At 38.3% G+C, this 72,089-nt stretch overlaps 2 protein-coding genes and 1 long non-coding RNA gene across 3 annotated transcripts; 2 read left to right on the plus strand and 1 right to left on the minus strand.

The window, feature by feature from the left end:
- The first annotated feature begins 1,548 nt into the window (after positions 1-1,548).
- On the plus strand, positions 1,549-3,864 carry LOC143869774 (uncharacterized). The gene has a single exon (XM_077376330.1). It carries the CDS (start codon positions 1,549-1,551, stop codon positions 3,862-3,864), a length of 2,316 nt encoding a protein of 771 aa, XP_077232445.1.
- Positions 3,865-11,533: 7,669 nt separating this feature from the next.
- LOC143854612 (protein Iojap, chloroplastic-like) lies at positions 11,534-45,289 on the plus strand. The gene is made up of 5 exons (XM_077364660.1): positions 11,534-11,798; positions 17,158-17,284; positions 17,740-17,878; positions 18,164-18,252; positions 44,769-45,289. The coding sequence occupies exons 1-5, from the start codon at positions 11,616-11,618 to the stop codon at positions 44,888-44,890; spliced, it is 660 nt and encodes a 219-aa protein (XP_077220775.1). The 5' UTR covers positions 11,534-11,615; the 3' UTR covers positions 44,891-45,289.
- Positions 35,703-50,866, minus strand: LOC143854622 (uncharacterized). Its single transcript, XR_013237557.1, has 4 exons — positions 50,648-50,866; positions 49,992-50,099; positions 38,508-38,636; positions 35,703-35,796 (listed from the first exon to the last, which is right to left on the minus strand). It is a non-coding gene; the product is annotated as an uncharacterized LOC143854622 (long non-coding RNA).
- Between the last annotated feature and the right edge of the window lie 21,223 nt (positions 50,867-72,089).

Genomic DNA, 72,089 nt, shown 5'->3' on the forward strand with positions numbered 1-72,089 from the left:
TTGGAAAAGTGGGGATAATTTGGTCTTTTTACAATGAAAGAAAGAGGGGAAATAGGGGAAGAATGCTCAACCGACTCTCCCTCTCTCTTTCCATTATAATTTTGGGCATTTTTCACTGCCTATTTTATGTCCATAACTCCACCGATTTAGCTCTTTCTAAATTCGTTACTTTCTCTTTCCATTCTCACTTAGCCGCCCATCTCTATGCCAATCAAATGGATGGTTCAGATCATCTCTCTCCCTCTCTCTCTCTATTATCGAGAGAGATGCACGGTGCATGACTGTGTGGACGCTCCCTCTTCCCCTCTCTTAGTTTTTTCTTGGAAATTTTTTCTTCTCTTTGGTGTGAAAAATTCTACTTTTCTACTACAATTCTCCACCAAATTCAAGAGACTCAATCATCACCATTCAAGGATCATCCAAAGAATAAAAGAAGGATTGTAGAAGGAGAATTGAAGTTACTGATCATTGGTGTACTTTCTTTCGGAATTTTTAAGGGGAAGCATCTATAAACTCTATTTTCTCTGTTATTTTCTTTTTGATTGATCAACTGATTATAATGAATTCTTTTTATAATTTGAATTTTTCTTCCTAATTATGAGTAACTAAGTTAGCAATCTTAGGGTTTAGATGAGGCCTTAAGGTTGTAGAAAATTGGTAGTTTATTCGATCTCAACCGTTGGATCAACCCTGTTAAAATTGGTTTACTAAGTTTATTATTCGAATTATAGATCGTGCATGCCAATTTATATTTGTATGAATGATTATTGATAAAGATTGATAAAACTTAGTCTAATCAGTATATTGGGGTGTGTAGTTGATCTATCACTCATATGAAATCACATCCGTCAATCTGATTTTCTATTGATCGAATTGATTGATTACACAGTTCAATTCAATTCAGGGTTTGATCGAATTTATTAACAATAAATTATTGAATTTCTACTAACCTAAGGTGGATTCTAATCCTAAGATCATATTAGAATTTGGATTATATTTGTGTTAAATTGGGATTAATTATGCAATTTTTGGTTGATTTTCTAGTTATTTCAAGTTCTAGTCCTCAATATAGTCAATTTTAGGCAATTTCCTTCTAAATTTCATAATTTTTATTTTAATTCTTGTTAAAATCAATTAGGTCAATCATATCAGTAGTTTTTCCCTATTTCTAGGAATTTAAAATTAATTTAAAATATTAGTGCACTCTGCCTAAGTTAAGAAGGACAATTATTCTCTTCTCTGTGATCGACCCATAGCTACGATTGACCTGTGCGCTTGCGGTATAATTTTGTGCAAACAAGTTTTTGGCGCCATTGCCGGGGAGGAGTTTTTATTAAATTCTTAACTATTCGAAGTGTTTTAGTTTTAGTTATTATTATTTTTAGTTTATATTAGATTTAATTATTGCATATTTTTAGTTGCTTCTTTATTTGCCTTCGTGATTCTGATTTTTGCATGAGTACTGGTTGGGTACGAAATTCTGTGAACCGATTAGAAAGAGCAATTAGATCAGAAACATAAATAAAAATTCAACCTATACCTATAGACATGGCAGATGAGGAAGCACCTAGAACCCTTAGGGATATATTCTATCCAGCTAGGACAGCACAACCTTCATGCATACGTTTGCCTGCTGTGCAGGGAAATAATTTTGAACTCAAATCCCAATTCATCACCATGTTACCTCATTTTCATGGGCTACCTTCTGAGGATGCCTATCTATTTCTTAGGAAGTTTGAGGAAGTGTGTGTCCTCATTAAAATGCAGCAACTCTCAGATGATGCGGTAAAGCTTAGATTTATCACTTTTTCACTCAAGGATGGAGCTAAGAAATGGCTCTATGGTCGTCCCACCAATTCTATCACTACTTGGGAAGAATTCACTGTTGCCTTTCTTAAAAAGTTCTTTCCTATGCATAAAACGAATAAACTAAGGAATGACATTCTTCAGTTTAGGCAAAAACCCGATGAGTTTTTTTCCAAGTTCATGGAGAGGTTTAAGGATCTTCTCCAAGAGTGCCCTCACCACGGACTTGATACTTGGCATTTATGCCAAATTATTTATGAGGGTATTGACTATCAAACCAAGCAGTTGTTAGAATCTATGTGCCCAATAGGATTTACGCCATATACGGATGAAAACGATGCTTGGAACTTTTTAATTGAATTGGCTGAAAAGACTCGTGAGTGGGAATCAACTCAAGAGAGTGAAAGAGCCATTGGTAAGGGTTTCATTGAAGGTACTGTAGCTAAAGAGTCTCACCTAGATAGTCTTATCAAAAGGCTAGAAGCGGTCAATCATGTTAGTCAAACAGTCCCTATGTGTAGTTGGTGTCAGGATCCAAGCCATGTTGTGGAAGAGTGCCCCAACCTTTCTCAGCCCAGCAGTGGTACTGAGAACGTAAGTGCTATGTTTCAAAATAATTCATTTAGTAACACTTACAACCCGGGTTGGAGGAATCATCCTAATTTCTCGTGGAGTCAACCCAATTACCAAGCCGCACAACCTAGTTTCCAAAATCAGGGCCAGTTTGGCCCACCAAGGCCAAATCTGCCACCAAATCTTATTAGGCCACCTACCAACCCCCTACCCAACCCAAATCACTTCCAAAATCAGATCCAAAATCACTTTTCAAATCAGATCCAAACCCCCCCAGGTTTTCCAAAACAGGCTGATTCGGCTAGGATCAATTCCTTAGAAAAGAGCGTAGAACTTCTCATGAGTACTTTCATGACTAGTCAGCACACCATGGAGAAGCAAATCTCCCAACTTGCTAATGCCTTACATGAGAGGGAGAGAGGAAAAATGCCTTCCCAACCCGTTCCTAACCCTAGGAATGTCAATCCAAACCAACAGGGTCAACCGAGTCAGTTGAATGTAATTCAACAGAACCCACAGCAAGAGTCCTCCAACCAGTGTAATGTCGTCTATGCTTTACGGAGTGGCCGAGAGTATCAAAAGGAGGAGGTCAGATCCAAACCATCTAAGGACTCCAAAGATTCATCTGTAGAGGTTAGAGATCAGCCCCCTGTCACAGGATCACTTGAGGAGCCTGACAGTGTCGCAGTGGAGCAGCCAGCTCCACAACCAGAGAGACAGTTTATACCTAAAGCTCCTTATCCTAAGAGGCTTCAAAATAATAAAAAGGTTGCTGCCATGGACAAGATTTTAGATGTTTTCAAGCAAGTGCAAGTGAATATCCCATTATTAGATGCTATTTCCCAAGTCCCTGCTTATGCCAAGGTGCTTAAGGACTCGTGCACTCAAAAGCACACAACGAACGTACCTAAGAAGGCTTTCTTGGCCGTCAATGTTAGTTCCATCTTATCTCAGCAAATGGTGGCCAAGTATAAGGACCCGGGATGTCCCACAATAGCTTGCACCATTGGCAACACAAGAATTGACCATGCCCTACTTGATTTGGGGGCAAGTGTCAATCTTTTGCCATATACTGTCTACCAGCAATTAGGACTAGGAGAACTCAAACCAACCACTGTCACTCTTCAGTTGGCAGATAGATCAGTCAAAACTCCTAAAGGGATGGTGGAGGATGTCTTAGTTAAGGTGGGTGAATTTCTATTTCCTGTGGACTTCATAGTTTTAGATACCCAACCTGTTGCGCATGTTAAAGATCAAATCCCAATCATTTTAGGTAGGCCATTCCTTGCTACAAGTAATGCATTAATAAATTGTAGAAATTGCCTCATGAAACTCTCATTTGGTAACACATCAGTAAATTTCAATATTTTTAGATTAGGAAAGCATCCTAGTTTGCATGAAGAAGTTAATTTATTGCATTCATTCCCAGATGAGATAGAAACTGAGTTTGATATTGATTTTGCTGCAGATTTCAAGAATGCTTAGAGCAGTTGGGAGACCTGGGAGAAGACTTCTTCTCTGAGGCTTTCAGCCTACAACACATAATGGAGGCGTGGGACCCCTTTCTAAATCTCTTCCCAAGCCATCCATAGAGGAGCCCCCATAGCTAGATTTGAAGCCTTTGCCTTCAAATCTCAGGTATGCTTTCTTAGGCAATAATGAAACTCTTCGTGTTATTATTTCTTCTGATTTAACTTCTAGTCAAGAGGATGAGTTACTTAATTTGTTAAAGGAAAATAAGGACGCCATAGCTTGGACCATGGCTGACATCAAAGGAATTAGCCCTTCGATTTGCCAACATCATATACATTTGATTGAGGGTTCCAAACCTTCAAAGGAGTCCCAAAGAAGGGCTAATCCTGTGATGAAGGAAGCCATTCAAAAAGAAATTTTAAAGTGTCTTGATAATGGGATTATCTATCCCATCTCAGATAGTCAGTGGGTCAGTCCAGTCCAAGTGGTGCCTAAGAAGTCGGGAGTTACTGTTATACAATCCGCCACCAATGAACTTATACCTACTCGTATTCAAACGGGGTGGCGGGTTTGTATTGACTACCGAAAGCTTAACGCCGTCACTTGGAAGGACCATTTCCCTTTGCCTTTTATTGATAAGATGTTAGAGAGACTAGCAGGACATGATTACTATTGTTTCTTAGATGGATATTCTGGTTATAATCAAATCCCTATAGCCCCTGAGGACCAAGAAAAGACTACTTTTACATGCCCTTTTGGAACTTTTGCTTACAGACGCATGCCCTTTGGGTTATGCAATGCACCTGCCACGTTCCAAAGGTGTATGATGAGTATCTTCTCGGACATGGTGGAGACATTTCTCGAGGTCTTCATGGATGATTTTTCCATTCATGGCTCCACCTATGATGAGTGCCTTCACCATTTAAAGCTGGTATTGGAAAGAAGTAGAGAAAAGAACTTAGTTCTTAATTGGGAAAAGTGTCACTTTATGGTGAAGGAGGGCATAGTCTTAGGCCATGTAGTTTCAAAAGAGAGTTTAAAGGTAGATAAAGCCAAGGTGGACCTTATTTCCCATCTACCATCACCCAAAAATGTGAAGGACATCCGATTATTTTTGGGCCATGTTGGCTTTTATAGGAGATTCATAAAAGACTTTAGTAAAATAGCTAGGCCTCTAACTAACTTGCTTGCAAAGGATGAAAATTTTGATTTTTCCAATGAGTGCTTAGAGTCTTTTGAGCATTTAAAGAAGGAGCTAACCACGGCTCCTATCATTTAAGCACCCATATGGACTGAGCCATTTGAAATCATGTGTGATGCTTCTGACTTTGCCATTGGGGCTGTTTTGGGTCAAAGAATTAATAACTTATCCCATGTTATTCATTATGCTAGTAGGACCCTCAATGATGCGCAACTCAACTATACTACCAGTGAAAAAGAATTCCTAGCAGTTGTGTTTGCTCTTGAGAAGTTTAGGTCCTACTTGATTGGCTCACATGTGATTGTTTATACAGATCATTCCGCCATCAAATATCTTGTGGCTAAGAAAGATGCCAAAGCTCGCCTCATTAGGTGGGTTTTGCTTCTTCAAGAATTTGACCTAGAGATTAGGAACAAGAAAGGTACAGAAAATTTGGTTGCAGACCACTTGTCCCGTCTCCCCAATGCAAAGGATTACGAATGTCCCATTAATGAGAGTTTTCCAAATGAGCAATTATTGGCCATCTCTAGTGAGCCTTGGTATGCAGATATAGTAAATTACTTGGTCACGGGTGCGACCCCAGATCATTGGTCCACCCAAGACAAGTATAGGTTTCACTCACAGGTCAAATATTTTTTCTGGGAAGACCCTTATCTATTCAAGACATGTTCGGATCAGATTGTCCGACGTTGTGTTCCAGATCATGAGCACCATTCTATTTTATCTATTTGCCATGATCAGGCTTGTGGAGGACATTTTGGGCCAAAGAAAACTGCAGCCAAAGTCCTTCAGTGTGGTTTCTATTGGCCGACCTTATTTAGGGATTCATTTGAGTATTGCAAGGCTTGCAAATCCTGTCAGTCTTTAGGTCGTGTCACCAAGAGGAATATGATGCCCCTCAACTCCATTTTAGTAGTTGAGATTTTTGATGTGTGGGGCATAGACTTCATGGGTCCTTTTCCCAACTCTTTTGGGAATTTGTTCATCTTATTGGCTGTGGATTACGTTTCAAAATGGATTGAGGCCATAGCTTGTAAAGCCAATGACCACAATGTTGTGGTCAATTTTCTCAAAGAAAATATTTTTTCCCGCTTTGGTACACCACGTGCTATCATTAGTGATAGGGGTAAACATTTTTGCAATAGACCTTTCGAGGCCCTTATGAAGAAATATGGGATCACCCATAAATTAGCTACCCCTTATCACCCCCAAACTAGTGGCGAAGTGGAAGTGTCCAATAGGCAAATTAAGCAAATTTTAGAGAAGACTGTCAACCCCAATCGCAAGGATTGGTCCCTTAGGCTAGTGGATGCCTTATGAGCTCATAGAACCGCATTTAAGACTGACCTTGGTTAGTCTCCTTATCGCCTTGTGTATGGGAAGGCATGTCATCTTCCTGTTGAGTTAGAACACAAAGCCTTTTGGGCAATTAAAAATTTGAATCTTGATTTGTCTAAGGCAGGAAATCTTAGAAAACTTCAACTTGTGGAGTTAGAGGAATTACGTAATGATGCCTATGAGAATGCAAGAATTTATAAGGTGAAGACAAAGGCTTTTCACGATAAGCATATTTTGAGAAAATCTTTCAAGGAAGGTGAAAAAGTCCTTTTGTACAATTCAAGATTACACATCTTTCCAGGTAAGTTGAGATCCCGTTGGGATGGTCCGTACTTAGTGCATAAAATTTTCTTACATGGTGCTATTGAAGTTTTAAATCAAAAGAATGGTGAGATTTTCAAAGTGAATGGACAACGGTTAAGGCCGTTCATTGCGCTACCTTCTACAAATTTGGAAGAGGCCATGGATCTCCATGAGCCTCTTTACTCTATGCTATCATGATTGTATGAGGTACGCCTCCTCTCTTTTTACTGTCCTTGTATTCATTTATTTTTGTATGCATTGAGGACACTGCACGATTTACGTATGGGGGGGTGTTAACTTATTTGTAAAATTCTTTCTATGGTTTAAAGTAGGATTATTGTTTTTTCCCTTGTTTTTTGAAATTTTGTAAAGGAAAGAAAGACTTAGATACCCTCATGTATTTTAAAAGAAATTTTTTGTTTTATATTATTCCGTTTTAAGGAAGGAAACTAGACTATATCTTAATTTGAGAATAAAAAAAAAAAACACTTTTTACCTATAAGGCGATCCAATGTGTAATCTTGTTTACTTAAGTCTTAGTTAAGAGACGAGATTAGACTTTGGACTTTTACATGGTTAGGAAAAACGTGGAATGAAATAGTGAAAAAAAAAAGTTTCTTTGATTCAGTCTTGACTTGTAGCCTTTTTGGCTCGAGTAAGTAAGCCCGAGGGGTGTTTACACCTAATTCCTTAAAGCCAACTGGCTTGAGAGTAATTGGCCTAAAGCTCATTTCAAGGGTCATCTAGAAAGCTTAAGGGGTCGAGATATTGCACGGATCAAAGTTATTCGAACTCTACTGCATCACTTTCTTAAGTCTCATGAAAAATATGATTTGGAGAAATATGCACAATAATTCCAACGCTGCTTAGTAACCTGGGTGTCTGGTGCATGCCCTGCATGTCATTCACGCCAACGGCAGTAGAGGAATAAATGAGTTCAAGCCTTGAAAAAAAAAAAAAAAAATATATATATATATATATATATATATATATATTTGGGAATGTGGAAAGAAAGGATGGAATCATGTAAACTGTCTATATTTTTATCAAATTTCCGTACTAAGATCTTTTGTAGACTAGACGGCATACTTGGATATATCCTATAGGGACAAAAGTGTGAAAAACATTGAAATGGTTTCTTGATTAAGATATATGATAATTTCACAACTTGAAATGGGATAATAAAATTTACATATGGGGGTACTCTTGGTGGATTTCATTCTTGAGTAAAATGTCAAGGCATTGGAATTGTTATATTCTATTTTATTTCGTAGTTCGACTTTGCATTTAAGTAAGAAAATTTTTGAATTTTGTGTGTAAATTCACTGCAAACACTCACGAGACACAGCTCGTCCACTAGGGAAACCTAGGGGTTTAACGGCTTGTTGCACGTGCTAAGTGCAATCGTGATTCCTACGAAAGTGAGTTATGATTTCTTTTGTTTAGTTTTTATTTTTGTTCATTTTTGTTTTTTTTGCTTGAGGACAAGCAAATCTTAAGTATGGGGGAGTTTGATGAACACATTAATGTGTGAATTTTAGGTACTTAGGGATGCATATTATTCAATTAAAGCGATGTTATGATGGTATTTTCCCTTGTTTTTGTTGTTTCAGGTTATTTTCGAAAAAATCCATGGAAAATGTGCTAAGGAGATGGAATTACAAGGAAAATTCAAGCTTGGAAAGTTCTTTAGTGAATTGATCAAATGTGAAATGCAATCAATGGCTGAGATCAAGTGAAGATACGATCTCATTTGAAGATCAAACGGGTGATCCAATTTACCGAGTTTGTAGAGTGCAAGCTTTGGATCGAAATCGGTATCAACACACTCTCATCTCGTGTGAAATTTCACCGGATCTACGGACTACGAAAGAGATGCATGGCTGATTTGGATGATCACACCATTGGACGGTCAATATTACGTTTTGGAAAGTCAATGGGTAGCTATTTATTATGAAGCAAGTTGAATGAATGGTCTGGATCATCTCCTTGGAACGGTGTGGAGGTGCAATTAATTTATTACGAAGTAAGTCGAATGGATGGTATAGATCATTCCTTGGAGATCAACGCATTGAAGAAGCAAATAAAGTGGTTTTGTGTGCATTACATTGGAAGGGTAGATTAGGCATTTGCGAAACTATATGGCAAACTTGCAATTCATTGGAAAAGTGGGGATAATGTGGTCTTTTTACAATGAAAGAAAGAGGGGAAATAGGGGAAGAATGCTCAACCGACTCTCCCTCTCTCTTTCCATTATAGTTTTGGGCATTTTTCACTGCCTATTTTATGTCCATAACTCCACCGATTTAGCTCTTTCTAAATTCGTTACTTTCTCTTTCCATTCTCACTTAGCCGCCCATCTCTATGCCAATCAAATGGATGGTTCAGATCATCTCTCTCCCCCTCTCTCTCTATTATCGAGAGAGATGCACGGTGCATGACTGTGTGGACGCTCCCTCTTCCCCTCTCTTAGTTTTTTCTTGGAAATTTTTTCTTCTCTTTGGTGTGAAAAATTCTACTTTTCTACTACAATTCTCCACCAAATTCAAGAAACTCAATCATCACCATTCAAGGATCATCCAAAGAATAAAAGAATGATTGTAGAAGGAGAATTGAAGTTACTGATCATTGGTGTACTTTCTCTCAGAATTTTTAAGGGGAAGCATCTATAAACTCTATTTTCTCTGTTATTTTCTTTTTGATTGATCAACTGATTATAATGAATTCTTTTTATAATTTGAATTTTTCTTCCTAATTATGAGTAACTAAGTTAGCAATCTTAGGGTTTAGATGAGGCCTTAAGGTTGTAGAAAATTGGTAGTTTATTCGATCTCAACCGTTGGATCAACCCTGTTAAAATTGGTTTACTAAGTTTGTTATTCGAATTATAGATCGTGCATGCCAATTTATATTTGTATGAATGATTATTGATAAAGATTGATAAAACTTAGTCTAATCAGTATATTGGGGTGTGTAGCTGATCTATCACTCATATGAAATCACATCCGTCAATCTGATTTTCTATTGATCGAATTGATTGATTACACAGTTCAATTCAATTCAGGGTTTGATCGAATTTATTAACAATAAATTATTGAATTTCTACTAACCTAAGGTGGATTCTAATCCTAAGATCATATTAGAATTTGGATTATATTTGTGTTAAATTGGGATTAATTATGCAATTTTTGGTTGATTTTCTAGTTATTTCAAGTTCTAGTCCTCAATATAGTCAATTTTAGGCAATTTCCTTCTAAATTTCATAATTTTTATTTTAATTCTTGTTAAAATCAATTAGGTCAATCATATCAGTAGTTTTTCCCTATTTCTAGGAATTTAAAATTAATTTAAAATATTAGTGCACTCTGCCTAAGTTAAGAAGGATAATTATTCTCTTCTCTGTGATCGACCCGTAGCTACGATTGACCCTTGCGCTTGCGGGGGAGCGGTCCGTCGCTTCGGGTGATGGACCCCCGCTACGTGGCGTCTCTGGATGCGCTCTAGAAACAACGCACATGATCATGCCATTACATGTCATTTATGGCATGACGTCGTTCCGTCTGCAGTGACGCCGTTAACGTTTTCCGAAGATGCGCGTCTCTCCTTCCATAACGTACGGTGATGTTTCAAATTCCCGCCAAAAGACTCTCCAAATTTGGCTGAGTGTTGAAGCTCGCCCAAATTGCTCTAGAATTTCCAGGAGGCTTGGACGCACCAAGGACGAACTTCGTGCTTCCGCACTTCAGTAAGCTCGAGTTGAGCATTTAAGGGCCGCCTCATTAAAGGTTTGTACCGATGAATACGAAAGACCTCTGAATCATAATACTACTTCCTTGACCCAAAGACGATTCAAGGAAGTGGTGGGGGCAATATGTTGGGGGTAAAATCTGCACCTCTCTTATATGCTTGACACGTGGCGCCACTCTAGAAAAGGCAACTAACTAAAGTTGCCTTCTAGAAGGGAGGCATAGAAAGGATTCTCTATCTGCATTAATTAGTAACCTTTTTTAAGAAGGAAAGTACTTTAGAAGGAAAATCCCAATTAGGGATGACAATTCTCCTACAAGGTCGCTCTGCCAAAATATAAACCAGTTTCGTCGAGGAAACTTAGTGTTGATCAATATAAAGATAGAAGTTATCTCCCATGAAAATCGCCCAATAAGTAAAGACTCCTATTAAGGCAAGTCTTCCAAATAGTTGTGACCTCCTCTCCTGTAAATAGACCCCCATGCTCAAAAGTAGACATCAGATAATCACTAACAAGAGTCATCTTCCAGTTCTCCTATTGCTTTGTTTCTGCTGTTGTGCCGATTTTTGACTTTAGCGTCAGAGTTATCTCTCGGAGTCACAACTCCGCGACCCTTAACGTGTTTTCTTTAAGTGCAAGACAACCATTGATTGAAGCTCTACCGTCAATTGATCGTGGAACCAGATCTCAGCATTATCAGGGGCGTCAGTGGGCCTACTTCAAAAGATGATCCAAACTGATCATTCGTCTGTCCACAATCATAAATTGGTTGTACCCGTATATCCTTTCCATACTATGATACTAGCCCCTCTGATCTATTGAAGTCTACATATCGTAGCGTTAGGATTATCTTAAGATGATTTTTGGGGTCCAACTCATTTTCGTTTTCGCCAAACAGATGAGCGGTTTGAGTCATCGTATGTAGTGGGCCCCAATAGACTTTACTAACCCCCTCCCCCGCCCAACCCCCACCCCCCACCCCACACACACACACAATATATGGGGTGTGCGCTGCAATGCAGTTCCTTTTTTTTTTACAGAAGTACAGTGGGGCCCATATTTGCAATTACTTGCTCTCTTGTCCTCTACTTCAACAACAGCGCGTCCCCATTAAACAAACCCATCCATTCGAAGAGGAGAAAGCAGAGGAAGGCAGGGACAGTTTGGCAGGCAATGGGCATGTCGACCGTTGTCTCGCTCTGTCCGCCTCGTCCGCTTCGCGCCGCACGCTCTTCTTCTTCATCCGTCTTCTTCTCTCGATCCCGTTCTCACAATTATCCACAAAAGTTTCGCGGCCTCGTCGTTGCATCCGCGGCTTCCTTTGACGGACATAAACGTCAATCCAATGACTCGAAGGTCTCTATTTTCTCTTCTTTTTTTAATTGTTTTACAATTCACTACTTTCAATTTATAGGCACTTGTGCGAGTGAGCTTCACGAACGTGATAGAACTATTTAGAAAAGAAAATAGAGAAGAAGATGATAGAGAAAGAGGGAAACAGTGAATTAAGTCATGGAAACTCAGGCCTCCAATGAGTTAATTCGAGGAAACTCGACCTCCAATGTGCTAACTGCACTGATTGTGATTATTCCTTGCCGAATAGCCATACGTCATCTACATTATATAGAAATTGAGTAAAGTAAATTAGGAAATATAAATTTGCAAAATAGGGAAAGGAAATTAAGGAAACCTAGTAGAATATATAAATAACATAAATAAGAGAAACATACTAAAAAGAAAAACTGGTTTTAACAATCCCTCACTCTTAATTTCAACTTTGTCCATGTAAATTAAATGGCACATTTTGATATCCTCTGAGTTAAGTTTGAAAAGAATGGCCAATATCTATGACTTGGTGTCTGAAAGACTAATAATTTTGCAATCTGGAATGGTTGAAATGCACTTGTGACTCTTATGAGAGCAATCTGTTGTTTAAAATTGAGAATGGTCTTTGGATTCATTTTTTGGAAGGACATGTGGTGTGGGGAGGCCCCCTATAGCTTCCTCATTCTGAGTTCTATGTTGAAGAGCTGTCGGCCTAGATGCAAGATATTGGTAATATTTGGACTTTTCTGGGATCATTCAGTTGAGGCTCTAAGATGTATGGCGGATTAGCTGGTCATACCAGTGTTTAAAAACACGGATGTGACTCGGAATGCGGCCAAGAAAAATCCTTGTCGAATTGGTGTGGACGCAGCCAAGAACGGGGTTGATGCAGTCATAACTCGGGAGAGTCAAAGGAGTTTTTATGACTCTATAGGGCAAAATGCGGAGAGCGGATGTGGTTGAACGCGGAACATGGCCAAGGTAAAAGGGAGTCGATTCGGGCGAGTTTCGAGTATAGTCAACGAGTTTTTAAACACTGGGTCATACCCTTAAAAAGTTTTAACAATCTAGGTGAGCTAGTTTGCTTCCTATTATATAGCTCTTTTTGTTACAAGGTAGATTGAAAGTGAAGTGCCCAGTCACAAGATCATCCAGCATTATCTCATCGTATATTGGGAAAGGAAATTTGTGAGGCAGCCAGTGGTGAGGGCTGAGGTTTTCTTCTCAATCCAATTCCTACAACCATGCGTACATTGGCATCATTGTCTTCCTCATGGACCTTTTCTTTTGTTGCCACTGCCGCCCTTCCGCAAATCTCTCCAGATCCACCACCCTTCATAAATTTCTTAGGCAGGAGGAGGAGCTCTTCAAACATTCGCTTGCTCTCAATCTCAAACTACCAACCTTGCTTTCATCTCTTGAATTGTCAGAGCAGGCTTGATTCCGTAAGTAGAAATTCCTGCACATTACATCTTCTTTTCCCCTCTTTCCATTTCCGTCCGCTTATTCTGCTTTCATGGACCCATAACTATTTCTTCTGTTTCATTTGTATCGATTCATCAGTCTTTTTTTTAGTAAAAACAAATGCGAAAATAATTTTTTTTTTCCATTTTTGGGTGGATGTCTATTTGATTAGTATTCCCCAATTGCTAATTTGAGATTTACGGGTTTTCCTCCTTCCACTTGTAAGATTGTTGGAAATTGGATATTTGTTATTGTTCTGTTTTTAGCATTTTTGTGGCTGGAAAGTGTTACATTTCTCTTTAGGATTCCTTAGTTGTAGGCATCCAAAGATATGAAACGATCTCTCTATGTTTTTATCACTCTGAGTTTTATTTGTCAAAAGTTAGGACTTGATATCTTTAGGAATAAATGGATTGTTATCTTTTCAAGTCTAGATGCTTCTATGGTTAGAGTCCAAGATATCTCTACAGTATCTTTAGGAGTAGTTGAGTTGGATGGTAGTTCGGATGTAATATGTGAGTAAAAGGATGGGAAATGATTGTAAAAAGGAAATTTGGGAAAAAAAAACAAACGTTTTATGAGAGTTTCCCCTAGCTCTTTTTTATGTTCTTCTTTAATCATATCATTTGGTATCAGGGCAGGTTTCTTGACCTGTGAAGACGTGACAATGCCAGACGAGACTAGAGCACAGGATACTAGACGCTTGGAGGAGTTGATCGGGTAACTTCAGGAGAGTTTGGGAAAAAAGCCAAGGCTATGACGGAGCTTGGGCAAGTGGTGGCTGCCATGAACCTATAATACGATTAACTCGTAACGAAAGTATTTTCAGCAGGGGAAACAATCACGCTGACCCGTTGCGTCTATCATCCAAGCCATCTTCATTTAATGGGTCATTACCTACCCGATTTGCAAAGATCGAGTTTCCTCATTTTAATGGGGAAGATCCCAAGGGTTGGGTGTATCGATATGATAGATTCTTCAACTTCAATAAAATCGATGAAACTCACTCGGTACAATGACCGGTCCCCATTCACTTGGAGGAAAAAGCCCTACACTGGTTCCGCTGGCTTGAGAAAACTAAAGGAACTGTTGCGTGGGGTGGGGGGAGTTTGTGCAATCCTTATCCATCAATTTTAGGCAAATGTCGTATGGGGATTCAATTGGAGAATTGATCAAGGTGAGGCTGATTGGCTCAGTCAAGGGATATTAAGAGAAGTTTGAGGAGCTTGTCAATCGTACCCACATGCTACCAGATGAGTTTTTTGTAAGTTGCTTTATCAGTGGACTTAAGGAGGAAATATGGGACGGAGTTTGAATGTTTGCACCATCCAAAATCATACGAGCGATAGGGCTGGGGAGGTTACAAGCAGAAAGTATTGAGGCTATGACTAGGCGATCGAAGAACCCTTTCAAAGAACCCATGCTAGAGAACTCTAGTACCAAGACCCCTTCGGCATCTTCTCTACCACCTATTCGTAGGCTAACACAAGCCGTGATGGATGGGACGAGAGAAAACAGGTTGTGCTATAATTGTGATGAAAATATACCATGGGCAATAAATGCAAGGAACATCAGTTGTTCTTATTAGGGATGAAGATGATGAACCTCCCAATATTCAAGAAACGAAAGGACATGCAGACGAGGAATTTCAAATCCCAATACATGGGCGCATGGCTGGAACAACCACAAATCGAACCATGCACGGTAAAGGATATATCAAAAGGAGTATTGCGGTAATCTGAATTGATTTTGGGAGAAGGCATAATATATTGGAGCCAAAGGTAGCTAAGCGAAATAGGTGTCATGTACAAACCTACTAAACCCTTGTATATATCCATGGCTGATAGAACTGAGTTGACAATACTGCTATATGCCAAAGCTTCCAATGGATCATACAAGGGATGCTCTTTCAGACGGATATGCACCTTCCTCTTGGTGGTTGCGACATGGTATTAAGGGTACATTGGTTAGCCACATTCGGACCCATCATCTGGGACTTTAAGCAATTAAACATGGAGTTCACATCTAATGGGTGTCGACATGTGCTTCGAGGAACAAAAGGGTGCGTGGTCGAGTTGGTCGAGTTGTAATGCAAGTTTCATTCCTTTCGGCCTTTTCAATGTCCATCTCAAGGGGAAGGGGATGCTACGTTTCTTGTTAGGATTTCTTAGTTTTAGTAATCCAAAGATATGAAATGATAAAAGTTTATTTTGAGAAACTATAAATCTATCTGAAATGTGTTAACCAAACCATAGAATGTTTATTTTCTAGGGAATGTTTTTTTCTGAGAATGAAAAATGCCTACATCCAAATGTTCTATGTTTGGGTGTGCGGCATAGACTCGGAGAGTAGTGGAATAAGAAGTCAACAGGGAGGAGACAAGCCTTGGATTTGCCTGGAATTACCTCAGAGAATAGTGGTAAGTAGTGTTTGGTTGCGCGGCATAGACTCCAAGAGTAGGGGAATAAGTAGCGGGTGCCATTACAAATATAGAGAGAAAAAGTGCCCCATATCTAGCTTCTAAGGTGATGGCGCTTTCTTCGTTCTTTTGGGCAAAATCTCTCCCTTCTCCTTTGTGTCCGCTTTTGACTTGTGGAATGGATGGAGATTGGTGTGTGCAGGAGCTGATAAGCCTACCAATATCATCCAAGCTTGGGACCACCCGGATGCAAATTTTCTCTAACTAAACTTTGATGGCTCAAGTCTTGGGAACCTAGGACCGGCTGGAATTTGTGTGTGTGGGGGGGGGGGGGGGGGGTTATTGAGGGATGAAAATGGGGTGGTCAGGGGGGCTTTTGCGGGACCTATTGGAATAGCCGATTCAAGCGAGATGGAAGTGTGGGCTACCCACATTAAATTATTGTGTGTGTGTGTGTGTGGGGGGGGGGGGGGGGGGGGGTAGGAGTAGATCTTGATCGTGTTAAGGAGTAAGGTGACTCCCTTAAAGTCATTCGGTGGCTATCTGGTTCCCACACTTTTCCTTGGCCGTTTGTGGACTTATTCAATGAGATCTTAGACATTGCGGGTGCTAATAACATCTCTTTCTGTCACGTTAGAAGATCAGCCAATGGAGTGGCGGATAAGTTGGTTAAGAGCGGTGTTCTACTGGAGTCCCTAGAGCATTTTGATTATCTTCCTCCTTGATTTTCCTCAGTCATCTCTTCCGTGTATATTTCTTGTATATCTCTCTCTTGCCTTGTGTATATCTTGACCTTCTTGGTCTTTTTAATGAAATTTTCACCATTAAAAAAAAAATAAATAGAGAGAGAGAAGAGAGAGAAAGATAGAGACAAGGACGTGAGAGAGAGAGAAAAGAGAGAAAGATAGAGACAAGGAAGTGAGAGAGAGAGAAAAAGCACCATCCCCAAGATTTTTCAAGCATAATTCAACCTTTTTTTTTGGAGAATTTGGTTTGAAAGCTACAAGGAGGGGATAAGAATTCCACCTTAGCAGACATGCAATAATTACATAAGAGACATTCCAAGGAGTCTCCGGGAAGTTCAATGCAATATTGACAACCAAACTAGGAATTGCATTCCAAATCCAAACAAAATTCTAATGGCTGCTGGGATTTTGTGCAACCAAACACAGTTTAGCCTTCTTTTATAGAAAATAAAGATATGAAGAAGGAAAAACACCCTTTCATAAAATTGTCTTTTACAGTTAAAAAAAATTCTCTTTCGAATAACCCAAAGGCACTCTTTCACATAAAAGGAAGTTTCTTTTGAAAAACATTTTTTATATATTTTTTTTGATGGAACATTTTTTATATTTTTAGGGTAATTTTGAAAATGTCGTACTGATGATCTATTTATTCTCAATGTAACATTTATCTGTAATTCTGTTATCATTGATGGTATGTTTGGTAGCTTCTGAGTTCTGAAGCACTATGTTCACGAGGCAAATTAAGCTCTGGTCGTTGCAGAATGTGAATGAAGATACAGATGAAATGTTCGACGATTTATTTGATAAATATGGAAAGGTGGTGTTCAGAAGAAATGATCAAAAGCCTCCAAGTGCAGAGGCAGATGATGATGCTGAAAGCCTTTCCTGTAAGTCCAACTCACTCTTATTGGAGGGTCTATATGAATATGTGATTTTTTTTCCATATTCTTTTTTTTTTCATTGCAATGATAAAATCGACAATGAGAAAGAGGGATCAGAGCACATACAAACCATAAATTTATAACAGTGGAACTACTAGTCATCTAACTAAAGAGCTCTATCTGTTTTTTTCTTCCTTTTCTCAACTAAAAACTAAGCTAATTCCGATTCTGAAGATGCCAGTAGAATGCTAATACATATAAAAAAAGGTCGTATTTGGTTTTAACGTCTCTGTCAGCAGCCCTGAAAAGATAACCATGGATAAGGATATTCCGGTCAACTTAAGATATAATTATTGATCATGATTATTTCTTTTCTAATTTTCCTTTGTTGTGAACATATATTGCTTATTGCTTGATGGAACATAATACATAGAATTTGTTGTTCAATCCCCTTTTTGCAGTTGCTGTTGCCCTGGCAAAGGCGGCAAGTGAAGTGAAGGCTGCAGATATCCGTGTCCTCTTTGTGAAGCCTCTGGTGTACTGGACTCGCTTTTTCATTATTGCAACAGCTTTTTCCCGCCCTCAAGTTGATGCTATGGGGTATGTCCTTCAGTTCCTTATTACTTATTACTGTATGACTATTTGCACTTGGTTATTGCAGAAAGCAAATGTGATCCATTTTAGGTGAATATTTTATTTTTATGGTTCCTTTGTCCATTTGCAGGAAGACTTGTTTTGTGATTTTCTCACGGTTCTTATGTTTATGATCCTTGGATCTTTCTTTATATAACCCTATTTTCATTGCCTGGCAAGCAAAAAGAAAAAGTGGTCTTGAGCTCTTACCTTATTAATGTAGTCTAATTGAAATTTTCCCGTGATAAGTAGGTCAAAAATAAGAGATATAGCTGAGAAGCAGTTCAAGAAAGTTGCAACTGGAGACACCAAACCCAACTCATGGACCTTGCTAGACTTTGGTAAGTTGTCCATATTTCCCCCATAGCAAACAGTTGATCTTATGATGGTATGCATGTTCCTCTTTTAGTAGATAAAATACAATTGGCCATGTAGCCTGTTTTGATTACTGCTTGAAATATCAATGGTCATTTAAGCACACGTGCTTCCCCTATATTTGTTTTGTTACCAAATTAACTTATTTCTTGAGATACGCAAACAGGTTTATTTCTGTTTGACGCACCACATTAAGGGTATTTTGGTTAGTGTAATATATATATATATATATATATATATATATATATATATATATATATATATATATATATGAGAAAACGGTTTCTACACACTAGCTTAAAATACAGTGGAAGGCATATTTTTTTTGGGTGATCCAAACCATTCATTTGATTGGCCCTCACATAGATAGGGTGTCCACAAAAAATCAGCTCCATAGGATCATCCTAGCCCTACGATTTGTGGAGGTAAAATGGACGTGTATAAACCTTCAGCAATCTGTCCATTTTTTGCCTACACGGTTTGAAGGGTTAGGATGATCCTATGAAGCTGATTTTTTGGGCACACCCTATCTATGTGAGGGCCCATCAAATGAATGCTTTGGATCACCCAAACAATGTGGGCCCCCATTGTATTTTAAGCTAGTGTGTAGATAACTTATCTACACTAGTGTGTAGAAACCGTTATCTCTCTCTCACTCTCTCTCTCTCTATATATATATATATATATATATATATATATATATATATATATATATGTATATGTGTGTGTGTGTGTCTCTATATATATATGTGTTGAGAGAGGTAGAGAAAAGAGAGAAAGTAAAGAGTGAGAGAAAAGATTGAGTTAGGGTTCTCCCCCTCACTCATGTAATATAAATAATAAAGAGTGAAGTACAAAGACAAGTATGCTCTTGGGCATTACAATAAAGACCTAAAGACCTGTTAGCACTCTCCCTCAAGCTGGAATGTAGATATCTAACATTCCTAGCTTGTTACAATTATCAACTAACTTAGCTCTTCTTAGAGGCTTCGTGAACATGTCTGCTAATTGATCTGTAGATCTGGTAAACACAGGAGATATGTAGCCTCGCTGAATCAAATCTCTAATGAAATAACACTCCACTTCAATATGTTTGGTCCCTCTCATGGAAGACTGGATTCGTGGCAATGTAAATGGCGGATTTGTTGTCACAGTATAGCTGAGCTGGAGAAGAAGGAGGAAATCCAATCTCTGAAAGTAAGGAACGTAGCCACATGAGTTCGCCACTCGTATGAGACATAGCTCTATATTCTGCCTCGACACTAGATTTAGACACGACATCTTGTTTCTTACTTCTTCATGAAACAAGATTACCTCCAATAAAGGTGCAATATCCTGTAGTAGACCGCCTATCAGCGGGAGATCCTGCCCAGTCTGCATCAGTGTATCCTTCAATTCTCTGGTGCCCATGCCTTTGAAATAACAACCCTTTACCTGGCGAACTCTTCAGATATCTCAATATCTTAAGTACAGCAGCCCAGTGTGAAGTGCGAGGTGAGCTCATATGCTGGCTAATAGCGCTAACTGCAAAGGTAATATCTGGACGTGTAATAGTAAGATAAATGAGCTTACCAACTAAGCGTCTGTATCGCCCTGGATCTTCTAACAGGACTCCCTCCTCAGGGAGTAATTTCATATTCTGGTCCATAGGAGTTGAGGCAGGCTTGACTCCCAAACAACCTGTCTCATCAAGAAGATCCAGAACATACTTCCTCTGTGAGAGGTAGATACCCCTAGTCGAATAGGCAACCTCATTACCCAGGAAATACCGAAGACGACCAAAATCCTTAGTAGAGAACTCTGTCTGAAGGAAGGATTTGAGCCTCTGAATGCCACCTGTATCGCTACCAATGATAATGATATCATTGACATATACTATCAACAGAACACAACCGGCCTGGGAGTGAAAATTGAAGACGGAGTGATCAACTGCGCACTGCTTCATGCCAAAGTGAATAAGTGTAGCACTGAACTTTCCAAACCAGGCTCTAGGAGATTGTTTGAGACCATAAATGGATTTCCTCAAACGGCAAACAAGAGAAGATCTCTCCCCTTGAGCAACATATCCAGGAGGTTGCTCCATATAGACCTCTTCCTCCAAATCACCATGAAGAAAGGCATTCTTTACATCCAACTGATGAAGATGCTAGCCATGATTCACAGCAAGGGATAGCAGGACACGGACAGAAGGAATTTTCACAACTGGTGAAAAAGTCTCGCCATAATCAATCCCATATGTCTGCGTGTACCCTTTGGCAACAAGTCGAGCCTTAAGGCGCTCAACTGTGCCATCAGGAAGGTGCTTGACTGCATCAACCCAGCGACAACCAACGGGGCGAGCACCATATGGTAGAGGGACCAAACCCATGTCTGATTGGCCTGAAGGGCCTGCATCTCAAGATCCATAGCCGCCTGCCAGCCTTGATGATCAAGTGCCTCCTGTAGAGTCTTAGGTAGAGAACTAGAGGACAAAGACGAAACAAAACTACAAAATACAGGGGTGAGAAAGTCATAAGACACAAAAGAGAAAATGAGATGAGCAGTACTGCGAGACCGAGTGCGAGAGGCAATGGAAGAGTCAGAATGTACCTCAGAAGTGGGGATCTCCGGCTGAGATGATGATGGCTCGGGCGGGGCTGAATGAGCAGCAGTTTTGGCCCGACGCTAATACTGCTTCAATGGGTGAGGTAGAGGGGCTGCACAAGGCGCTGACGTCGGCATAACAGTAGAATCAACTGTAGGGGAGGAACTGGACACCGGAGGTGTAGAAACAGGGATGGGATCAGGAAGAACCGGAAGAGGAAGAACATGAGTATGCGAGGAATCCTCCTGAAGTGTAGAGGGGGAGGGATCCAACGAGATGGATGGACTAAAAAATGATTGAGTCTCAAAGAATGTAACATCCGCCGAGACAAAGGATCGTCGCAGGCGAGGGCTGTAGCAACGATAACCCTTTTGGGTCCGAGAGTAACCTAGAAAGATACATCGTTCGGCCCGAGGATCCAACTTATCTAATCCTGAGCTAAGAATGTGGACAAAACAGAGACAGCAAAAAACTCGAGGTGTAAGAGGAAACGGATCAGAGGTAGGACGGAGAATCGAGAACGGAGAGGTGCCACCAAGGACCGAAGAGGGAAGCCTATTCGCCAGGTAGCATGCTGTGAGTACAGCATCAGCCCAATAGATCTTAGGGACCCGCATCTGAAAGAGTAGTGTCCGGGCCCCATCTAATAAGGAGCGAAGCTTCCTCTCAGCCACTCCATTTTGCTGAAAGGTATGAGCACATGAGGACTGATGAAGAATGCCTTGCGAAGAGAGGAATTCCTGAAAACCATTTAAGAGAAATATTCCTTTGCATTGTTAGTGCGAAGACATTGGATAACACATGAGAATTGATTACTAACTTCAGCATAGAAATCACGAAACACAGAAAAAACTTCAGAACGATATTTTATTAAATAAGTCCATGTCTTACGTGAATAGTCATCAATAAAGACCAAAATATAGCGAAATCCAAATAAAGAGGTAGTCCTCGCAGGACCCCATACATCAGAATGAACAAGAGCGAAAGGGTGTGAAGCTCGACTAACAGTCCTAGAGGGAAATGGCACACGATGATGCTTCCCAAGTTCACAGGCCTCACACTGAAAAGACCTAACAGATGAAGAAGGAACGAAGGGAAACCTGCGTAAACGCTCCATAGACGGGTGACCTAGACGGCAATACCACCGGTATGCATCGACTGAGCCATGTAGAATCGGATGGGACGGAGTACAGTCGAGATAAAGGCCATCCACCTCACGGCCCGAGCCAATCATCCTCCCACTCGAGAGATCCTGAAAAAGACAATATGAAGGAAAAAATGAGATAGAACAATGAAGATGTTAATTGACTAACAGAAAGTAAACTGAAAGGTGACTTGGGGACACAGAGCACAGATGATAATTTAATGCCTGGTGAAGGGGAACAACTGCCAACACCAGTGATAGGAGAGGTACTCCCATCAGCAAGAGTAATAGAACGTGAAACAACATGATGAAAATCATGTAAGGATGACTGGGTACCTGTCATGTGATGAGATGCTCCCGAATCAATAATCTAGGTGCTAGAACTAGAGAGGAATGAAGCAGGAGAACTACCTGGCTGAACAAGACCAGCAGTAGGATGGCGGCTGGCAGACCTGAAACGCTGTAGCTCATCATAGTCAGCACGAGAGACGACTATCTGATCGGTCGGAGTAGCCAGTGGTGTCTGTGAGGGGTTGTCAATAGGAGCAGGCGAATCTGGAAGGGCAAGATGTGCAGTACGGCCCTGACGAGGATCTGGAGTGTGACGCAGCTCAGGATGGAGATCAAAGCATGTCTCGTGATAGTGACCCTCACGCCTATAATGAGTACAATAGGGCAGAGCTCGACCTCCACGGCCACCCTCTCGGCCGCCGCCACGTCCGCCTCAGCTAGTATCGCGACCACGGCCGCGACCAAAAGTGCCTCCTCCTCGGGAAGGGCCGTCAGCAACTCCATAAGCAGCAGTAGTCGAGACATCCATGGGAGTAGGAACAGTAATGCCAAGTGCATACTGCTGAGCTCGTAAAAATACCTCCTGAAGAGTGGGTACAGTACCAAACCCAAGAATGTGTTGTCGAAGATGAGTGAACTCTGATCCAAGACCCTCAAGGAAATGAACAACACGGAGCTGATCCCGCTGTCTGGCTGCCGTGGTAAGATCAGTGGTGAGAGGCATAAGAGCATCCAGCTGCTGGCAATAGGAGACAAATTGTCTGTAGTAATCATGGATTGTAGAATCACTGCGCCTGTGACCCATCCAGTGTGAATAAGTGTTGCAAAGACGGGCGACATTCCCCTCATCAGAATATAATGCCGCAGTCTGCTCCCATACCTTTTTGGCAGTAGGGAGATCCATCATGGTGCTAGCAATGGCAGGGGTCATACTCTGCCATAGAAGTGTACGCACAATGGCATCATCTACATCCCAATCATCAAAGGTAGGGTCAGTCTCAGGAGGGGGATCACGACGAATAATAGAAATCTTTCGTCGGGCCTTCAGATATGTCTCCACAGCAATCTTCCAAGTCAAATAGTTGGATCCATCAAGACGGGAAGTGGTAATCGGTGGGAATGACGCATCCACCGAAGACAAAGACGACGACGCAGCCTGACGCGGCTAGGAACTAGTAGCCATAGCTGGAGTACGAATAATAGGGTCCTCAATACGAGGGGTATCTTCCATAAGAGACCGGGAAGAAGACTGAAGAGGACCAACAACGAGCAAGTAGAGACAAGGATGAAGACTATAAGCAAGCTAATAGACCGCGGCTTCGTGAGGACAACATATGCATAAGGGAGGCATGAGGTAGCCTCACGACATAAAGACAAAGTCGAGACAACTCTGAGCCACAAACATCGCAACGATGTAAGTACAAATCCAGAACAACACCATAAAGATACTGATCAAGCCGAGCAAGAAAATCTAGGGCATAGCTATGACCCAAAAGAGGAAGAAGAGATTATGATGGATCAGATTAGGGCAAGGAAGAGTGGGGAAAAGAGGTACTGTAGTAGGAACGGTAGCGATGTACTGTAGCGATTTACTGTAGCAGTACTGTAGCGATATACTGTAGCAGTACTGTAGCGATTTACTGTAGCGGGTACTGTAGCAAAGAATGGAGGGGTTATGGTTAGAGTTAGGGATGGAGAAGATGGAGGTGGAGGTTAAGGTTAGGGTTAGGGAAAAAAGAAGGAAAAAGAAGAAAAAAAAAAAAAAAAAAAAGCCCTAGGCATCCATGCCTTAGAGCTCTGATACCATGTTGAGAGAGGTAGAGAAAAGAGAGAAAGTAAAGAGTGAGAGAAAAGATTGAGTTAGGGTTCTCCCCCTCACTCATGTAATATAAATAATAAAGAGTGAAGTACAAAGACAAGTATGCCCTTGGGCATTACAATAAAGACCTAAAGACTTGTTAACAATATATATATATATATATATATATATATATATATATGTTTTTTGTCTGGAGAGAGCTTAACTCTCTCACGCTTTCTCTTTCTCTCTTTCTCTCATCATCTCTCTCTTTCTCTTCCACCATGTAGTCATCTAACATGGTATCAGAGCTTCAAGGTAAGATCAAACCTCTCATCCTTGGAGAAACCTAACCCTAACCCACTATTCTCAATCGCATCTGATGCCTCAATCGCACCCCTCGCACCTCTTGCTGCCTCAACCCTAACCCTAACCCTAACCCACTCGAACCCCTCTTCTCAATCGCATCCCTTGCTGCCTAAACATTACCCTAACTTGCTTCTTCCAATCACACAATTCAACCATATTTTTTTTTGTTTTTCACACCATCCAACCCTCTTTTAAACCCCGCAATTTTGTCATGTACTTCTCAAATCCGTCCCTAAATCTTCTTTTCTTCTCAAATCAGTCCATAAATCCTATTTTCTTCATGTTGTAAACTTGTTTCTTCTATGTTTTTGGGGTATCCTTGCCCCTTTATTTGTCTTGGAACCTCGTCTTGGTTTTTTGACAGTGATTTTGTTGTGGCTATATTGGCGATTATCCGTGGTGGATTTATTGGATATAAGTGCATGCCAATGATGAAATGTCTGCACGATTTTTTTGTTGGCTTTGGTAGTGATCGGTTGTACCTCGTTACTTGTGTTGTTGGTGGTAATTGAGTTGTAGTTGGTAGTACTGGTGGTGACATCATCTGTTGTTGGGTCTTCCGTTGGTGATCTTGTGGTGGATTTATGTTGATCTGTTGTTGGTGATTTGATTTTATGGTCTTGGTGGTTCGTTGGTGATTCGTTGCTTCTTCGCTTTGTTTTTAGTGGTGCTCGATGGTTGGTGTCGGCGATGGATTGGTTGATGATTGTTGATAATGGTGTTGGTTCTATGTGATTGTTGGGTGGTTATGATTATTGTGGTGGTGTTGGTTGTAGATTTGTTGCTAATTGTGGATTGGTTAATGCTTGTTGGTGATCGTTGGTGGTGTTGGTTCATGGTGGTCGTTGGTTGGTTGTGATTATTGTTGGTGTTGTTGTTGCTCACTGTTACCGGCTCGTTGGTTGCCATTTGTTCTGTCATTGGTTTTTTTTTTGAAAATTAATTTGTTCTGTCATTGTTAGTTATTGGTTGTTTTATGATGTTCTTTGTGACTTGGTGTTTTATGACATTCTTATTATTCATGGATTGATACTAGTCTAATACTGTTGCCTTCGTGTGTATTGGGGGTTGTTTGTTGTTAGTTGTTCGTGGCATTATTTTTATGGTTCCCGACGGTTGTTATGGATCATGGTCGTGGTCGTGATTCAGGGGGAGGTCGTGGTCATGGGTCTCGATAGTGTACCCACTGTCGTATGGATGGCCACAATGTTGACTACTATTATGATTTACATCCAAAGCTTCGCCCATACCGCTCTACTACCTCTTCTATTGCTGCTTCTGATGGTTCCCCCTTGCTCCTGTTGCACGTACTACATCGGCCGCTACACTCTATGCATGTCAATTGTTTTGAATATGAGGAGCTTGTCCGCCTACGTGATAGAGGCAAGCAGCCCACCACTACCACATTTGCCCAGTCATACACGCACCTCATTAAGGGTATTTTGGGCCTTCGTGATAGAGGCAAGCATCCCACTACCACATTTGCCCAGTCATACACACCTCATTAAGGGTATTTTGTGTGTGTGTGTGTGTGTTTTCATGTGGAAAGGGCTTTAACTCTCTCTCGCTTCTCTGCCTCTCTTTCTCTCATCATCTCTCTCTTTCTCTTCCACCATGTAGTCATCTAACAATTTCATTTGAGTTCTGTTAAATAAAATAAGAATAAAGAAGGTGAATTGAGGATGAGAAGGGACGGAGGACAAGAAAATAAGGGAAACGTTGGAGCGAAACGTTGTGGGATTTTTGAGCTGTGAGTATTCCAACCTCACGACTTTTCTCTTAATATGCGTGCGTGCATATAGACATATAAAGAGAAAAGTCATGAGATTGGAATACTCAAAGCTCCAAAATCCCATGATGTGTGTGTTCAATATGAGAAAATTACATCAATGCCACTTCTAGGTTAATAAATATAGAAACAAATCTATTTCTATACCCATAGCATCCACATTAAACAAAATAAAGTATTAACTTCATGACTCCTCACCCTGGAGCATAAATATCTCCCAATCTAGAGTCACACCAGCAACACCCTAGTCATCTCAAGGCTGGAGAAGGTTTTGCACCCACGTTTGCAATCTATTTGCAGAAAAGTCTTTTTCATTAATTCGTTATCTCTGATTATCAGGCTTTATGCCAATATACTACATCATGACCACTTAATGTAAGCTCCTATTCAAAGTATATGAGGTAAACTCTATCAATTAACATTCCCAAGTATCTCACATCTCTCTTAACTGAAAATCATATGTTAACTTAAACAAAAAACACACATCCAATGGATTTTATGAAATCCCTTAATACGTCTCGCTTAAATAATATTAATAAAACCAATGATTAGTAAAAGAACCATCCACTAGCAAACAGGTCATAGATTCGTTACTCTATCAATCCTCAATACACATTCCTCTTCAACTTATCCCTTAACAACATTTCAATTTAATATTAGAACCAATGAAAATAAAAATAAAAAACTATACCAATTTCATTTCGTTCCGCCTTTTTTTTAGTCACTGACATAGGAGATTTCAGTGATACATTCCAAAAAAGATGCTACGACTTGAAATAGTTAAAAAAATTCAAAAATTAATTTTTTTAGAAAACATAAGAAATCATTATATGAACCGAATTTGAGAAAAGGCTGCATTTTACTGAAAACAACTAAATTAGGCGTGTATTGGCTCTTGATGGGCCTAATTAATATATTTTAATCCAAAACATCAATGAAACTAGCCATTCATCGTACCAAATTCTAATTATAAATATTACAAAGAAAAATAAAAAATACAACAAAAAAACCCTAAAAAGACAAATAAAACCAAAAATATAGGACCTCTTTCGGATACCACTTTGACGAAGGCAACGAGTCCCTTTTGTGTAGAATGCTTTAGACGTAGAAGAAGCCCAAAAAATTGATAAAAATGTTGTGCAGATATCTTGTATTCTGATAGTGATTCATAACCCGCACAGACTAATATCTTGGGTTTTGATCCTGGTCGAGTTGAACGGTCACCTTTTTGGTGGTGCAGGGCGCAGTGCGCCCTTGCCTGGGTTTCCTTAGCATTGATTTGAAAGGATAATTCATTTTTGGATTGCTTCGATTGGAGTTGTTTTTTACAATTCTTGATGTAGTGGGCATTTCATACTGTTGGATATAGTGTATTGCCTAAGGGCATAGTTGTCATTTTTGTACTTATCCTATTTAATATAACATAAGTGAGGGAGAGATTTCCCAACTCACTTTTCTCTTCTCTATTCTCTCTCAACATGGTATCAGAGCCCTAGGGTTTCTGATCCTTAGGGAAACCTTTACCCTCCATCTTCTCCATCAACCCTAACCGTCCTTCCTTCTCCCTCTCTCTAACCTAACCCTAACCATAATTCTAAAACCCCGCTACGGTGCCGCTACAGTGCCGCTACAGTACCCACTACAGTACTGCTACAGTACCTCCCTTCTCTCTTTTACCCTCTTCGAACAACGAAACCAAGCAACTCTAGTTTCATTCTCTTCCCAATGATCTAAAATCCTTTGAAATTGTTCTCTACCTCTTTGCGACTCCGACTTTAGTCCTTATATCTTCTTGTTTCCCTATGGCTCATATATCTCGCCCCCATCCCTTGTCCTTGTCTTGGGGCCGCACTCTTTTCTCTGGATCATTGATCTGACTTCTTTTACCTTTATCCTCCTCTATCTTCGCTGTACTTCTTTTGGTTTGCCGGTATCGTTGAGAGATTCTCATACCTCCTATCATTCTTCTATCTATTGTCATGGATTCCCCTGATGTTACTGATCCTCCTCATCAGCGCTTCTCGTGCTGATACCCGCTCCGCTACGGCGTCAGCCTCTTCTTTGAGTTATACTCCTTCCTCGTACTCTCTGTCTGTGGACCATTCTTTTCCTCAGATTACCTCAGAGCGTCTTGACGGCTCCAACTACTTGAGTTGGAGTCTCGCTGTTGAGACCTACCTCCTCGCTCAGGGTAAGGTATCCCTTATTGAGCAGGATCCCCCTTCTCCCTCAGACCCTACTTATGACTGTTGGCGATTTGGCAAGTCCTTGTATGGGCCCAAGCAGTCTCCTAGAGCATGGTTTGTGCGCTTTAGCGACGCTGTCATGCGATTTGGCATGCGACAATGTGCAGTTGATCATTCTGTCTTTAGTTGTCACTCTGATGCAGGACATGTTCTCCTTATAGTCTATGTGGATGATATTATTATTACAGGCAGTGATACGGTTGGTATACATAAATTGAAGACCTTTTTACAGGCAGAATTCTCCTCTAAAGACCTTGGTCGCCTACGGTATTTTCTAGGGATTGAGGTAGCTTATTCTGGCAGCAATCTATCACTTTCTCAGCGGAAATATGTGCTTGATTTGTTAGAGGAGACTGGATTTGTGGGGGCAAAGCCTGCTGGTGTTCCTATGGATCCAAACACCAAGCTGATTACAGAAGAGGGAGACTTGATGGATGACCCTAGCAGGTACCGTCGTCTGGTTGGGAAACTTATTTATCTCACTGCTACTCGCCCAGATATCTCTTATGCAATTGGGGTAGTTAGCCAGTTTATGAGTGCCCCTCGTACTTCTCATTGGGCAGCGGTAGTTCAGATTCTTCACTATTTGAAAGGTGCACCAGGGAAATGTTTGCTATTCAAGAAAAATGGGAATGTCAGAGCGGAAGGATTTAGTGATGCAGATTGGGCAGGATCTCCAGCAGATAGGAGATCAATCACGGGTTATTGCACCTTTGTTGGCGGCAATCTGGTATCGTGGAAAAGTAAGAAACAAGAGATAGTTTCAAAGTCTAGCGCTGAGGCAGAATACCGAGCTATGTCTCATACTAGTGGGGAGCTTCTTTGGTTACGGTCTCTCATGTCAAAGATTGGTTTCTCTGCTACTTCTCCAGCTCAGCTCTACTTTAATAATAAAGTTGGGATTCACATAGCCACCAATCCCGTATTTCATGAGAGAACCTAACATATAGAAGTTGATTGCCATTTTATTCGCCAGAGAATCCAGAGGGGCGAAATACACGTTTCCTTAACTCGATCTGTGGACTAGTTAGCAGATATTTTTACCAAGGCATTACCTAAGTCAAAGTTAAATGATATTTGTAACAAGCTGGGAATGTATAATATCTACATTCCAGCTTGAGGGGGAGTGTTGGATATAGTGTATTGCCTAAGGGCATAGTTGTCATTTTTGTACTTATCCTATTTAATATAAATACATAAGTGAGGGGGAGATTTTCCCAATTCACTTTTCTCTTCTCTCTATTCTCTTCTCTCTATTCTCTTCTCTCTATTCTCTCTCAACACATACGTTTTAATTGTCTCATATGTATGGTGGGGTAAAATGACATAAAATGTCCTTAGAAAAACTATAAAAGGCCAAAATAAGGATAAAATATTAATAACCCGATAAAACCTTAATATGAATTTTTTGTAAATTTTCAAAAAATAAATAAAAATTCAAGCAAAACACAACTTTTCACCCTGCTTCGTCTAGTGTGAATGTAACAAATTTATAGATAACCATTTCTGACTAGGATGTTTCTTTCCTATCATCTGTAGGACTTTCTGATACGAAATGTTTCAACTGTTTTAGATGAAGCGGAATTAATACCTAAGATCCTGATGTGGGCCTATTATTGACTAGGATGCATGTTAAACTTGGAATATCTAGCCAACTTTAAAATATCGTCCATGATGTGAGAAAAGATAGCCATTCAACATTCGTAAGAGCTTTCATCATCCTCAATGGATTGGATGACCTTCCTAAAGTGGTATTCAACTTGGATCTCATCAATCAACAAATCAAATCCCCGTATCTCTATCCTCATGTTACTCCACAAAAGATGATTGCGGCTGAGTATATTTGCTACCTTGTTTTGAGTTCCTGATTTGTGCTTGATAGAGGAGGTGAACCCCTGCAAGTAAGCAATCCACTTAGGCATGTATCGAGCTCAACTTATGTTTTAATAGTGGAAGTTTCCTCATTGTTTACAAATAGATAACTGAGCAAATATGGGAGAGAGTTTCCCACCCTATTTTGGACACCCCAGACCGACTTATTTTCTAAGAAACACTCAGAAAAAAGAAAGACCTAATAGAACTAGACTAACAACCATGGAAAAACTACCTTGTTCTGATTGTATCCCTTGGCAATTTGCCTGGCCTGATCGTCAATTGGGACTGTCTAATCATTGATCTGAAGATCTTTAGTGGGCTGATCATCGAGCTGAGAATTTTTAATGGTCAGATCTTTGATTTGAGCAATTTCAACAATATGATCTCGGGTTTGAGGCTTTCGATAGTACGATCTCGGGTTTGAGACTTTCGGCCGTTGATCTGAGAAAGACGACTAGACCGATCACCAATCTGGAACTATCGATCAAATAGATCTATTGAGATGCACCTGCGTCCATAAGTAAATCAAGACAGTCACCAGGGAAAAGAATACCGGAGGGAGCTAGCGTACTGGAAGATATTGATTGATCAGGAGCTACTTTTGGCTTCCGGTAGTTGGGGAGGATTAATAAGGAATTCAAGAGAGTCAATAGGGGAAGGAATACATGAGAGGCCAATGTAGGGGAAGATATTGATGGATCAAGAGTTACTTTCGCTTCTAATAGTACCTCTGCCCCCATAAAGGATCAGTCCTAAAGATAGGATAAGAAACGTGACATATGGGAAGATCCAGAGGGCAGGGAAGGACACTAGTTTTCCTCTTGATTAGGCGGTTAATGGAGAGATTTAGAGACAATAAAAAGGACCTTCATTTGGTTTTCATTGATTTCGAGAAAGCATATGATGGGGTTCCCAGGAGTGTTATGTGGTGGGTCCTTGAAAGGAAAAAAATGCCTACTAAATATGTTGATATGGTTAAGGATATATACGATGGAGCAGTAACTAGTGTCAGAATTATGGACGGCACGTCTAGTGAGTTTCCAATTACAGTAGGACTGCACCAAGGATCATCTCTAAGCCCTTATCTTTTTACTCTAGTTATGGATGAACTTACAGAGGGTATCCAGGATAAGGTGCCGTGGTTTATGTTATTTACAGATGACATAGTATTAATTGATGAAACCAAAGCAAGAGTTAATGCTAAGTTAGAGTTATGGAGAACTACTTTCGAATCTAAAGGTTTTATACTGAGCAGAACTAAGACAGAGTATATGGAGTGCAACTTTAGTAATGTAAGGAGGTGGGGCGAGGATGTAGTAAATATGACTGGACAGGAGGTACCTAAGAGGGATATCTTTCGCTATTTTGGTTCAATCCTACATAAGGAAGGAGATATTAAAGAGGATGTTAACCACAGAATAAGAGCAGGTTAGTTGAAGTGGAAGTATGCTTCAAGAGTTCTGTGCGACCGTAAAATACCTACCAAGGTGAAGGGAAAGTTTTATAAGACAGTTATGAGGCCAGCCATGTTGTACGCTATGTTGCATGGATTATTTACCCCCCAATGCCGAATCCGTGTCGACACGTCTCCGCATCCGAATCGGACATGGATTCACGTGGGACACACCCGGATTCTTGTCGTAGCCTTGTCCTGCACGAATCCTGTTTTTTTTCGGGCGAATCCGTCTCATTGTTGTCTCTTTTGAAATGCGAATCCTGTATATTTTCCCTTTAAACGTATTTTCTTCTTAACTTTTTTTTATTCGAAAGCACAACTCGTAATCTTTTAATAAAAACCATAGCGCCTCGATCCTCGAACATTGGACCCTTTCCTCCTTCAACTCTCTTAATACAAAACTCGCCTCAACCCTCTACCCTCAGATTATATATATATATATATATATATATATATATATATAGAGAGAGAGAGAGAGAGAGAGAGAGAGAGGGAGAGGGAGGAAAATGATCGTGAGCTTGCAGCTCAGACAACTTATATGAGCTTGAGGGCCCAAACACATGGGTCCCACATTTTTTGTGGTGATCCAAACCATTCATTTGCAAGGCCCCATCATAGATAGGCTATGTACAAAATATCAGCTCCATTGGATCATCCTAACCCCTCCAAAAGCGGAGATAAAAAATGGGCAGATTTGTGGCAAACGATGTCTGTCCATTTTGCCCTCCACTTTTGGATGGGTTAGGATGATCCTATGGAGTTGATTTTTTCTACACACCCTATGTAAGGGCCTTTCAAATGAATGCTTTGGATCATCCTAACAATGTGGGCCCACATGTGTTTGGGCCCTCAAGCTCATATAAGCTATATGAACTTCAAGCTCACAATCATTTTCTTCATATATATATATATATATATATATAGAGAGAGAGAGAGAGAAAGAGAGAGAGAGAGAGAGAGAGAGAGAGAGAGAGAGAGAGAGAGAGAATGGTTTCTACACACAAGTGTAGATAAGTTATCTACACACTAGCTTAAAATACAGTGGAGGGCATATTGTTTGGGTGATCCAAACCGTTCATTTGATTGGCCCTCACATAGATAGGGGTGTCCACAAAAAATCAGCTCCATAGGATCATCCCAACCCTTGTGGAGGTAAAATGGACGTTTGTAAACCTTCACAAATCTGTCCATTTTTTCCCTCCATAGTTCGAAGGGTTAGGATGATCCTATGGAGCTGATTTTTTGTGGACACCCTATCTATGTGAGGGTCAATCAAATGAATGGTTTGGATCACCCAAACAATATGGGCGGACTTGTGTGTAGAAATCGTTTTCTCATATATATATATATATATATATATATATATATATATATATATATATTTTTTTTAATTTGGAAAAAAATATTTTATTTAAAAATTACCGAATCCAAATCCTACTTTTGGGGGTTTGCCGAATCCGACACTTCGAATCCGTGTCGGATCCCGACACGCGAATCCGAATCCATGCAACACTGGTTGTACGGCTCGAAATGTTAGGCCACCAAGAAGCACCATGTGCATAAGATGAGTGTAGCGGAGATGCGAATGCTTAGATGGATGTGCGGCCACATAAGGTTAGACCGAATTAAAAATGAAGACATCCGTAAAGAGGTGGGGGTGGCACCAATTGTGGAGAATAGGGCTGTTCAATCGGTTTTAACCGAACCGATTTTAATGAAATTAACCGAACCGAAATATTTCGGTTACCTAATTAAGCTAACAGCAACCGAAACCGATTTGTATACTAACAGAACCGAACCGAAACCGAAATATAATTTCGGTTGTTCGGTTTGTTCGGTTAGAGCTGAATAATGAGAAGTATGTGTCTGATTAGTTAAAACCAAACCGATTTAACCGATATAACCGATTTGCTCCAATTTGCAAAGCCAAAATTGTTGAAATAGGGCTATATGTTTTTGTGTCCAAAACTGATTATTGGACTCAAAATTAAATGCAATTTTGAGTCTAATAAAGAGTTTTGGACTCTAAATCAATTCTCAAAATGGGAATGATAAATTTGCCCCCTTTTAGTTTGCATATGTAAGTCAATCTTGGAAGCCTTATCCAATATTATCCCAAACTTTATAAACAATCCAATCAGATGGCCTAATATGATTGAAAATTTAACACCATTACTTACCACTGATGATGTAGAAAAAAATGCAGATATCCCATCCAAAGCTCCATCAACAAAGCATGATACTGTTACTATTTTAAATTGAACCAAATCTCTTGATCTAGATCCTCATTAAAACGGAAAATGAACTACCAAGGTAGAGATTTCACTCAACATATATGGTCCAGATTTCAATCAACATATATGGTCCAGATTTCAATCAACATGCAAAACAAGCCACAAATATAAGAAATTAGGATGAAGAATCATGATCTGGATCTAATCCATCGTGCAAAACCAGCCACAAAAAAATGAACAATGTGCCCTGCATAAGTCTGAATCCCAAACCATCATACAAATCAAGCCACAAATATAGGAAATTGGGATTAAAAGTCATGATCTGGATCCAAACCATCATGCAAATCAAGCCACAGATTCAAGCTGTAGAGCTGTAGAGCAGTAAATGAGTCTTTTTCTTTTCATCTAAGAGCCTGAGAATCTCTAAAATAAATCTCCTTTTCACTTTCTATAAGATGAAACACTCCTAATTTTTTCATTTGCAGACTTGGGTTCTGATCATTCGCATCATATGTTTCTACATACAAACCAATCACCATTAAAAGAGGGTACATTGCATGTAAAGGAGGTAAGAGGAATTGTGGGCATCTTATGAACCATGTGCCCTGCAAAGTGCATAGTGCATACCGAACTAAGGTTGAGCATCTGAAATCAAAATGAACCATGTACCCTGCATAAGTGCATAGTGCATACCACAATTAGTATTTAATCCATATGTTTCTGTGTGTGTGTGTGTGCAGAAACATGCTGTCTGACAAAATTCTTATGGAATCATAAGAACATAATGATTGAATGAGAATATAATTTTTGCAAGAAGAACCCCAGATTTTTGGTAGGAATAAAAAAACAGAACATAACATGTTGCAATTAATCTTTGATCTTACGGTAAGAGAGAAAGTAGTCTTGCAATAAAAAAACAGAACATAACAGAAAAAAAATAGAAACATGCTGACAAGATTTTTGGTAGGAATAAAAAAACAGAACAGAACATGTTGACATGTTGCCCAGATTTTTATCTGCACAGAACAGAACATTGCAGATAAAACTCTGTGTGTGTGATAATAGTAACCGAACCAAACCGAAACCTATACAAATCGGTTTCGGTTGCGGTTAGTATACAAACAGAACAGAACATGTTGACATGCTGCCGTCTTTTCTTTTCTTCATTTATCTGCACAGAACAGAACATTGCAGATAAATTCTGATTTTTATCTGCACAAAACTCTGTTCTGTTTTATAGTAGGAAAACTCTACACAGAAAAAAAAAAAACAGAAACATGCTGACAAGATTTTTGGACACACACACACACACACAGCATGTTTCTACACACACACACAAGATTTTTCCTACCAAAAAATAGAAAAAACAGAACAGTTTTGGATCTTACGGGTATGATCATGCAATAAAAAAACAGAACAGAACATGTTGACAAGATTCTTACCTCATTAAATATTGCCTATTCACCTTGAGAAAAACTCTAGACCCATCCTGAAATAGAATTGCAGATAATGAATAGAATAATATGGTAACAAGTTGTTATATTTTCTCGTAGACCCATAAATGATGAAACCAACTAATTAAGGACTAACTGATTAAGAAGTACCAATAGAGTTTTACAAAGAAAATGAAACCTTCCAGAAGGGAACTCCACAAACTCGAAACCTCATTCTTTCATTCTTCTTTATATTTGAAGGAAATTCTCCGGTAGTTGAACTTGAAAATTCTACAAATAAAAATACAAATATAAAAATTTTCAAGTTCCAAGTAAAAAAAAATGAAAAAAAAGAAACAACACATTTGTATATTTAAAAATAAAAATATAAAAAGATGAAAGATTACCTTTTTTTACGGTTTCAAGATCCTCTAATGCTTCTTCGACATTAATCGGCATTGATGATAATCGAAGCCAATCTTGAGTACATATAAGAGCTTGGACTATCTTAGGAGTCAAATAGCTCCTAAATGCATCAAGAGCACGTCCCCGCGTGCTAAATGCAGACTCCGAAGCAACGGTGGAGATGAGAACCGCCAACACTCCGGGCCATTTGTGATAAGATAGGAAATCTAGGACTATGAAGTTTCCACTACCCAAAAATATCAAACCCGTCACTATCGTCTTCGGCATCTTCACTTAAATATCTATCTAATTCCGATTTGTTATCTCCACCTCCGGACTCTATCTTGTGCTTCTTATACTTTTCCGTCAACATCTTCCTCATATGTTGTTTCGACTCTTGCATTTGTGACTTTTGGGAATTCTCACTTGAACTTGAATCCCCCAAGTTAACTTGATTCGCATGAGATGTGTTGATTGTATTCTTATTGTTTAATTCATTAAACATTTCAATTGTGGCATCAAGGACTTTTTCCCCCAACTCCTTACCTGTTTCATCTCCATACATATCTATAAGAGCAAACTTCACAAAATCCAACTTGTTTCGAGGGTCAAGAACAACCGCAATACAAATTAACTTGTTCATCTTTGAATATCGCCCAAATACTTATCATACTTTTCTTTCATTCTCCTCGCCATCATTACCAACTTAAAATCATTGCTCTCACTCCATTGTTGCAAAAGGCATTCAACCTCACTAATCTCATGAAATAGTGTTAGATGTAACATACAATGAGCCTGAAACTCGTATGGTGAGCTCATAAAAGTTTTGAAGCAATGTCGCCATCCTCCGAACTTTTTCCCAATCTTCACAATCGAGCTTCCTAATCCCATCCACATCTCCCGAATCAAGTTCACTACTGAAAAAAGGATCTTGATTGTCAAACCTTTCAATTGCCGTTTAAAACTTTTCAGCTGCATTTAACATCAAATAAGTCGAGTTCCATCCCGTAGAAACATTCAGATACAACAAACTCTTGCTTTGAATTCTTTCAACCTCAACACAATCTTTGAAGAGCTTCAACCTAACCAGAGAACTCCTCACATATCTAACCACCGTCCGAACACGGTCAACTGAAATTTCCACTTCTTTCAAGCCATCAAACACAACTAGATTAATAATGTGTGCAATACACCTCATATGAAGGTACTTGCCTTGCAAAACACTAGTCCCCCAATTGTTTATTCTTCTCCTCAAGTATCCAACCGCAACGTTGTTTGAACTAGCATTGTCCACGATAATGGTGAACACTTTATCAATCCCCCATTCAAGTAGGCACTTCTCAACTGCTTTACCAATGGCTTCACCTTTATGACTAGAAATTTGACAAAAGTTGATTATTTTTTTGTTCAATTTTCAGTCATTGTCTATATAATGAGCTATGAGACACATGGAGTTAATTCTTTGTAATGAGGACCATGTGTCTGTGGCGAGAGAAACTCTTTGACTTGATTGTTTAAAAATCTTTTTCAACTTCAACCTTCATCTAAGAAGAACTAAAAGCAATCTCTTGTAATTGTTGAACGTGACGGAATACGAAATCGAGGACATGCAATATACATCAAATCTCTATACCCTTCATTCTCCACAAACTTGAACGAAAGCTCGTCAACAATGATCATACGTGCTAAGGCATTTCTTATAGCCTCTTGATCAAACTTCCAAGTAGTAAGGGTGCCGCTACCATCGCCCTCTTGACCCTTGATCGGTTGGTAATTCAGCTGTGTCTGCTTTGTCTTTATATTTGGGGGAGGGGGGACTTCTTGCACGAAGAAATGTGATTCTTAAGTGCGGAAGTTTCATTTCTTCGCGGATCACTATGAAACTCCTTTTCGCAGTACCTACACCTAGCTTTATGTTCACCCTCTTCATTAACAAATTTTGTATAGTGATCCTACACCTCTAACCTTGGCTTCATGGACTTTCTCTTACGTGAGGTTACAATCGTTTCGCTTGAGTTTGTGGGGTTTGAAGATTGGGCGCTAACATTAGGAGTAGAAGCTCCTTCTTGCGACATCTTAGAAGAAAAAGAAAAGTACACAATAAACCACTTCTCAATAAAGTAAATAAAGTAGTAGCTCTCAAACAATAAAGTAGTAGGTCTCAAATGACAACAACACAAGATATCCAAAAGTTATCATTCCATCAGACCCCTCAAATCTCAATATAATTAAGTACTCCAGTCCAAAGTCCAAACCATTCAATCCATTCCATGTAAGTAGTAATTATCATCCAACAACATTTAATCTAAAGAGACATATCATTTAATAAGGCATATTTAGAAAACATGAAGCATGAAATTCCTTCTCAATGGATTGCAGCAATGGAACAAATCATACTCACAGGGCAAAGTATTAGATAATAAGTCACAACAAATATAGTGACTAATTACAACAATGGAATCACATGGCAGAGTAGTAGATAATAAACCACAACAAATAGCCAAATAGGCCTAAACCCCACTTAGAATGCAAGGCAAAATTCAATTCCAACAAAATAAATTAAATCTAGAAGCAAGAACCAACTATAGGAATCAGACCTGCTAAAGCTCGGGTGTGACTGTTGAGAGGTGGCCGTGGAGAATGAACAGACCCCCCTTCCTCTTTCAAAGCTTGAGAGTTGAGAGGAAGAAAGAATCAACAAGCTACAGGAATCAGAACAACAGAACCTGCAAAAGAAATAAGAAAGATCAAATAAGAAAAAAAATCTAGTTTGGCTGCAAAATATAGGAACCCTAATTGAAACCACCATCAAGCAAGTATAGAAAAGGAGCATAGGAACCCTAATATTCCATGACTCAACATATCAGATGGTGGAATAAGACAGAAAAGAAGCAACAGAAAGCAAGGATTCCTTCCAAAATCATTACAAAATACAAAACGACTATCATACTTGAGATCTATTTCTGAGATGTAAGAAAAAGAAGAAAAAATCAGAACCAAAAAATCATTACAAAACATAAAACACAAAAATCAGAGTTTACCTTTCCGGATCGGCCATGGAAACGACAGCTCTCGAAGCTTTGGGTGGATCTGCTGAATTAGGGGAGAGGGATTGAAAAGCGACGCCGTGGAGGAGAAAAAACCAGAGAAATTCCCAAAAGAAAGACTGAAAGAGGGGAGAGAAATCAAAACCCTAAAATGAAAAATATAAAGAAAGGAAAAAAAAAGAAAAGAAGTGAGAGGATCAGAGAGAGTACCTGATCGGAGAGAACAATGGAGACTGAAGAGTTGGCCAGAGTTGAGAGCTAGGAAGCACGGGTACTCTCCCAGGGCTCCCGTACCCGTACCCGACACGTATTGGGTGCGGGTACGTTTGGGTACGCCTTGGGTACGTCCTGGGTACGTACCTATATATAGGAATAAGAAAAAGCCCAATTGTGGTTGTTGGGTGCGTGTTGGGTGTGCACCCACCCGTACCCGACACATCCTGCTTCTCTCAGCTGGTGTAAATCCTTCCTGTGCTTCTCTCTCCTATCCTGTTCTTAGTATTTACATGTAAACCATTTAAGTAAATGGCACTTAAGATTTACATGTAAATAACGGAATACCCCCCATTTGGATTTATTAAAAATAGTTTCAAGACCCAAATCTAAAAGGAAAAAAAGTCAACTCCCCTGTTATAGTACAAAATTCGAAGAAAAAGGGTCGGGTCAAAATTATAACTTTTGTAACTTCCAAACGGTGGGGTATTTTTCAAATTTTAAAAATTCATAAAATCTATCATGTCCAAACATTATTAAATCCCAAAAGTCTGGTAAAAAAAATCTCATAATTTGGTCTCTAAAAATTATTCATCTTGTCAGACTCTGGTCAACACACTGGCGACGGACCTTTTTTCTAATTAATGATGTATTGATGCCTCATGTTATGAAATATGGAACTTAATCACTTATGAAATGAAGAGTAATATTAGAATTTTCCATTTTGGTGATGTTAATGTTATTTGATTGATGTCCATTTATTTTTTTTAATTTTTATAAATATATAATAAATATTAAAATATATTATTATATTTGGCGTACCCGAACGTACCCGCACCCAGTTTTTTTGGAAAATCAAGTACCCACGTACCCGTGTCGTGTCGTACCGGCACTCGTACCCGTACCCATGCTTCATAGGTTGAGAGGTGGTCGGAGTTGAGAGGTGGCCGGAGGCGGAGCCGTGGAGGCAGACGTAACGGCAAAGAGTCAAAGACCAGAGGCAGAGAGAGACGGTAGAGAAGAAAACCCTAACCCTAAATTTTGAGCTCTCTCTTTTTAACTCTGTCTTTTTTGATAAAATGAATAAACCCTAAGTTTTAGACTTTTAGCCTTAAGTTATTCACCCCCTTTTTATTACTCAGGCCTTTCGTTTCTTTTACCCTTCCCAAGTAAAAAAAAAGGGGTGAATAAACTGAATTTAGCATTTCCTTTTCAAAATTTAAGGGTTATCACTATTTGGTTTTTTAACCCTTTGACCGAAAACCGAATTCGAGAACCGATTTTTTTGGATCGAACTTGCCCTTCGGTTATTCGGTTAACCGAATAATGTTCCGCTGAAAACCGAAACTGAAACCGATATCCGAATTTTGAGACGGTCCATAACCGAAACCGAACCGATAGACTTGCTAACCGAACCGAAATAACCGACCGACTTCGGTTCGGTCGGTTATTTCGGTTTTGACCAATTAATGCACACCCCTAGAGGAGAAGATGAGAGAGCACCGCTTAAGATGGTTGGGCATATCCAACGTAGGCCTTTGGATGCTCTAGTGAGAAGAAGTGACTCGTGCCAAGTTGATGGAGTAAAAAGAGGTAGGGACAGACCGAAAACAACTTGGGTAGAGATTGTGAGGAAAGACTTGAGGGCTAGGAACATAACAGAAAATATGACCTTGGATAAGAGAGAATGGAAGAAAATGATACATGTAGACGAACCCAACTAGTGTCAGGATTAGACTTAGTCATTTTGAGCCGGGTAGATCCTTTCACCTTCTTTATAAATTTTTTCTAAAGGATTCATTTAGCCGACCCCAAGTAGTTTGGGATAAAGGCTTAGTTGAGTTGAGTTGAGTTGAGTATGGTTATCCAAATTGACCCCTAACCAAAGGATTAAGGCCTTCAATAGCATATCAGACTTCGGAGAAGGATTCTCTAAGCATGCTAGTGAGGTTATTTGTCCAAAAGAAGCTCTCGGTTCGGATTCTTCAGAATCGAAAGATCCTATTCTTCAAAGGAATCAGATCTTTGAAATCCGTGTATAGTCGATGGTTCAGATTTGTATTTTTTTTCTTTTCTTTATTTGTCTGGATGGAATAAAGGGTACTAGATCGTTTAAGTGACATTCATAATAGAAAGTAAGGTGATCATAAGCTGACAATCGTTTTTTTTCGTGATGATCAGAATCTGTTGTGGCTCGGACATGGATTTTGGTTCCTTTGAAAAGATTCAACACGAATTGTATGCAGATGCAATTTCAAACTATAATTTCAACATCTTCACAAATATACTTCAGATCTGGTGTTGAGTAATTAATTATTACAGATCTTATAGCTATCTAGTTTCAAAATCCAAGTCCCTTAATAGGAACCGTGACCAGAAGTTAATCACGACTAGTCCAGAAAAATCCTGGTGATAGGCCTTGGATCCTTCATTAGCTCTTAGATATTGTGACCAAAGGGATTCTCTGCTTATAAAAGCCAGAGGACTGTAATATGGGAGAATTAATCTAGATCTGGAAGGTACCTACTGGCGTTCAAGATCTGTGATGCTAGTCACAGTGAATTCACAATGATCTGTAGTTATAGCTCATATTGGGCATGGATCCGGCTAAATCCTATTTGGCCTTGCTGGTTTTTCTGTGGATCTGCAGCTTAGAGGATGGAACTATGTCCAGGCAAACATTGAGATGGAATTTGAAACAAGATCTGGAAGAAAGCAGAACAGGTTTCCAGATCTTGATCGCCAAATTCAGTTGATCTGGTTGCCCAAACCGAGATTAACAACCTGGACTGTAATTCATGTCTCTATCTCTTCTAGCTCCTTTAAAACATTCTAGACTTGCAGATTCGTTATAGATCCAAGTAAGACAAAGGAATTTGAAAGATTACCTGCAGGTTCTAGAAAATTTGAGAGTTCCAATCGAATGTCAAACGAACTCCATGTCAGATCGACACAATCATATGAGCAGTAATAGCAAATTATGAGGTTGAGCATTTTTCTGGAACATTTTTCTGTTCCGGGCCTTATCTGGAATGCATGTATGATGGGGACAACTTGTCTCCTTTCTGCGCTTTCTTTGGATATTGAATAAAATTAAATCCCTTTAAAAAAAACATTATGGGTTGAGCCTGTAGCTCAATGGTTGGGCTGTGTCTCAACCTTGAGGTCACAGGTTCGATCCCAAATTACCTACAAAAAAAAAAAATAGCACATTAAATCTGAACTGTTGCACATGATTTCTTGTTATTCATGAAGGATTCATGCAAATGAAGGATCCAGCAAGGAGATGTCTGGATCAGGAATGATGAGGAATCCTTGCTAACAAAAGGATGGTATTGATGGTGAATTGGTGGTAAAGCTGAAGAGATCTGCTTCCAAACCCCCTCTCCACAAAAATTACAAAGGTCTTCTTCCCAAGAATTCCCTCCAAGAAACTCTAGATCTTAGATCTAGCTCTCCAAATTCAAAACACACATTAAAAAACTAACTAGAAGAAACAGGGAAAGGTGGCTTATATAGTAGCCCCATTATAAATGTAAAGTTCATAATCTACCCTTAGTGAATGAATGAGCAAGTCATGTGACTTAGCACATGTGCCTTATTGAATCATGTGAGCTAATGAACTTGAAAACTTGTCAATTCTTCAAAGAACTTTCTCCCAGACCTTCAATTGAATAGACTTGCCCACCACACTTGGCATGGAAAAGAGGATGCCAAAATCCCACTGCATCACTCTCCCCTTCTTAGGCTCGACCTCGAATTCCATTTGCCGCACCCAAAGCTTTTCTTTGCTTTATTTTTCTCATGTGCCCAACTCAAAGAAGGGAAGCCTTCTCTTGAGTACTTTCTGCTGCTTAACACTTTTCTTGCAAACTCAACCCCAAATCAGTCTCTTTGTGTAATTTGTCCATGGGTGGCGAAGGACCTTACACCGGTAGAGGGAACACTTCATAGAAATCGTCCAGGAGTGTCCTGAACTCTTTGGGGAGTACTAATAGGTTCTCAACCCATGTTTCAGCAACCCTTCACTCCTTCAAATCATGGCTGACTGCACCCACCTTCAACTCATCAAACGTCTCTTGAATGGTAGTCTTCTTCTCACCTTCAATTTTAGTTTTTCAAGGGGAACTATCACACCTTCATCAACACAAGTACTTTGTATTTCTTCTTTCAATTTCCTCTGTGAACGTGCAACTAGACCCTTCTTTTTCTCAGTTGGACTGAACTTGTTGGCTTCTTTGGATGGAACTGGCGCAAACCTCTTGTCGCCAATGTGGAAAGCTTGTGTTGGCAAACCCATCATACACCACTTTCCAAGCATATTGCTATGGCCTTCCCAAAAGAAGATGACATGCGTTCATATCTGTTATATCACACCACACATCATCCATATATGTGTTTTCAATGAAAAATGATATTAGTCAACAAGTAGCGACCGTTTGCTCATCGGAGTTGTTGAGCCACATCATGGTGTAAGGATGAGTATGTGGAACGGTGTGTAGGCCTCTAGCTGGCGAACCGTCTCACTAGCTAAGACATTTTCGTAACTTCAGGAGTCGACGATGACCTTGCATAGCATCCCATTAATTGTGAACAAAGTAAGATTATGGTTGTGAAGTAGCTCTTCATCTCGTTGTTTAGGAGTCAAGTGAACCCTCCTAGTCACCAAGCTTTGTCCAACCTCATCTGCCTCTTGCACGTAAGTTCCCTCGGCTTCATTATCCGTTCCTTGCTCACATTGCCCTTCAATTTCCTCAACCGAAAGTGTATCATCTTGTGTGTCTAAATGCTGCTTTTGTTTAGGAACTTCTTCCAACTACGCCGCATCCAAGGCACCTGAGAGGAGGTCTAGGTGCTGAATTTTGTACTTGTGCGCCTTGAGTCGCTTGTGTGCGAGTGAATGGCCGATTAGCATTAGTTGCACTTGCAGGGATATCAGTAGATTGTGGCTTTGGAATTGTAAAGGTGGAGCAATAGCTTGCTTAACCAGATGTGGAGCAGTTCCAAAGGTGGCAGATGATGAACCGGCTCTATAGGATGTTTTCTTTCGTGACTTTTCCACAAACGTGGTGCACGTGGTGCACGCGTGTTCGAACTATATGCATGTGTGGGGTAATCTAGGGGTAAGGTGAAGAGTGTGCTTAGAAAATGCAGCTGACGTGGTGTGGAACTTGTGCACCTGTAAAACCATAAAGATAGAAGGCCTTAGGCTACTCATATACCTAGCAAGTTGTTGATCTTGAGTCTCCCTGAATTGGAGGCTCATCGAGTCTCTCTCAAAAAGCTATCAACAACCAATCAAAAAACTGTTTAATAAATTGAGCAGTGCCATTATCAAAACAATGGAGTGTAGTTATAATTCCTCTATATAGACAAATTCACATTCAGTTTAATCTCATGTTATTATATTAATTGTACTTCAAGTTAATAAATTTTAGACTAATCTACCCCTATAATCATCACATCCACACTAATCACAGTAAATTAAATAAACTTCAACAGGTTTCATTTGCTAATTTGTCTAAAATATTTCCTTTGAAACTTGTCAGACATTATTTGTTGGTTCCTGATGTGATCAGGTTTTGAATACTATTCCAGGTGATGTAGTGGTCCACATATTTCTTCCTCCACAACGAGCATTCTACAACTTGGAAGAATTCTATGGAAATGCAACACTAATTGAATTGCCCTTCAATACTCAAACTGGATTTCGCAAGTGAAGGTTTTACAATAACGGTGCGAAGCTTCTGATTGATGCAGAAGGCCTACTCTCAGCTGTTCGAATTTCTCACGTGGACTACTCATAAGGTTTCTTGCACTTCCTTTGATTGGTCAATCCTCTTCCAGCTGAGGAGCCAACGTGAGCGTGATTTCATTGATGTGACAAATTCTCTCAGTAGTTCCTCCTGATGTTGTAGGTGAATGCTGTTCGTTTCTTAATTCCTTTATTTTCTTAGTGGGAGCATTTACTTCTGTAAGAAACTTTATCATGAGTAGGAAAGAATGCTCAAGGAAAAGCCTTGTAGATGATGCAGCTCCTTCAGAAATTAACCTTCTGGAGCATAACTCTTGCATGAATGAGAAAACAGGTATACGAGTAACAAATTTTTAACAGTAAATTTTATTCTGATTCGCCAAGGGAGGGACACCGGTCAGAGTATCCAACTAATCCGAGGGTAGTGCTGCAACCGGCGGGAAAAAAGACGCCAGATGAGGTTTACAGCATATTATAGAAGGAAGATGGCCGTCAACTCTAGTTGGACGGTAGGATCGGAGAAGGGCAATTCCTCATTCTTCAAACCAGCATTCTTGGACCAAAGAGTCGGGTGGGAAAAGGGGGAGAGCTCTCCTGTTAGCCCAAGGGTTCAAAAATTACATGTGTTTTGATGATTTGCGAAACCAAGTTGATTATTAAATCATCCTGGACTAATGCCTTGATGTTTGAGTAAAATTACCTAAGCCCAGAAGTGGTGATATAAGTACCTCAAGCGCCACTGTGATTGAAAAGCAACAGCAAGGGGATGATGTCCATGTACTCGAGAATCGAAGGCGTTTGCTGGAACCATTCGAAGGAGACAAACATTTGTAATGCTTGATCAACCTAGGATTTAACTAGTAGAATAGTGATAAGTAGTGTTTGGTTGCCAATCTCTTAAGAGTAATGGGAGCGGGTGTCATTACCAATATATATATATATATATATATATATATATATATAGAGAGAGAGAGAGAGAGAGAGAGAGAGAGAGAACGGTTCCTACACGTGTAGAGAGTTCTCTGCACACTAGCTTAAAATACAATGGGGGCCCACATTATTTGGGTGATCCAAGCCATCCATTTTAAAGGCCCTCACATAGATAGGGTGTCTACAAAAAATCAGATCCATAGGATCATCCCAACCCTACGATTTGTGGAGGTAAAATGGATGTCTTTAAACCTTCACAAATTAGTTCATTTTTTGCCTCCAAAGTTCGAATGGTTAGGATGATCCTATGGATCTGATTTTTTGTGGACACCCTATCTATGAGAGGGCCTTAAAAATGAATGGTTTGGATCACCCAAATAATGTGGCCCCCACTGTATTTTAAGCTAGTGTGTAGATAACTTATCTACACGTGTGTAGGAACTGTTTTCTCATATGTATATATATGAGAAAAGGGTTGCTGTGCTCGAGCGCAGAAACAGTGGGGTAGGGCCATTGGGGGGTGATCTTAACCATTCATTTGGAAGGCCTCATCATGGATGGGTGGCCTACCAAAAATCAGCTCCATTGGATCACCAATAGGTGTCTATTTGTGGGTCCAAAAATGGACAGATACTGTTTGTCCACAAATCTGTCCATTTTTTTGCCCCACGAATGGACACCCTAAGGTGATCCAATGGAGCTGATTTTTGGTGGACACCCTACCCATGAAAGGGCCCATCAAATGAATGCTTTGGATCCCACCCAAAATGTGGCCCCACCCTGTTTTTGTGCTCGAGCGCAGCAACTCTCTCTCTCTCTCTCTCTCTCTCTCTCGATATATATATATATATATATATATATATATATATATATATATATATATATAGGTGATCCTAACCATTCATTTGGAAGGCCTCATCATGGATGGGTGGCCTACCAAAAATCAGCTCCATTGGATCACCAATAGGTGTCCATTTGTGGGTCCAAAAATGGACAGATACTGTTTGTCCACAAATCTGTCCATTTTTTGCCCCACGAATGGACACCCTAAGGTGATCCAATGGAGCTGATTTTTGGTGGACACCCTACCCATGAAAGGGCCCATCAAATGAATGCTTTGGATCCCACCCAAAATGTGGCCCCACCCTGTTTTTGTGCTCGAGCGCAGCAACTCTCTCTCTCTCTCTCTCGATATATATATATATATATATATATACTAGTAAAGACCCGCCGTGCGATGCACGCACGACAAAGAATAGTAAATGATTCCAAAAATAAATGAGGTAAATAATGGGAATACAGATTTTCTAAAGTATTTGTAAAGAAGTGCAACCCTGGATATTAAACATGGAAAAAGAACAGGAAATAGCAAAATAATACCTAAAAGAAATTGATTAGAAAAATACTTATTTTATGTTTTTCTGTTAATAGTAAGATACTCTTCCAAATTCATCGGGGTTTTAAAATCAAAGGCATTTCAATAGTTTTTTCTAATAAAAGAATGTAAATGACTTGAATAAAGGATGTAAATGACCTCAACAATATAACAATTCATCTTATACTCAGACAGCATGGTAGAGGAAAGTAAATGATTAAAACAGTTAGTTTAAAAGATGGAGTTAAAGATTTTTCTAAAGTATTTATGAAGAAGTGAAAGGAAAATACTCGGATGGCATGACAAAGGAAAGTAAATGACTCATAAAAAGCAAGTACAGTGACGAAATAGAAAGAACCTAACAAAATGAATAAGATGTAGACTATTATAAAATTGAATTCAACTCCAAAAACCAATAAAACAGCTGTGCCAAACACCCATTAACAAATAATGCTACAATATTCTAAAACCCATGTAACAATATCTTGTTTAAGCATTCCATCGGAAACCTGTGCGATGCACGGGAGGAAAGAGAACACATAAACCCAAAAATACTGAAAGGAAAAGTTGAAAAAACAAACACTGAAAGGGAATGTTGAAAAACTCAATAATTCCCATTTCATTCCAAAACATTTATAATCAAAATATGTATAATCCCATCGAACAGATATTCCAAAACATGAGTCCTTCAATTAAGTTCTATAAGAATGAATTCAATTAAGCAGCATCAGAATGAATTCAATTACATTAGTCTGAAATCACACCTAATTTTCTGTTTTCAATAGAATACATGACGTGAAACTATTTACTATTGCCAGTGTGAACATGAACCCCTGTGCGTCCATGCAAGGAGTGAAATGATTTCCTTGCAAAATTAAGTCACATTCCCATAAATATTAGCATGCCAAAAGCAAGGGAAATGACGTTGTACATAACAAACTAATGCACATGGAAATTGTCTTGTATAAGAGCATGGTAATTTTGTAGAAACTACCAAGACATGGTATTTTACAGAGAATAGCATAGAATAAATGGCATGTAAACTACTACACAATGTCTTTTGATATTTATTTCTGTGATGTACCCACATATACAGGAAGCATATGTGTGAATGCCCACAAATAACTTAATCAATACATATAAGTTGTTTGTTTTGAACTAAATACCTATTAATTTGTTAATGAAATGCAAGTCCTAGAAATCTCATAGAATCCAAAAGAAAGTGTCTTGTACCTTGTGGGATGTTCTCCGTCAGAGTAGCAAGCATCGGTTAATTTTGTTTTGGAAAGACGTGTTGTCTTATATCGACATTGACCTCTATTCATGAATACCATAATAGCAGAAGAAATTTGGTGAACAACGGCTAGGATAATTTTGGGAATAAATTTGTCCAAGCATGATAGCCAACCTACCCCTTGCCCCCAAACTAATCCTTCTTTTCTTATTTCTAGCAAAGATGCCCTTGTGTAATAAGTTAGTATGAGAAGTGTAGGTTATCCAACTAAACTGAAAACAGAGTAGCTTCAGGATGGGAATGCAGCAAGTGCATGATTCAGGAAATTTGTAAAAAAATGTGTTCGACATAAAATAAGGTGTAAAATGAAGAACATGGATATAAATTATAGTGATGAGCATGAAGAGCATAAGATATGGTAGGTCTTATATGGTATTTATGTTAATTATTTCAAGAAAATATGGAAAACACTTAAAGCCTAACATAAATGTTTACCTGAATGCTCAAACATCCCACTATCTCAAAACTGATTTTTCAGTTCAAAATGAAAACCATGGATATAAATTATGAAGAGCATGAGATATGGTACGTCTTATATTGGATTTATGTTGATGCTACTGCTGTCGCGGTAATAACATACCTAGGATTAATAACATACCTAGGATTACAAAACCCAAAAAAAAAATTCCAGTCAAAATTTCCTTTACAAATTAAAAAATCCAGAATTTAATCTGGAGAAAGACAGTTGTGAAAGGTTAAATTGACTCTCGAGTCTCGTTAGCGAATGCCGTATAAGAGGCAACAAATATCTCTTTCAAAAGGTGTTGAAGGTGATCAAATAGGTCCTGAGCATCTGAAACAATCATATTTGTTTTGAAATTAAAAATCCCCAAATTAAGCTCACCCTCTATCACGAATTTTCACAGCCGTGGATTTGATAAAGGTCAATGAAGAGTTAAATTTATCAGTCCAACATTGAGGGACCATGATATGTTTTCACCAGATTCAACTTAAATATCTCTCTAGAAGACAACTCTTATTGAAGAAACAAATAGGAAAAAGTGATCCCCATAGTATGATTTACCATTGATTCCGACATTGGCATAGCATGCTTTTCCAAGGAAATTAGTAGTTCCAAGAAGGGTGATATTAAACACTCGAAACCAAATTACAAAAAGGCCATCATCTTATCAAGAGAAAGATTTAAAGCAAAGAATGTGTTTCAACGGATTTCTTGAATTGAAGAGAAAAAAAATGGAGAATAATTCTATATCTCCAAGCCTAACCTATTTATTGAATTTCAGAGAGAGCAGAGAATCCAAACAGGGCCTAAATTTTGAGTTCAACAAAAACTTTTGAAATCAGATTTAATTCTTCCAGGAAAAGATATTTCTAACCCATTTTCCAGTACTTCTAGCTCCTTCGCTTAGTAATTTTCTAAAAATGGCTGCATTTCCAATAGAACAAAATAACATACTTTGTTGTTGAAAACAATGAAAAAAATAAAACAAATAAATATAACTCGACCTTATTTGTTGATTGTTTTTCTTTTCCGGAAGAAGTCCACCCAATCTCCTGCAGAGCACTCAAACGAAGCAACAACAAAAAAAAAGTCATGATCCGACTTTAGTTATCCTGCAGAACACCCAAACGAAACAGCAATAGAAAACAATCATATAAGATATACACAGAAATAGAAGAAAAAGAGAAGACAAAAAAGCATTTATTTGAAGCATTTCTATAAAAATAGAAATGGAAGAAAAAAAGGCAGATATGCACAGATTGGCATAAACACGAATCGATCAGAAAAAAAAGGCAGGAAATGGAAGAAAATAAAAGGAATAAGAACCCTAGATGTTTCAAAACCCTAAAGATGCGCAAAGAAGATCAGAGAAAGGAAGGAAATGGAAGATAACAAAAGGAATAGAAGCTGTAAAAAGACGTCTTTTGGGGAGACCAATCGAAACCGAGAAAATCTCGTGTGAAAATATAAAAAATCTCGGGCGGAGATTTTAGGGGACATGAGAAAGAAGAAGAAGACATGAGGAGATATAATTGCAGAGACTAATAGAAAGATGCCCTAAAAACAAAAGAAAGAAGAAGGGATTTTCAGGGATTTTATTTTTCGAATGGTGAAGAAGAGCAGATTTTCTCGAAATAGATGAAACAAAAAGATCACTAACCTTGAGATTCTTTAGATACCCAAAAGATTCATGAGAAGTGCTTGAATCGTGACTTCCTCACCCTTCAATCGTGCGCCTGCCCTAGAGGAAAACCCAAAAAATGGGTTCAGAGAAAGAAGAGGGAGTGGGACATGAGGAGAGAGAAGAAGAGGACATGAGAGAGAGAGAGAGAGAGAGAGAGAGAGAGAGAGAGAGAGAATGAGGAGCGTTGCGCAAGACCTTCGAAGCGTTTCCCTCCGAAGACATGAGAAAGAAGAAGAAGACATGAGGAAAGAGAGAGAGATGTCGTGGGAAGTGTCATAACTTTCTACATTTTATTGGTATTTTTTTCGTAATTTTAAAACTTTATAACCATTTATATGTAATTTTTCATTTAAAACTTTATAACTTTAGCTTATTTACTTTTTTTGTGTAATGATTACTTTTTTTTTGTTTGCTACCAACATTTGCCATGTGCACACATCTTTGCACCAAGGATGGCCACATGCCGAGAAGTGGCATAGTAGAAGTTTGGTAGCAAATTCCTATAAAAAAAAATTAGAAGGAAATGTTATCGACACTGCTGTTTTCTTATGAGCGCACTCTCACTTTATTAACAGTATGGTATGGCCCACAGCATAGGATGATCCAAACCGTCCATTAGATGGGCCATAGCCTAAATAGGTTATGGTATGGCCCACACCATAGGATGATCCAAACCGTCCATTAGATGGGCCATAGCCTAAATAGGTTATGCTCCAAAAATCATTTCCATAGGATGATCCTAACCCTCCAATCTGAATGTTAGAGGGTTGATCCTAACCCTCTATAGATCGGAGGGTTAGAATCAACCAATGGAAATAATTTTGGGGCATAACCTATTTAGGCTATGGCCCATCTAATGGACGGTTTGGATAATCCTATGGTGCGGGCCATACCGTACTTTTTATAAAGTGAGGAGTGCCCTCATCAAAAAACAGAAGTGCTGATAACATTCTTAAAAAAAATAACACTCAAAGTTGAAAATTTAAAAAACCATAAAGGAGGGGGTAAGATCGAAATTATATGAGTTGAATGGGTGCATTTGTTCAAAAAAGTCAAAAATGTGACGTGTAAATCTCATGTGATTTTCAAAAAATTCGAAAAAACTCTCCTCTTTTCATCCCAGCTTATTGTAGTAGATATATATCCAAGTTGATTATTAAATCATCCTGGACTACTGCCTTGATGTTTGAGTAAAATTACCTAAGCCCAGAAGTGGTGATCCAAGTACCTAAAGCACCACTGTGATTGAAAAGCAAGAGCAAGGGCATGATGTCCATGTAATCGAGAATCGAAGGCGAAGCTGGAACCATTCGAAGGAGACAAACATTTGTAATGCTTGATCAACCTAGGATTTAACTTGTAGAATAGTGATAAGAAGTTTTTGGTTGCCAATCTCTTAAGAGTAATGGGAACAGGTGTCATTACCGATATATATATATATATATATATATATATATATATATATATATACACACACACACACACTTCTATATAGCAGAAGAGAAAAGGAGAGAATTATTTGAATTACTCCCAAAATTCTATGAGAATTACACATCACTTTTTTTGACATTTTTTAACTAAGGCACCCATTCAACCCACATAGTTTCAATCCTACCCCCTCATTTATGCTTTTTAACAAAGGCACCCATTAAAGCCACATAATTTCAATCTTACCCCCTTCCTTTATGCTTTTTTTAATTATGGAAACCTCTATAGATTGGAGGGCTAGGATCAGCCTATGGAAATGATTTTATGGGCACAACCTATTGATTTTGTGTTCCATCACATGGACGGTTTGGATCAACCTATGATGTGGCTCGTACAGTTTGTTGTTGGCCCGTGCATCGCACGTGTTTTTTACCAGTCAATATCTATATAGCATAAGAGAAAATGAGAGAATTATTTGAATTTCTCCCAAAATTCTATGAGAATTACATATCACTTTTCTTGACAAAGGCACCCATTCAACCCACATATTTTCAATCCTACACCCTCCTGTATGCTTTTTAACAAAGGCACCCATTAAAGCCACATAATTTCAATCCTACCGCCCTCATTTTTGCTTTTTTAATTATGGAAACCTCTATAGATTGGAGGGCTAGGATCAGCCTATGGAAATGATTTTATGGGCACAACTTATTGATGTTGTGTTCCATCACATGGACGGTTTGGATCAACCTATGATGTTTTCCGTACAGTTCTTTGTCGGCCGGTGCATCGCACGGGATTTTTTACTAGTATATATATATATATATATATATATATATATATAGAGAGAGAGAGAGAGAGAGAGAGAGAGAGAGAGAGAGAGAGAGAGAGAGAGAGAGAGGGTTCCAACACACTTGTGTAGATAAGTTGTCTTCACACTAGCTTAGAATATAGTGGGGGCCCACATTGTTTGGGTGATCCAAACCATTCATTTGAAAGGCCCTCATATAGATAGGGTGTCCACAAAAAATCAGATCCGTAGGATCATCCCAATCCTACGATTTGTGGAGGCAAAAAATGGACTAATTTGTGAAGGTTTATACACGTATTCTAAGCTAGTGTGTAGGAATATATAGTGTGTAGGAATAATGTGGACCCTCATTGTATTCTAAACAATGAGGGCCCTCACTATATTCTAAGCTAGTGTGTGTGTGTGTGTGTGTATATATATATATAAGGAAATGAAGTATTTGCAGCTACACAGATAACTGCACAGATAAGTTATCTGTACATGGCTGCACAAACCATAGTGGGGGCCACATTTTTTGGGGGATCCAAAGCATTCATTTGGAAGGCCCTTCCATGGATAGGGTGTGCACAAAAAATCAGCCCTTTGGGATCAGAACCCAATCAAGTTGGAGGCGAAAATGGACAGACACTATTTCTGCCCATTTTTTCCCTCCACAAATGGCAGGGTTAGGATGATCCTAAAGGGGTGATTTTTGCTACACACCCTATCCATGGTAGGGCCTTCCAAATGAATGCTTTGGATCTCCCAAAAAACGTGGCCCCCACTATGGTTTGTGCAGCGATGCACAAATAGCTTATCTGTGCAGCTGCACATACTTCATTTACTCTCTCTCTCTCTCTCTCTCTCTATATATATATATATATATATATATATATATATATATATATATATATGAGAAAACTGTTGATGCGCTTAAGCGCACCAAAAAACCGTGCGCTGAAGATTTTAAAACTCTCCCCATTGGCTGCTTTCAAGTGGGCCCTTTTACGCTACGAGAAAAGAAGTTTAACGCAAAAGCACCACAAAAAAAGGGTTTTGTCTCTCATTTCTAAAATCTAAGGCTTCTATTAGGAGAAAAAAAGGAGGCGCCCATCTTTAACTCTCTCATCTTCAACTAGACGCGTATCTTCCCCTCCGATCTCGGCAACCTTGTGATCAGGTTAGTTTATTTTATGTTTTTTTTTTTCTCTGAAACCTCTCCAACCGAGGGTTTATGTTTAGGGTTTATAGTATTTTCGTTTTCTTTTTTTGATTTCTGAGGGACAATAGGTTAGATTATTTTTCCTCAGAAAGGGCTAAAGAACATACCTTTAACTCTCTTTCAACTTGTTGATGAAAACCCAAAAAGATTGTGGGCATTTCATCACTGCCCTTTTTTTGTGGGCTAAAGAACATACCTTTAACTCTCTTTCAACATGTTCATGAAAATATCACTGCCCTTTTTTTTTTGTTTCAGGTTAGTTTATTTTGTGTTTTTTTTTTTCTTGGTGACTGATTTGTGAAATGCCCACAATCTGTTTGATGAATTGCCTGCTAGAAGAGGGAAAATATCAATGCCCTTTTTTTTTTTTTTTCAGGTTAGTTTAGTTTGTGTTTTTTTTTTGTCTTGGTGACTGATTTGTGAAATGCCCACAATCTGTTTGATGAAATGCCTGCAAGAAGAGTTAAAATATCACTGCCCTTTTTTTTGTTTCAGGTTAGTTTAGTTTGTATTTTTTTTGTCTTGGTGACTGATTTGTGAAATGTCCACAGTCTGTTTGATGAAATGCCTACAAGAAGAGAGAAAAATATCACTGCTACCCTTAATGGGTCTCTAAAAAGGACGAAAATTTCCCTTACTTTCTTCCTAAAAAAGCAACCAAAACCCACTATTTTACCTAAAAAAACCGCTCCAATACCTGATGAAATTTACCACTAAAACCAGGAATATAATCAAAATAAGTTCAATAGAACTATAACACCATTAAAAACACTATTTTACTGGTTATAGAACTCTAATACCAGGAATTTCTTCAATTAGGCTTGAATATCTCTAAAAAACAGACTATTTTATCTCAAAATCAGAATTGAGGCTTTTGATTTTCAAAAGCCTCAAATCCATCAAAGGGTAAGACTGAACCTATCCCTACAAAATACTGAATACCCCCGGAAATCCAAGGTTTTTTTTTTTTACTTCTGATCTGAATTACATATTTTGTGGGTACATTCCAGTGTGGTCTATCATGTGGGTACATTCTTGTTCCATTCTTTCATATGTTGAAACTTGATTATGATAGCATGCATGCTTAATCCTTTTTAATTTTGCAAAGTAAACTAGGGTTCTTAAGGTGGAACTCAACTGGAAATTCACACTATAGTGTTAACCCACATCAGAAGTTGGATAACAAATTTAAGCAAATGAATTGCATTTTCTAAATGGCCTCCTTGGACTGCAAGATTTTTTTATTTCTTGGAAATATTTGGGAAGGAAAAACTTTACCAGACCTACCTGCACTCCAAACAGGTAAACAATTAAAAGAGATGAGGCAGGAAACCAGAGGAAAATTTTCATGTAACATGTTGTGCTTGCATTTATCTGATAATATAGATCCTATTCTTCATATGTATATTAAATAATCCACTTCATCTTGTCGTCCTACTTAGAAAAATTATAATATTGAACTGTGAATGGTGCTTTCCTTTCTGAATAAAAATGAAAACAACATGAATGGTAATTGCTTTTCTTCTTTTTGCAGTTAAATTCGCACAGACAATGCTTTCTGATATGAAGACACCAATGCTTCCTGATCTGAATTTACCTGTGGTGGACAATTCTGAGAAGCTCTATGAAATGAGCTGAGATGCTCACGAAAATTTTTTGGGGCCATTGCGGCAATTTTTTCTGTTTTCTCTCACGTTATCCTGTTTATAGCAATTTTTTGGGGGCCAATGTGACAATTTTTTGGGGCCATTGTGGCAATTTTTTCTGTTTTTGGGGGCCATTGTGGCATTGCTCTAGTTTTATTGATACATTATGACTCTTTATAAGACAAATTTGGAATGCAATTAGAAAATCCTGACTTTCCCGATGGTAACACCATGATGCCATATTAAGACTATAAAGTGGGTACTTACCCTGTGTTTAATTATTGAAATACAGGTGTGACAATCCAAGAAGGGGGTGAATTGGTTAATTAGAAATTTTAGGCTTAATTAAGGGATATTAAAAATTAATACATTTAAATAAGCACTAATTAGTCTAAGTCTTGTTCAAATATGTATATCAATAAAAGCTAGGATTTAGACTTTCTAATCATGCACATTTAACTAATCCTTGTTCAAATAGATATTGTAATGCTTAGGGTTTAAACATTTTAATCAAGTGCATTTACTAACCCTTGTTCAATTAAAAGCACAAATACAAGTTAGGGTTAGAGATTACCAATCACCACACGTGCAAGAGAAGGAAAGGAAGAAAGAGAAAGAGAGACAATGAACGCAAGATTTATAGTGATTCGGTCTATCACAAGACCTACTCCACTCTTCACGTCTACGCTCGAGTTCCACTATCTCGATCCTCCTTCAAGGCCGGATCAATGAGCCATTATATGACCAAGCTTTTCCATTCTCAAGGGCCAAAGCGAAGCCCGCTTTCCCATTCTCATGGGCCAAAACGAAGCCCGCTTTTTCATTCTCAAGGGCCAAAGCGAAGCCCATCTGCATGAAGCCTTCGGCGAGGGGACACACCCTCATATGCCAGATTCACTATTCTTAACAGGCCGAATCGGAGACCCTCAATGAAGAACAAATAAAATAAAAACTCCCATGCCTCTTAGATAGGCGGATTACAACATTGTATCCTCACATTTACTCCAAAAGATAAACAAAGTAAAGCCCTATGGAGTGCCTCTTGAAAGAATGTAGAAATGAAAGCTCAAAGAGGTTTTGCTTTTGATTTTCAAAGTGAAGCTCAAAGAGAAATGAGTTTGATCTTTCTCAAATGTTCAAAAGCTTGTAGAGATAGGTTTTAATCATGCATATATAGTGTATTTGAAAATATGACCGTTTGGGGTAAAACTGTAAATAACTGGCTTGAAAATGTCAAGCAGAAAATGCCCCAACAACTAGTTTGTCAGACCATCGCGGTCGACCGAGCCATCGCTATCGCCCGCGCCTATCGGGCGCCCTTTTATATTTTCAAATTTCTTACCGTCGTGGTTGACCGATCCCATGGCGGTCGTTCGGCGAGGCTAACCTGTTAGCTTAAAAATTTGGCTCAAAAACCTATCTGCAGTCGACCGTCCCATTGCGGTTGTCCGCCAAGCCCAACCTGGATGTTTTCTAGATTTCCAGAAAATCAATCCGCATATCTTTTGCATTGATGCAATTAAAAGTATTTTCTAATGAAGTCCAAATATCTTTTGCATTGATGCAATTTGAAATATTGTTAAAAATGTTTGGAGTTAAACCACAATACAATAAAATCATAGCCTTTGAGATCAAGAAAAATAATTTCATATCATCTTCAGTGCATTTCCTTGAAAAAGAAATTCCCTCTTTTATGACATCTAAAATGTCATGATCTATGGATTTGAGATAGGATTACATTTGTGCTTTTCAAACTCCATAATTCATTCCATTAAAGAATGGAGGACTTAGGACGGATCGGCCTTTCTCAAAATCCATAGGGATTGTCACATATCTTTTCTCTTGTAGATTTTTAAAGTTAAAAATCTCTTTAAGAGCCTAAGCTCTGATACCAAATGAAATACAGGTGTGACAATCCAAGAGGGGGGTGAATTGGTAAATTAGAATTTTAGGTTTAATTAAGGGATATTAAAAATTAATCCATTTAATTAAGCACTAATTAGTCTAACTCTTGTTCAAATATGTATATCAATAAAAGCTAGGATTTAGACTTTCTAACCATGCACATTTAACTAACCCTTGTTCAAATAGATATTGTAATGCTTAGGATTTAAACATTTTAATCAAGTGCATTTACCAACCCTTGATCAATTAAAAGCACCAATACAAGTTAGGTTAGAGATTACCAATCACCACACGTGCAAGAGAAGGAAAGGAATAAAGAGAGAGAGACAATGAACACAAGATTTATAGTGGTTCGGTCTATCAGAAGACCTACACCACTCTTCACGTCTACGCGCGAGTGCCACTATCTCGATCCCCCTTCAAGGCTGGATCAATAAGCCATTACATGACCAAGCTTTTCCATTCTCAAGGGCCAAAGCGAAGCCCGCTTTTCTATTCTCATGGGCCAAAGCGAAGCCCATCTGCACGAAGCCTTCGGCGAGGGGACACACCCTCATATGCCGGATTCACTATTCTTAACGGGCCGAATCGGAGACCCTCAATGAAGAAAAAATAAAATAAAAACTCTCATGCCTCTTAGATAGGCGGATTACAACATTGTATGCTCACATTCACTCCAAAAGATAAACAAAGTAAAGCCCTCTGGAGTGTCTCTTGAAAGAATGTAGAAATGAAAGCTCAAAGAGGTTTTGCTTTTGGTTTTCAAATTGAAGCTCAAAGAGAAATGGGATTTGATCTTTCTCAAATGTTCAAAAGCTTGTAGAGATAGGTTTTAATCATGTAGATATAGTGTATTTGAAAATATGACCGTTTGGGGTAAAATTGTAAATAACTGGCTTGAAAAGGTCAAGCAGAAAATGCCCCAACAGCTAGTTTGCCAGACCGTCGCGGTAGACCGAGCCACCGTGATCGCCCGCCCCTATCGGGTGCCCTTTTATATTTTAAATTTCTTACCGTCGCAGTCGACTGACCCCATGGTGGCCGTCTGGCGTGGCTAACCTGTTAGCTTAAAAATTCGGCTCAAAAACCTATCCGCGGTCGACTGTCCCATTGCGGTCGTCTGCCAAGCCCAACCTGGATGTTTTCTGGATTTCTAGAAAATCAATCAGCGGTCGACCGGATTGGCCCGGTCGACCTGCCCGATAAATTCCGAGATGCCCTGGATTTCCATGTTCCATCCCGTGGTCGCCCGGAATAGCCCGGTAGACCGGCGCTGAGTAAAATTTAATTTTTAACTTTAAAATCTAGGGGCTTTTAGGCCATGGTCTTGGGCTTAAGTCCTAGGTTTTCAAAACACATTTTTGGGTGTGTTGATGGTTTTCAAAGGTGTAAAATGTTAAGTATAAAAATTATTTGAAAACCTTTTGAAAGTGCATTTAAACATAAAATCAAGAGAACTCCAAATACAATCTAAAATATGTAAACATTGAGTCTTGTTGGAATGTATAGGCTCCTTTGCACTTCCTTGGACTTCTTCGGCTTGGGTGAACATCTTAACCTTGTCTTGGCTCTTGTGACTTGTCCTCCAATCTTCAATGTATGTTGAGGTACATGGGGTGTCACCATGGCATGTTCAACTCCATGCTCCTTCTTGACACCTGCTTAGGGAACTTGTGGGATCTTCATGTTGAGCTTCTTGATTTGAACATCTTCAAATGAGGATGTCTTTACTGTAGGTGCAAGCTCTTGGTTCCTTTGCTCCTTGAACCACAAGCCATTTGTTGAGAAGAGTTGTGTAATGGCGATTATGACATGAAATTCCTGTATATGACACAACACCTCAAAGCAACACATCAGTTCATAAATGCTAATCAATTTGGTTTGCTAGCATCAAAACAAGAAGGCAAGGTGAATGATTAACCCATGGAAACCCTTGGGCTTACAATTATGTTTATCCAGAGAGGCCCACATCCACCAAAAAAAGAAAAGGAACGGACTCCATTACAACAAGTTCATACACATTGAATTCGAATGATATTTACACCCCCTTTTCTAGAATTCCTACCTGATATTTACACCCTCTTTAGTTTGGTATCTTCCACTCCTTTATAGCCGATTTAGAATCTTTCAATGGGTTGTAGCCTAGTCGTACTCCCAAGGGATGCCTCTAATTTCTCATCCATGATTTTATCAGTAGACCGTTTAAAATCCTATTGATAGACAAAGGTTCACATTTAATAAAGTTGTTCGGATTGCCAAGTTGTTCTCATTTATGCTTTCTTCGTTTATCCCCTTCTCGCCACGATCTGCGCATCCGTTGTGGGACCTTACCTCCCTGCATGTCTTCGCCTCGTCATCCCAACGAAAAGATTTGCAATTGTGGGCCTGCATGTTATTTAAACATTACATTCCCCAAGTGTTCCAACAACTTTTTCAAAAAAATAAAATAGATAAAAGTATGCGAATTGCAAGTTTACTCACAGCACATGTCCAAAACGGCCGGCCTTGGTTATTGTTTACGTTAGTCCTAGTGATTCTTCGAACCATTGGCAGTTTACAATCACATAAGTTCGAGTCCAATCCATGGCACGACGTACCACTTGCGTTGCCTAAGGATGCCATTACGTTTCAATACCTAAGTCAATCCAAACAGGGCATTAACTTATGTCAATTTTTTTAACAATCGGGTTAATGAAAGTTAACAACGCCCCTCTTTTTCAGAAACAACAATAGGGTTAGAGAAACCCAAAACAGAAACCTTCGATTGGATAGTATTGACTTGTCTAACCCTTCACATCGAGATGAACATCCCTAACCAAACCTGTCTAACCCAATTTTCCAAATCGGCTCGGGTTGGGCTCGAGTTTGGTTCACAATAAAAGCAGTGTAAAATTAAGGAGATGGGGTCAGATTACCCGAGCCCAAAGCCCTAACCCAACCCCTAAAGGCCAACCCAAGCCAACTAACCCAACCCCTAAAGGCCGACCCAAGCCAAGCCAAAATTGGGTTGAACCCGTGGGTCCGTGTTGGGACCGAGCCAAGTCGAACCCCAACATAAACAATGAGGGTGTTCCAATGGTATCTAGAAGATAAAAATTCAAGTTTCGAACCAACTGAAAAAACTTGTTATTTTTAGAATTTTTGGGGTTTCCCTCATTTTTGCCCATTTTTACACTCCAGGGGTATTTTTGCCCTTGACTCTGTTCTAATGTTCAGAATCAAAGATCTAGGCCTTAAAAAAATGAAAAAGAAAAAAGAAAAAAGAACGGAGTTTGAAGATCTACTAGACTGAAAACCTGAAAAGGTAGTCTAGGCAAAATTTAAGATCATTCCCCTGCTAAGTTGAAAACCCAAAAGGGCGACTTAGGCAAAAGCTAAGGGGATAGTCTGCTGGATCGAAAACCTAAAAAGGCGATTCAGGCAAAAGTTAAGGCTAGCACGGTCCGCCAAGTTAAAAATCCTGAAGATGTGACTTGGTCATGGTAAGAGAATCATTATACGAAGGCTACAGCCAGAAGCAAGACTGAAGATCGAAAGGAAGTTCATGCAAGCTCAAGTGTCATCCTAGACACTGGGGGCATTGAAACCAAGGAATTAAACCCTTGAGGCATTACTGTTTTAAGGAAGAAGTCCAATGTTTAGCAATTGAGAAACTACTCTTTGAAAAGCTAAGACTTACCAAACAAAACATTAACTAAGTCAGAAGCATTACTGTGTTTGTAAGTGTAGTCAGTCAATCTTTGTTATTCTAAGTTCACTCTTTCAGAGCTCATCAATCCTTTGAGTAGTGTCTTTTATCCAAATTTCATCTTTAGGAAGAGTCAATCGTCGTCCTCGTGTCCAAATGATGCAACTGTCTCGGTGAAAGAGGCCCGGTGTCGTCAGTTCCCTGCGATTGTACCTTTGCCAAATTAATCCTGAAGGAAAGATCTCAAGAATCTAGTCAAAGAGCTTTGTTTTAAAGAAGATCAGCTCAGAAGCATTCCGAAGTATAAACATCGGGAAGTGCAGTTTCTATAAGAGGACCATGCCCCAGAAAGGCATCTGAGGCTTGGTGGATTTCATATGTGATGATGATTGGGCCAGTTTCTCAGAAAGATGAACCCTTAAAATTTTTAATTTCCTTCCTGGTAGTTAAATACTATCCTGGTCAAGAATGTTTATCTAAACACCTGACAAAGAAAAAATCCCACTTTTCAATTTTCAGTATCCAAGAGAGCCGTTATTCTAGATTATCAATCCTAGGTAGTTAGATCAAGGTTTCAGTTATCAAAATCCCCAGAAGAAAAGAACAACAGTCTCTTTGCGAAAATCTTGTTGAAGCTTCCTAAAAGCGTTCCTAAACCATTCTCGTTAGTCATGCTTATTCATTCCTAAGGTTTGTCGTCTCGTCATTCGTCAAAGTCTTAGATTCCAATATCTTCATCCGGCACGATCTCTATTGTCCAAGATTTCATCATTTATTGATTTCAAGAAACTAAAGTTCATCCAATTAAACTTCAAATCGAATTGAAGTTCATGAAAAATCTCCAAATTATCCATCGTCAAAGTTATCAATTAATCAACAATTGATCAAACAAGCAATCTGAATTTCATCTCCGGTCTCGTTTGCTAACAAGTTAAATCTCTTTGAGTCCATATAAATACGGTATTTCATTCTCTCCGAGTCCATACAGCTATGGTCCCTTATCCTCTTTGAGCATCATAAAAATATGATGTTTCATTTCCTTGAACTCCGTATAAATAGGATATTTCATTCTCTCTGAGTCCATTCGAAAATGCTCTCTTATTCTCTTTGAGCATCATACAAATGTGATGTCTCATTTTCATGAACTCCGTATAAATACAGTATTTTATTCTCTCCGAGTCCATACAACTGTGGTCCCTTATTCTCTTTGAGCATCATACAAATATGATGTTTCATTTCCTTCGAATCCGTAAAAATACGGTATTTCATTTTATCTGAGTCCGTTAAAAAATGGTCTCCTAATTCTATTTGAACATCATACAAATGTGATGTCTCATTTCCTTGGAATCCGTAAAAATACAGTATTTCATTTTATCTGAGTCCAATAAAAAATGGTCTTTTAATTCTCTTCGAACATCATACAAATATGATGTCTCATTTCCTTCGAATCCGTAAAAATACGATATTTCATTCTCTCTGAGTCCATTCGAAAATGATCTCTTATTATCTTTGAGCATCATACAAATGTGGTGTCTCATTTCCTTTGGGAACTGTACAAATACAATATTTTATTATTTCTAAATCCTTTATAAAATGGTCTCTTAATTCTCTTTAAACATCATACAAATATGATGTCTCATTTTCTTGGAATCCGTAAAAATACGGTATTTCATTCTCTCTGAATCCATTTAAAAATGGTCTCTTACTTCTCTTTAAACATCATACAAATACGATGTCTCATTTCCTTGGAATCCGTAAACATACGGTATTTCATTCTCTCTGAGTCCATTCGAAAATGATCTCTTATTCTCTTTGAGCATCATACAAATGTGGTGTCTCATTTCCTTTGGGAACTGTACAAATATAGTATTTCATTACTTCTAAATCCATTCAAAAATGGTCTCTTAATTATCTTTGAGCATCATACAAATATAATGTCTCATTTCCTTGAAATCCGTAAAAATACGGTATTTCATTCTCTCTGAATCCATTTAAAAATGGTCTCTTAATTCTCTTTAAACATCATACAAATATAATGTCTCATTTCCTTGGAATCCGTAAAAATACGGTATTTCATTCTCTCTGAGTCCATTCAAAAGGTTTCTTAATTCTCTTTGAGAATCATACAAATACGATGTCTCATTTCCTTAGAATCCGTAAAAATACGGTATTTCATTCTCTCTGAGTCCATTAAAAAATGATCTCTTAATTCTCTTTGAACATCATACAAATGTGATGTCTCATTTCCTTGGAATCCGTAAAAATACGGTATTTCATTTTATCTGAGTCCATTAAAAAATGGTCTCTTAATTCTCTTTGAACATCATACAAATATGATGTCTCATTTCCTTCGAATCCGTAAAAATACGGTATTTCATTTTCTCTGAGTCCATTCGAAAATGATCTCTTATTCTCTTTGAGCATCATACAAATGTGGTGTCTCATTTCCTTTGGGAACTGTACAAATACAATATTTCATTATTTCTAAATCCATTATAAAATGGTCTCTTAATTCTCTTTAAACATCATACAAATATGATGTCTCATTTTCTTGGAATCCGTAAAAATATGGTATTTCATTCTCTCTGAATCAATTTAAAAATGGTCTCTTACTTCTCTTTAAACATCATACAAATATGATGTCTCATTTCCTTGGAATCCGTAAAAATATGGTATTTCATTCTCTCTGGGTCCATTCGAAGATCTCTTATTCTCTTTGAGCATCATACAAATGTGGTGTCTCATTTCCTTTGGGAACTGTACAAATATAGTATTTCATTACTTCTAAATCCATTCAAAAATGGTCTCTTAATTATCTTTGAGCATCATACAAATATAATGTCTCATTTCCTTGGAATCCGTAAAAATACGGTATTTCATTATCTCTGAATCCATTTAAAAATGGTCTCTTAATTCTCTTTAAACATCATACAAATATAATGTCTCATTTCCTTGGAATCCGTAAAAATATGGTATTTCATTTTTTCTGAGTCCATTCAAAAGGTTTCTTAATTTTCTTTGAGCATCATACAAATATGATGTCTCATTTCCTTGGAATCTGTAAAAATATGGGATTTCATTCTCTCTGAGTCCATTAAAAAATGGTCTCTTAATTATCTTTGAACATCATACAAATGTGATGTCTCAATTCCTTGGAATCCGTAAAAATACGGTATTTCATTTTATCTGAGTTCATTAAAAAATGGTCTCTTAATCTCTTTGAACATCATACAAATATGATGTCTCATTTCCTTCGAATCCGTTAAAATACGGTATTTCATTCTCTCGGAGTCCATTAAAAAATGATCTCTTTTTCTCTTTGAGCATCATACAAATGTGGTGTCTCATTTCCTTTGGGAACTATACAAATACAGTATTTCATTATTTCTACATCCATTCAAAAATGGTCTCTTAATTCTCTTTAAACATCATACAAATACGATGTCTCATTTCCTTGGAATCCGTATAAATAAAATTTTTCATTTTCTCTGAGTCCATTCGAAAATGGTCTCTTATTCTCTTTGAGCACCATACAAATATGATGTCTAATTTCCTTGGAAATCCGTTTAAATACGATGTTTTATCTTCTCTAAGTCCATTCGAAAATGGTCTCTTATTCTCTTTGACCATCATACAAATATGATGTCTCATTTCCTTAGAGTCCGTATAAATACGGTATTTCATTCTCTCTCAGTCCATTAAAAAATGGTCTCTTATTCTCTTGAGTCCATACGACTATAGTCTCTCATCCCTTTTGAACCTGCATGAATACAGTATCTCCTTCTTTCCAAGCCCTTTTGAAAATGATCTCTGAGCATCATATCAATATGATGTCTCATTTCATTAGAACCGTACAAACACGGTATCTCATCCTTTCTGAGTCCATTAAAAAATGATCTCTTATTTATTTTTGGATCCATACAAATATGGTATCTCATTTTCTTTGGGAACTGTACAAATACGGTATCTCATCCTTTCTCGGTCCATTCAAAAGTGATCTCTTGTTCTCTCAATGCCATTTGAAAACGGCCTTACGTCCCTTCCTGACTGGCAAAATTTTCGCAGTCAGATTGAATCCACTTTTCCCATTATTTTGAACCACCAAACTCAGGGTGTTCAAAGTAAATGATTCTTTAAACCTTTTAATTCTAGGACTTTATCTAGGGTCTTGCATTAGGAAGCATTTAGGTTGCATTGCGAGTTGTGAATATTTTGTTGGTTAAAGCTATGCAAAATGGTTCTGTCACTTTCGCTTTGGTATTCGATGACTACGTCATCTCTACCAAAGAGGGGCTCTGTAGACACCCCTATTTTGCTTCGCTTTAAAAAGCAAAAGATTTGGTAGTGTCATCGAGTCTTGAGTCCGTATTCCGCATTAGATTAGGCATCCATGCATTATAGGGTAGATTTCACTTCGTTGAAGGAATTCTGAAGTTGATTCGCGATCCTAAAGGTTTCTAGGGTGTTCGAATGGTATCTTGAAGATAAAAATTCAAGTTTCCATTCAACTGAAAACTTGTTATTTTTAGAATTTTTGGGGTTTCCCTCATTTTTGCCCATTTTTACACTTAAGGGGTATTTTGGTCATTCCCGATGTGTCTCGTCTGACCCCGAGTTATATTTGAGAAATCTTGAGTGATTTTACAAATTTTGAAAAAGCTGCTATTTTTATAAATTCATGGGGCTTCCACAATTTCATCATCTTATGGATATTTCAATCATTTCTCATATATCCAAAACCATCTTGAGGGTACGGCTGATGGATTCGGAGTAATTTCGTAAGATTTGGGAAACCTGCTAAATTTAGATCTCTTAAGATTTTCTCTTAGTCTTGCACTTCGGGGGTATTTTAGACATTTCCAACATATCATATTTGGTCCCTAAGTTGTGTCTAAGAAATCTTGAGTCCATTCATAAATTTTCAGAAATCTGCTCTTTTTGAAATTTCTCAGGGTTTTCCCTAGTCTCGCCAAATTCTAACACCTCGGGGTAGTTTGGTCTTTTCCTGTGTAATTCTTTTGATCCCCGAAATATGTCTGAGAGATTATAAATGATTTTCTGAATTTTGAAAAACCTGCTAAATTTAGAATTTCTCAGGGGTTTCGGTTAATTTTGAAATTCTGAGTGTTGAGGGCATTTTAGGTATTTTCAGGGGATACCAAATGATCCTGTTTAATATTGCTTACCGAAAGGACCAAATTTTAAAATTTTCTATTTTTGAAGTTTGACCACAAAGACTTTTCATTTTTAATTTTTCCCTTTAGAGGTGAACCAATCTGAGGGTATTTTGGTCGCATTTTGATGTCTAACAGTCAAATAGGGGCATTTTGGTCAGAAAAGTTATTTTTCAAAAAAGATAGTCCGATCATGTGTGAGGGATGCACCATAAATGTCAAATGGGTTGGGTCCATATATAGAATGTTGAATTTAGAAAGATTTTATTGAATTTTTACGGAAAAACCCGAAACCCGTGTGAAATGGCCAATTGGGCTAAAGCCCGCAACGATGAAGCTCATGTGGGTTCACCCATATGGGTCGACTACCATGGTGGGCGCCCCACATGGCTGACCCACATGAGTTGAGCTCCTAACCTTGATGATGTCACAATGGTGACATCATATTTGTTAAAAGAAAAATAAAAAGAATAAAAAAAGAAAAGAAGGAAAGAAGGAAAATATATAGTAGGCTATTGGTCTCAAATAAGCCAAGTTCCCTTCAAGATTCAAGATATTGTGAATGCTATCATAGCTAGTGATGCAAAAATGTATATGATAAAAGTCCCTTGATCTTGAGGAAAGAAATAATTTTAAAATCTCAACATCAACTGGACGAAGGATTCTTAATTGAATATTTATGGTGTTGGCATGAGAGAGAGAAACAGAGAAAGAGGGGCTCTTAATTGAATGAAACTTATGTGGATCTTTTTTTAATGAAATGAATATTAAATCTACATGAATATAGCATGTGAAAATATAAATCCCTAAAAATTGTAATTCTAATGGCTCTTCTTACTCCTTGTAATCCTTACCTACATTAAATATTCCACCTTAACCCATTATAACCCTACTCTTTCTATACACTTCTTTTTTGCTTCCAATGAGGTTTATTACATGCTTCATAGTGAATTTCAGTGATGCTTCTCACACATTTACTCTTTACTTTCTTTAGAGTATTTCTCTTCTTGTAATTTCTCTTTCTAAAACCCTTGCGAAAGTTTTGGCTCAAGGAAATGGGATTTGATCTTTCTCAAATGTTCAAAAACTTATTTAGATAGGTTTTAATGATGTATATATAGCTAATTTGAAAATATGACCGTTTGGGGGTGAAACTGTAAAAAATAGGGTTGAAAAGTCAATCTGCGCAAGCCCTAACAGCTAGTTTGCCCGACCGTCACGGTCGACCGGGCCACAGCTTTCGCACCCATGGAAACCCTTGGGCTTACATAACTATTCATGATGGACCATAATGAAACTATTACCGAAATGCACACTAGGTTCACAAACATAACCAATGGTTTGAAATATTTAGGTAAACAAATATCCAACATGGAATTAGTCACTAAAATACTTAGGTCACTACCTAAAGATTGGGATCCTAAGGTCACGCCATTGAATAAGTAAAAGATGCATCAAAATGGGCTTAGAGGACTTATTAGGATCATTGATAACTTTTGAAATAGTTTTAAAAGGAAGAGAAACACTAAACAAACATAAAGAAGATACTAAAAAGAAAGGAATAGCTTTGAAAGCAAGAATTGAAAGTGAAGAAGAGAGTGAAGAAGACATACAAAATGATGATCTTGCTCTCTTCTCCAAGAGATTCAAGAAGTTTCTCAAGTACAAGAAATGAGGCAACTCAAACTAAGGAAGAAATAGACCTTCAAACAAAGAGAAGATGACAATAACAATGACAAAAATAAGAAGAATAGAAGAAGTGGCAAGAAGGCTTTGTGTGCAGCGGCTTGAGATGAAAGGAGTGCTTCATCCGAAAATGAATCAAATGGAAAAGATAAAGATGACCTTTGCTTCATGGGACTTGCCGAGTGACAAATGACATCTCTATTTCCGAGGTAAATGATCTTGATGATATTTCTCATGAATTTTCTAATGAAGAATTATGGATTGCATGTGAAAAACTTCATGAAAACTTGGATTTGTAACTTGCCAAAAACAAAACAATGAAAAAGTCCTTGCATGATATAACTAGAGATTTTGGATTTTTGAAAAAAAAATTTGATTTACAAACCAATACAAGTGAAAAATTAAATTTGGAAAACAAAGCCTTTAATGAAGAAGTTGATAAATTAATTTTTAAAAACAAGAGCTTGAAAGAGGAAAAAGAAAAACTTGTTTTGACATGCAAGGAACTAGATCTATCTTTTAAAAAGTTTTCATGTGGAAAGAACAAGCTAGATGAAATTCTTGAAAACAAGCTTCTTTCTCTAGAAAAAGTTGGTCTTGGTTACCAACCATTTTCTAAAGGAGAAACTTCTTTCAAGAATAAATTTGTGAAATATTCTTCTCACATGAATGCTAGTTTTCTCTTTTGTTCCTACTTGTTACTATTGTGGTAGAGTAGGACACTTAAGTTTGCATGTAAGGTGAAGAAATAAAAAGCATCTAACTTTGTTTGAGTTAGAAAAGATGAATTTTATGATGTTGCTAACCTTGAAGCACCCAAGAAAGAGTGAGTACCTAAAGCTTCAACATGAGTTTTGATTCTTATAGGTATGCTTGAAAGGAAAGCCCTCAAAGGACAAATGATTTTTGGATAGTGGTTGCTCAAGGCATATGACGGGAGATGTGACCAAGTTTGTTTTCGTCACCATGAGCCACCAAGGAAATGTGACTTTTGGGGACGACACAAGAAGCAAAATCATCGGTGAAGGTACCATTAAAATTAAAGATATTAAAGTTGAACATGTTTTGCTTGTTGATGGTATTTCTTTTAACTTGATTAGTACTAGTTAATTATGTGATCTAGGTCATAAAGTTCTTTTTGAAAAAGATAGATGTAAGATTTTGAATGCTAAGAACAATGAGGTAGAATTTGTTCCATATAAAGATGGTAACATGTACTCGTTGGCCTTAGAGGACCTTGAGAATCAAAACATCCAATGTCTCTCCGCCATGGAATATAACCCTTGGTTATGGCATTGAAAACTTGGTCATGCTCATATGGATTTAATATCAATATTGTCATCTAAGAACCTAGTGAGAGAGCTACCTAAGCTATGCTAAAGATAAAGTTTGTAGTGCTTGCTTGCATGGAAAACACACTAAAGACTCTATCAAACCCATAAGCATGTGCAGACACCCCCATTTTGCTACACTTTAAAAAAGTAAAAGATTTGTTACTTTGTCAAGTTTCGAGTTCGTATTCCACCTAGGATTAGGCATCTGTGCATTTTAGGGTAGATTTCATCTCTTTGAAGGAATTCTGAAGTTGAATCGCGATCCTAAAGGTTTCTAGGGTGTTCCAGTGGTATCTAGAAGATGAAAATTCAAATTTCCAACCAAGTGAAAAAACCTGCTATTTTTAGAATTTTCGGGGGTACCCTCATTTTTGCCTATTTTTACACTACAGGGGTATTTTGGTCATTCCCGATGTGTCTCGTCTGACCCCCGAGTTATATTTGAGAAATCTTGAGTGATTTTACAAATTTTGAAAAAGCTGTTATTTTTAGAAACTCATGGGGCTTCCACATTTTCATCATCTTATGCATATTTCAATCATTTCTCATATATCCAAAACCATCATGAGGGTACGGCTGATGAATTAGAAGTAATTTCGTAAAATTTGGGAAACCTGCTAAATTTAGATCTCTCAAGGTTTTCTCTTAGTCTTGCACTTCGGGGGTATTTTAGACATTTCCAACATGTCATATTTGGTCCCTAAGCTGTGTCTAAGAAATCTTGAGTCCGTTCATAAATTTTTAAAAATATGCTACTTTTCGAATTTCTCAGGGTTTTCCCTAGTCTCGTCAAATTCTTGCACCTCGGGGTAATTTGGTCTTTTCCTGTGTAATTCTTTTGATCCCCGAAGGGTGTCTGAGAAATTATGAATGATTTTCTGAATTTTGAAAAACCTACTAAATTTAGAATTTATCAGGGGTTTCGCTTAATTTTGAAATTCTGAGTGTTGAGGGCATTTTGGGTATTTTCAGGGATACCAAATGATCCTGTTTGATATTGCTCACCGAAAGGACCCAACTTTAAAAGTTTCTATTTTTGAAGTTTGACCACAAAGACTTTCCATTTTTTTTATTTTTCCCTTTAGGGGTGAACAAATTTGAGGGTATTTTGGTCGTATTTGATTGTGTAATGGTCAAATAGAGGCATTCTGGTCTGAAAAGTTATTTTTCAAAAAATAAGATGGTCGTGTTAGGGGTGCACTATAAATATCATATGGGTTGGGTTCATCAGTAAAAATTTTGAATTTAAAGGATTTTATTGAATTTTCATTGAAAAAAACCCAAAAGACATGTCATAAGGCCTATTGGGCTAAAGCCCACAAGAGGGGGTCCATGTAGACCCACGCATGTGGGTGCCCCAAATGAGGAGGCCACATGCAAAAATGTCCAACATGGGATGAGGTGATTGGTGACATTATATTTGGTTTAGAAAAATAATAAAGAAATGAAGAGTTATAATTAGAAAGGGCTTGTATGGTTAGGTTACTAAAACTGCCATAACATTTTATCTTTTTGCATTTAAAATTTATACCTATACTTGTTTCGAACGTCTCGAAAAGATCTACAACTTTCTAGTTTATGACTTTTCCTGAATCAGCCTCTAAATAGGTGAAAAAGGAAACATCGGGCAGCCCTTTTTGGACGAAAATCATTCATAAAAGCTAGTTTCCTATGTGAGAAGGCTTCTAGATTGATCTTGAAGGATCTCCATTGTGTAATTTAGCATTTCTTAGCTTGCAAGAAATCAATATTAGAAGTAAATACAATTTAGAAGGTCTGGGAAAAGCAAGCCATAGGTGAGAATTAGAAACTAACTAAAGGTAGTAATCCTCACATTGGAAACTTCCAAATCCAATCTAACTCTAACTTTTTCTATAAAAACAAAGCAAGCACAACCTTTGGTCTGGCTCTAGAAAATTCATCCCTCTCTCTCTTCCTCTTTGGACTTCCGTAATCTCTTCAAGTGTGTTCATCTCTCTCTCAAGTGTTCTTCACAAAAGGGGTTCTTGAACTTCTTTTTCTTTTCCAAGGCATCATATAATCAAGGATTATTGGAGTATTCTTTGGATCTTTTTGAGCGTATAAAAGGGTTGGACAAAGTGTATATCTCGGATCACCAACCATAGAGACAAGAATCGGGATCAACGGTAAGGATCTCTCTTCTTTGCGAATTAGAACAAGCATGCTAGCGTTTTATTTTTGAAATATCAAATCAATGAGTTTTCTTTTGAAATTCCAGTATGTTATAGTATAGATTAAAGGCTTTCAAAATCTAAAATTTCAACAAAAAAGTAGTTTTTCTCCACATAAATATTAATTTTCTTTCTTTATTGTTCAATAGAGTTTAAATTTAATTTTCAAGGCAAGTGTTTGAAAACATAATATTTTTTAAAAAATAAATTTTTTTATAATAAAAATTTTAAAACTACTGGAAAGTGAAATCTTGGACCACGGTTTGACTGCCTCGATTTCCGTTTTATTTTTCGAAAGATATCTCGGCAAAGGGTTATTTCTTGAAGAATAAAAAATGGGTCAAATCAAGTCC

The sequence above is a fragment of the Tasmannia lanceolata genome, unplaced genomic scaffold, assembly GCF_043159265.1.
Source record: "Tasmannia lanceolata isolate RefF3 unplaced genomic scaffold, GAP_Taslan_0.1 ptg000003l, whole genome shotgun sequence".
NCBI classification, from domain to species: domain Eukaryota; kingdom Viridiplantae; phylum Streptophyta; class Magnoliopsida; order Canellales; family Winteraceae; genus Tasmannia; species Tasmannia lanceolata.

Excerpts from the sequence above, each read along its gene's own strand:
- LOC143869774 (XM_077376330.1), top strand. The coding sequence starts at position 1,549 with ATGGCAGATGAGGAAGCACCTAGAACCCTTAGGGATATATTCTATCCA.
- LOC143854612 (XM_077364660.1), top strand. The coding sequence starts at position 11,616 with ATGGGCATGTCGACCGTTGTCTCGCTCTGTCCGCCTCGTCCGCTTCGC. Across the intron at positions 11,799-17,157 it reads GTCAATCCAATGACTCGAAG|AATGTGAATGAAGATACAGA; the intron begins GTCTCTATTTTC and ends TGGTCGTTGCAG. Across the intron at positions 17,879-18,163 it reads CCTCAAGTTGATGCTATGGG|GTCAAAAATAAGAGATATAG; the intron begins GTATGTCCTTCA and ends CGTGATAAGTAG.